Source organism: Spinacia oleracea, chromosome 6 (genome assembly GCF_020520425.1).
Source record: "Spinacia oleracea cultivar Varoflay chromosome 6, BTI_SOV_V1, whole genome shotgun sequence".
NCBI lineage: Eukaryota > Viridiplantae > Streptophyta > Magnoliopsida > Caryophyllales > Amaranthaceae > Spinacia > Spinacia oleracea.
The window spans coordinates 18503853-18575941 of NC_079492.1; the positions used below are offsets into that span (position 1 = coordinate 18503853).

Genomic DNA, 72089 nt, shown 5'->3' on the forward strand with positions numbered 1-72089 from the left:
GTATGATTAGTCGCCGTCTTGGGTGTCGTCCTGTCAGCCCAAAGGATCATAGGTAATTCGTCTGCCCATCTTCCCTTGGCGTCGTCAAGGCGCTTCTTGAGGTTGTTGATGATGATTTTGTTGCTTGACTCGGCTTGGCCATTTGCTTGAGGGTATCTCGGTGTTGAGGTGTGCAGGGTGATATCGTACCTGCTGCAGAATTCTTTGGTCTTGTTGCTGATAAACTGAGAACCATTGTCGCAGACGATCTCGGAAGGGATACCGAACCGACTAAGGACATTTCGCTTTATGAATGAGATGACCTCAGTATCTCAAACTCGTTTGAATGCTTCCGCTTCGATCCACTTGGAGAAGTAATCAGTCATTGCCAACATGAAGACGCGCTGCCCTGATGCTTGTGGTAAGGGTCCCACTATGTCCATCCCCCACTTCATGAAGGGCCAAGGGGATAAGATGCGGTGGAGTACTTCACAAGGTTGGTGAGAGATGGATGCGAACCGTTGGCAAGAGTCGCATTTCCTGGCGAAGGCAATTGCGTCTTTCTTCATGGTGGGCCAATAATATCCCATGGTGAGAGTCTTGCGGGCTAAGCTTCTTCCTCCGGCGTGGTTTCCACATTTGCCATCATGTATGTTGCATGGTGTCGACTCGACCTCGTCGTGATCTAAGCATCTTAGGTATGGTCCTGCAACTGATTTTCTGAACAGTATCCCATGGATCAAGATGAATCTGGAAGCTTTCATGCGGAAGGATTTTTCTTGGGTGACTCCAGGTGGGATGGTATGGTGTTTGAGCCAGTGTATGTAGGGGTTGCGCCATGAAGGCACTTGAGTTGGTGAAGTTTGTTCGGTGATGGGTAGGTTATCTTTGGTGATGGCTGGGTACATTAAGTGGACTACGGGGATGGAAGTGAGCTTGGGTTTGATATTTGAACCAAGGTTGGCTAAGGCGTCAGCCTGGGTGTACTGATCTCTTGGTATCTGTTGTAGGGTGCATGAGTCGAACTTGTTGACGAGCCTTCTTGCTATTTCCAAGTAAGCCTGCATCTCCGAGTCCTTTGCTGCATACGAGTCGTTAATCTGACTGATAATCAATAATAAATCACAACGTACCTCGAGTCGGCGGATACTCATGTCGAGTGCTAGGGATAATCCCAGGATCAAGGCTTCGTATTCTGCCTCGTTGTTGGTAGCCTTGAACTCGCAACAGACAGACTGTACTATGGTGTCCCCTTGTGGCGATTTTAGCAAAATGCCTAGACCTGTCCCCCGTATGTTGGAGGATCCGTCAGTATGCAGAGTCCATGTCGATGAGAGTCCACCATCGGTTAGTATGTTGATTTCTTGGTCGACTTCGTATTGGAGGCTTGGGCTGAAATCAGCCACAAAATCTGCTAGAGCTTGCGACTTGATGGTTGTGCGAGGTTCGTACCTGATATCGTGACAACCTAATTGTATTGCCCATTTGGACACCCTGCCAGATAACTCGGGTTTCCTCATGATTGACTTCATGGCATAGTTAGTTCTAACAGTTATAGGGTGACATTCGAAGTAAGGGCGTAATTTAATGGAAGCAACAACTAATACAAGGAAAAGTTTTTCAAGATGGGAGTACCTCATTTCGGCGCTAAGGAGAGACTTACTGATGTAGTAAACAGGTAACTGTCTGCCGTCTTCTTCTCGTACTAGTACTGCACTGATGGTCGACTCCGTGACTACAAGGTTGATACGTGTTGTTTACCGCATTAAATTAAAAACCTATCTTAGACCTTCAAAAATATTCACATGTAGTAAAAGGGTAAGAACGGGTCGATCCCACAGAGAGAATATTAGAGTTCCTAAACTCATTGTTTAACTAAAACCATTTTCAGTCACATAATTAAGTTGGACTACACATTTATTTACACGTACTATTTACATAGATTTGGGGGCTTGAAGATAATACTAACCAATAGAACTAAGTGACTGAGTAACTAATCTACTATTTACAAGTGATGACACAACTAACTGTTTCAATCCCATGACCCTTGCTCGATTTAGTTTATTAATCGTAACCATGATTGATCTTGACGATTGAACCAATTTTAACTATTAGACTAACTGTAGAACCTTATATAACAAAGGCTCCATGTACTCCCTTATTCATAATCGATATGAACTAAGCCAAATTGATTCTAAACCAGCCAAACTCACACAAATCTGATCGCAACGTGTATAAATTAGACTTGGTAGTATTAAGAACTAGGAGACATCATTAGTCCTAATTATTCTAACAAATTAAATGGTTAGACTAATTACTAAACTTACTCTCTAATTTAAATTAAACCATGATTGCAGATTTAATGTAAATTAGGGGTCACTTTACTATATAATCTAAACTAAGCTACAAAATATAGCTAACAATAATTAGCACCATACATACACTAGTAATACGTATAGTAGTAGTTTAGGCAATGATTCAAAAGCAACTTCAAATAATAATTAACTGGCAAAATCACTCAAGGAGATAATAGTATCCAAAATCAATTCATAATATTGAAAATAAAAATCTAATAATTAACAAAGTGAATGAGCAGGTCATGAAGATATTAAAAACGTATGAATTTGACAAACTGAGAGGAAGAACTCATTAATTTTGTGCGCAAGAACACCAAACGAACCCGGCTTCGACCCCGTACTCCTCCGTTATTCTTGTTCGGCCTTGGATTGAGGCAAAGCTCCACTCCAATGGTTGTCTTCTCTTCCCAATTGCCCAACTCAAACGTAATTAACAATCTTCAACTGGTGATTTTCTAACTATTGTGTGTGTCCTCCCTCCTTTTTGGGGTTGAGATGCAAATTTATATATGACAAACCCTAATTTTTTGACCGGAGAGATCGGAACTAGAAGATTGGTACCTTGAGTTTGTTGTTGTTGAGCCAAGAACTACGGAGGGATTCCTGCTAGGTATGAAGAATGAGTCTTCCATCATCACATGTATTAACTGATATTACTTTAGTGGGCTTTCTTCTCTTTGTTGCAATAGTGGGCTTCTTTGGGTGGAGATTTAGTGGATTAGAAGTCTTTCATTATTCTACTACTAGTATTTTATGCACGCGATGCGTGCTGAAGTTTACAAATATTAGGCACTAAAAATCATTCGCAAAGTCCATATTTTGCGATATTGAGGTCATACAATATTCGTAGCCTTGCATGACGAAAAATCGAATCTTATGACCAATTGAATCCCTTCGGAACATGGTGTTTGAGTTTGACTTTCAGGAGTAGCTATAACATCTGATTGGTATTCACATGCATAGCTGAGATTCTTTTGGCATTTTGACGATCTTTTTGATCTGGAGTGAGCGATTTTCTCTGTTGTCTCTTTTTATCCCTCCATATCGACCTTTGATCTTGCATACATTGATCTCCGTCTCGTCCATTATAAAACCATAAAACTACCTATTAATTTGGTTATCATAAGTTGTTTATATTGTATTTTTGTTGCAATAAATATAGAGATAAATTAAATATTTTATTTTGATGCATTTTTTTTTTGCTAAACGATTGTTTAAATTTAAATTTAAAATAAAATAAATATTATATTTTGTTTCCTTTTGCTTTTCTTTTCTATTTAAACGAAAGTTTAAATTTAAATTAAAATAAATATTTTATTTTGATGATTTTCATTTTTCTTTTCTACTAAAACGAAAGCCTATTTCACGTAAACATAACTTGTCAATTTTTATTTGTTTTCGTATTAATATTATAAAAACTTTAGATGATAAAATTTTCTTGCTTTTGTTAATAAACTCTCATTTTCGTTTTAGTAAAGTTAAGAAAAGAAGCCCATTTAATTCTCAAAGCCCACTCCTTTATATACTTAACAGTTAACCGACTTAACCCTTTCCAATTCGGTTCATTCCGCCGCTCCTTTCATTCATTATTCCTATTTCATTTTGTTTCTCCTCCTCTCTCTCTCCTCATATTTCTGTTTTCCTTCCTCTCTCTCCTAAAAAATGGCGATCCACCTCAAAAATCCCGAGAATATTGCGATCAAAATGGCGATCCTTTCAAGATCCGATCAACATATTGCGAAAATACTCAGAAAATGAAATATAAGGTTAAACTCTCGCCTTTCCCTCTCCCCTCTTCTCTAACTCAGAATAAGATTTGTTCCAAAAATCGCTAATTTAACTAATTTCAACTCAGAATAAGGGTTTTGTGTAATATAAGCCCAAATTTTCTCGTAGATAGGGTATTTAGGGTTTAGTTTAGCGATTAATTGTTGCTTGAATTCTGATTTTAGGTTGTGTTCGTTTGCTTAATTGTTTGCTTGACTAATTTTTTTTGCATTTTTGGTTTGCATGTCGTATCATTGTGGAGAGGAAGGTGGTAAGTCGCTAGTGAGGCGCGCAAGGCGCTGGGCGAATTGGTGGTGAGGCGCGAAAGGCGCTGAGCGAGGTGGTGGTGAGGTTCTGTTTAATGTAAATTTGTTTTAATTTGGTGAGATTAAGTGTTGAGGTCCCACCTCAGTTTTAATTTGTATTATGTGTTTTTCAATTATTAGTATGTTTCTTGAATTTAACGTGGTTTTAATTTGGTGAGATTTGTATGTTTGTCAATTATTTGTATGGCCTAATATTTGTATGTTTTGATTGGAACCAACATTGTCCGTTTGTCTAATTTTGGAAAACTTAAGTACATAATATTGTCTAACTTTGGAAAACTTAGGCCAATGTTTGTCAATTATTTGTATGGTCAGCCATGCATCTATTCATGGTTTATTATTTGTTATTTGAGTTGTTGTGATGAAATCTAAGCGTTTGGATAGGAACTGTAATCTTTATTGAAGTTGCGTGACAATTATGATCAATTTTGACTAAATATTTGTGATCAAATTTGACTAAATAATTATTGAAATTGTTTGACAATTATGATCAAATTGCTAGATTTGGACTGAATTTCATTTACGAATTAAAAAATTGCACTATTTGATGAATTGCGAGTTTTCTGAGTATTGATTGTGGAACAGTGGTGATTTTGTTCTAATTTAATGTTAGAGAGATGCATAAAGTCTCAAGAGATCTTTGACATGTTTTAATTTGGTGAGGTTAAGTGTTGGGGTCTTTGACATGCTTTAAACTTATCAATGCGAAATTATGATTTATTTGAATTTTATTTTGAAGGGAATTGATTTAAATCTCTATTAATGTGAGGAATTTGTGGGTTTTGTTCGTTCGTTTGTTAGGTTTCTTACAAAACACATTTTAAGTACTTAGGATGGTCCTTTATGTTAACTCTATGGTGATTATGTATTTTCTGTGTTAGTGATTTCATAAGTTAACCAAATGTTTGGATTTAATTGACTGCAATTACGGTTAGATTTGAATAAAGAAGATTTTGGGTTTTTTGGGATTTATGTGGGTCTTAATGTGAATTTTTTTTTTCAGTTGATTTGTTTCCTTTGACTCTGATTAGTGCCAGATAATTCTTTTTTCATTTTTTGATATCTCACAACGCCAAATCAGTTTTGAAAATGATATTTCCTTATTTTTTGATAGCTCACAATGCCGAGTCAATGGATTCTGTGACGCTGCAGCAAGGGATGCTCGCTACGCAGCGGAATGAACTCGATAAAACTCAGGCGCTGCAGAAGGGTTTGGTTATTCGGATGATGCAAGCTGTTTGTAATGTCATTCAGAATTGGACGTTAGTATTTCATCTTTATCTTTTTTGTTCTTGATTTACAATTGATGTCGATTACTGCCTGAATTCTGATGTTTTTTGTTTAATTTAGTTTTGGAAGATATTATGGTTGGTTAGGGTTTAAGACATGTTTTAATGGACTTAATATTATAGTTTGAGTGCACGGGGTTATATTCTAATTTTAATTTCAATTTTATTGATGTTCAACAGGTTTATATGTGATATTATGGGGTTTTGTTTATGAACTAAAGTGATGTCTGGATTGGGGTTTTGTTTATGTAGGGGATTAATGTTTATTGATTAAATATCTGATTTTGCTGTTTTCATGAGACTATTGGGTTTTATTGGATCAAATGTGATTGTATTGTTGTTATGGGTTGATTTATTGATTTAGTTCGAATGAAATTTAATGATTTTCTTTTTGTTCTATGTAATTAAAAGCATGATCTAAATTATGTAATTGTTAATTAAAATCAGTAAACGCATGTATACCTTAAATATTTTTTTAATTTTATAGAACACATGTTTAACCAAGTTACTTGATAATTAAAACTGAGAAGGGTATTTTAAAATCAAATAAAAACTTAATCAATTAAAAGCATGAAAAGTAATCTGTAATAATTAAATATATTAAAAAAAAGCATGCATATTACTATTTTGTTGAAGAGATTGATTGGCCACATACCTTATGCTGTTGTTTTTAGTATGCCTTGATGAACTTAAAACCGAAATTATAACCTGCAAAACCATAATTTATTTTAGATGTTTGATTTACATAATTTAACAAAAAAAATGCAAACCCATCTGGCAAGAGTACTATAAATTATTTAACCAAAAAAATGCAAAACAATCCAGATTTAACTTTGGAAAGCAAAGATCAGAAAGATGAGGGGTTTAGTTTTCCTTCCAGATTTTAAAGATTGCGAATTTACCGTATGTCGTTGGTCGTTGTACCTCGTTATGAACTTCAAACCCCAATTAAAATCTGTATTAAAACAAATGTAAGCCAATTATATTTAAAATCATAATTCTAATAACAGAAATTAATGTTATCACATACCTTTGTTGTTGAAATCTGCAATTAAAAATTTAAAAAATTATGTGATTATTTAACCAAATGCATAAATTGAAATAATAAAATAATTTAAAAGCAAGAATATTACCTACCTTATATGTTGAAATCTGCAAAATAAATAAACGCAACAATATTAGAAAAGAACATTTGTTTTATGCATGAATTCACAAATTTAATTTTGTTTTTAATTTTTATATAGTCTTGTATACATAAAAAATATATTATTATCCGTACAATATTCCTTGTATTTTTTATGCATACACATATTTGAATATGTCCATACAATTAAATTAGAAGTTCACGAATTTGTTAAAAAAGTGATTGTTTAATTTCTGTTTCTTTATGGTTATGTATTAAAATTTATGCATACCAAATGCATAATTGAAATATAAAATGATTTAAAAGCAAGAATATTACCTACCTTATATGTAGGAATCTGCAAAATAAATAAACGCAACAATATTAGAAAAGAACATTTGTTTTATGCATAAATTCACAAATTTAATTTTGTTTTTATTTTTTATTTAGTCTTGTATACATAAAAAATATATTGTTATGCGTACAATATTCCTTGTATTTTTATGCATACACAGATTTGAACATGTCCATACAATTAAATTTGAAATTCACGAATTTGTTAAAAAAGTGATTGTTTAATTTCTGTTTCTTTATGGTTATGTATTAAAATCTATGAATTATTATTATAAAAAATTGTTTAATTTCTGTTTATATTTTTTTTTGCAAGGTTTCATACGAATAGTGTGCTTACGTGTGGGAGCGACTTCAAGAAGGAAGAACGGTGATGTGGTTCTTTTGAGAACGGCAGTAGATTTGCAATGGAGAGGTTTTTTGAATGTTTTTGGTTTCTGCAGTTACATTGAAAATTTTTATTCGTTTAGCTGTATTGTTCATTTTTTGATTTGTAATAATTTTCGTTTTCGTTTCATTTGGCAACTGTAGTAATTGTAATATTTTCTTTTCCTTATTTTCATTTATTTCCTGATTTAATCCATCAATCAGCACCAAATTTGGTAATTGACATAATGAGGATTGTATTATGTGGTAATGGGCCCGTAATCTTGATTCTGGGCGTTACATTCTTTCAGTCAAAGTAGGTCTGTAGTGAAATTAAACTATAGAACTAATGGGGGTATTTTTGTCTTTTAACTTGGGGACACGAAAAGCATAGTTATCAAAAAGACCTCAGCTGTTCCTTTATAGAATAGAGATGTACGTGACTTTCATTTAATGATGGACTATTTCAATGCTTCCCAATTCTTGTACTGTTAATATCTCGTGTGCAACCAAACTCCGGCTTCTCAAGAATTTAGTACCTGTAACATAACCGGTTGCTATTTAGGTTAATTTAACAATAAAATATAAAATTGAGAGAAATATGTTTATAATTATTAAAAGTAACTAAAGACCAAAAATAATAGATTAAGGACGGCTATATAACTAAAATAAGGAAATAAATATATGTTAAATAATGCACTTATCAAATTCCCACACACTTAGCTTTTGGTCGTCCTCGATCAAAATAAATAAAACTAAGATGTACTATGTGAATAAATAAATAAATAAAATCAAGTTATTTTGGACAATCCAAACCAATGAGAGAAGTGAATATTTTCATAAAATTCAAAATAAATTTTATATCACTACCAACAAGCATGGATCATTGAACAATACGAAACAAGAATTTAGCACCCTAGTTGACCAACCAATCTTACCGCTTCCTTTCCCCTAAGTTTGAATCTTCCCTCATAGATGCACAACCATATTAGCTCATGCCTCACTTAATTTGACGACCCTCGTCAGGACTTAGACAAAATCTTACCCTCCACCGTTAAAGGAACAAAGTGTACTTAGGAGATCAAACAAGACTTATATACAGTTTTAACGGGGCTAGGGTTAAGGGTAGGGAAATACTTTGGAATGTGGTGTTAAATAGAGCCAAGCTAATGGAGCAAATAAAAAATAAAGCATGACCTTTAATGCTGTAAGGTCTCAACAATATGCTATAATAATCTGCCCACCATCATTTCTAACAACAGATAACATCATACTACAATTCTGAACTTTACCGTTACTTGACAACCTCTTTATTTTTTCATCTTTGATCATTTCATTTCTTTTGTCACCCTATTCCTCAGAGTACAAATGACTACTATTTTCTGTTGTTCTTATCTTTCTTTTTTCTTCCTTTTTTTTTTTTTTTTAATAATATCCAAATCACCTTCAAACGAGCACCTTTGAAATACAACCTGAATAACAATGCTCCATTTAACTAAGCTCGGGTATAGGCCATAGGTTTGTAATGTAAGGCTGTAACCAAAAATAGGATATTAAGGCTCAACATGGCTAAGCAAATGGAATTTTTGTGAATATTTTTGTGAATATATATAAATGACAAAAGGCCTAAATACTCTGGAAGCTCTAATTATGAAAGAAATAAAATGCCTTAATCATTTCTCTCCTGTACACTTTGGTCATCGATCTCGTGAAGCTAAAATGCAAGTCCCAATTTGGACGATCAATAAGGAGGGAAGTAAAAGTGAGTCTTACGAGGTTCGTGGCCCTCCATTTCGGGCCTCATCGCAAAAAGGGAAAGCGAAACTATGCAGCACAAACCATGTCAAAGAGGGATTTATGCTATCTTTAGATATCATTCACATTGATCCAATGCAAGCTAGTTTGTGACAAAACCACCTTTTTTTTTTTCACTTGTCAGTCATTTGGTTTGGATGTCAAAAGAACTAACTTTTATTTCCCTATCTCGCAAGCACAACTGAGTTTGGTTAATTATGAAAGAGACTTCTGGAAAAAATTTGGCAGCATTTCCTTTAAAAATGACCATTTCTAACTCCCCCAGACTTAAACCTTTGCCCCCAATGAAGAGGAAAAACGAAAATTGTAGAGAGGAACGAAGGGACTTAGCTGGTTAAGTCACTGATGTTGAGGATTAGTTGATCAATATGCCGTGGTTCAGAATCTGCTGCTGCTGATGATGTCAGTTCACTGATGTAGTGAGATATAAGCTTATTTTCTGACTTCATCAGCTTATGTATCTTCTCTCATTGGAATAGCATGGGTGGTGGGCACTCTAGTATCCATTAATGTGATTGTGAAGGTTGCTGATGACTCAATTAAGTGGTTCAGAAATGGTGCAGTTGAATGTATTTCTGCCTAGCTCGTTTCTGGCCGAGTCATGATAATGCATTTGGTAAGCTATTTGATAGCTAGCTCTGCCACAAAACTGAGTTTCCACTACTGCACATAAACTAAATAAATCAATGAAGAATGACTAACCCTGTGACAACAAAAAAATAAAATAAAGAATTGAACTACAATTCTAAGATTTGTAAGTTATCCATGCTTCCTTGAGAGATACTTTATCCTAGGTTAGTTATGTGAAGGGAAGGGGAACAGAAAATGCAGGGGATGGAAAATAACCCGTGGAGTGAACTAAAATAAAATGAATTTGCAGAAAATGAAAGCAGTAAAGAGAAATAAATTTCAAAAAGAAAACAAAATAAGAAAACAATCGTGGGTTGCCTCCTAGTAGCGCTTTTAGTTTAAGTCGTTGGCTCGACGTTCTCATTTCTTTGTCAGATTTCCTCAAACGTGACATCTTCGATCATCTGCACATAAGCTGGATCATAGAATGGTTCAATCTGTGACCATTAACTTTGAAAGTTTTATCAGTACCAAAGTCCTTTATTTCCACTGCACCATGAGGAAACACATTAGTAACAACAAAGGGACCAAGCCATCTAGTTTGCAACTTTCCAGGAAATAATTTAAGTCGAGCATTGAATAAAAGAACTTTCTGACCAACTTGAAAAGACTTCCTAGCTATCATTTTATCATGGAATGCTTTAGTTTTCTCTTTGTAGTTTTTAGCATTTTCATAAGATTCAAGCCTTAATTCCTCTAACTCAAGGAGTTGTAACTTCCTTGCTTTTCCAGCAGAATCATAGTCTAAGTTACATTGCTTCGCCCAGAAGGATTTATGCTCAATTTCCACAGGTAGGTGACAAGATTTCCCAAAAACAAGTCTGAAAGGTGACATTCCCAGAGGTGTTTTATAAGCAGTCCTATATGCCCATAGAGCATCACCTAAACAGATACTCCAGTCTTTCCTATTCGGATTGATCATTTTTTCTAGAATAGACTTTATTTCTCTATTAGACACTTCAACATGACCACTAATTTGAGGGTGGTATGCAGTAGCTACTCGATGAGTCACAGTACTTTTCAAGAAGGGAACCAAAGGTTTTATTGCAAAAATGTGTTCCTCTATCACTAATAATAGCCTTAGGCATGCCAAATCTATTAAAAATATGACTTTTAACGAATTTAACCACTGTTTTGGCATCATCAGTTATCACCGCTTTTGCCTCTACCCATTTAGAAACATAGTCAACAGCAAGGATAATGTAGACATTACCAAAAGAAGACGGGAAAGGACCCATAAAATCTATACCCCATACATCAAATATCTCACAAATCAGAATACCAGATTGAGGCATCTGATTTCTTTTAGACAGATTACCTGTCTTTTGGCAACGTTCACATGACTTGCAAAACAAATAAGCATCTTTACAAATTGTAGGCCAATATAAACCACATTCAAGAACCTTATGAGCATTCCTTTGAGGACCAAAATGCCCTCCACTTTCAAGATTATGACAAAAATGAAGAATAGAAGCATATTCAGGTTTATCTATACATCTCCTAATTATTAAGTCAGAACAAGATTTCCATAAATATGGTTCATCCCAGAAGTAGTATTTAGAATCATATTTGATCTTTTCCTTTTGAGCTCTAGACAATGTAGGAGGAAATGTTCTAGTAACTAAGTAATTCACCATATCAGCATACCAAGGAGTATCAATATGACATAAAGAAAGCAATTGTTCATCAGGAAAGAACTCGGTCATTAAGGGCCAATCATCTCTAGGAACAATCCTACTTAAGTGGTCAGCAACCAGATTCTCTACACCCTTTTTATCCCTAATTTCAAGGTCAAATTCTTGCAACAAAAGCATCCACCTAAGCAATCTAGGTTTTGACTCTTTCTTTTTCAACAAATATTTAAGAGTTGCGTGATCAGAATATATAATCACATGGGTGCCAAGCAAATAAGATCTACACTTTTCCAAAGCAAAAACAACATCATACATTTCTTTTTCAATCACAGTGTAATTGCATTGGGCAGAATCAAGAGATTTGGAAGCATAATGGATCACATAAGACTCTTTATCTTTCTTTTGACCTAAAACAGCACCTATTGTTTTATCACTAGCATCACACATGATTTCGAAAGGCAATGACCAATCAGGTGGTCTAATAATAGGAGAAGAGGTCAGTTTATCTTTCAGATCATCAAAAGCTTTCTTGCATTTATCATTAAAGTCAAAAACAACATCCTTACTGTTGTGGGCAAAATTACCGTGCCTTCGTGTACCAATGAGGACGTGACACATGGCACGTATTGCGCCCCCTAAAGCAGAAATCATACGAAGTCTACTCCGAGGCATGTGTATTAATCTAGGTATCTACAGTGTATGTATTTAAGTGTGTATAAATGTATGTATAAAACCTATACCTGGAAAGGGGCTTAATTAGTATGTATCCCAAGTGAATGACTAAGCACAATAGGCCCAAACAGCCCACTATTGCCAAAAGAGGCCAGAGAATTGTAAGGAGAAAGGACACGTGTCCTCCTCCCATTCCCCAGCCAATCATGTAAGGGGAATATTAGGTCATTCCCCCAAAAACCTAGTACTATAAATATTCCCACTTCCCTAGAAAAAAGGGTCACAATCAATACATTCTAGAGCAATTACTGCTCTGCCTTCTCTCTACTTTCTCTCTCTATAAAAATACAATCTTGTTTAATCTGTAAAAGTTACCAAGAAACCTCCCAGGTATCTCACCGGAAAAACCCCACAACATTTGGCGCCGTCTGTGGGGAGGTACGGTAACATGGAAGATCAACGACAGGACAACGATGCTGGGCGGCCTACACGCGTAGAGCGGCCACCCCTCGAAAGAGAAATGCCGACTGAACATCATACGCCGGCCACAAGAATCACTGAAGATGCCGCACGTACATTTGCGGCCGGGCACACCCCTCGTCACACTGCCGAGGTAGAGGTGCTCAGCGAGGAGGACGACCAGGCCAATCGCACCCCTCCTGGAGGACACCTGGATCCTCGGGTGGATACGGTAATAGAGGAGAACCCTGATATGCCTGTCTCTGTGGGTGCTCTTCGGGCTATTTTGGCCGAGTTCCAAGCTGATGTAGGGAAGACAGTTAATGCTGAGGTACAGAAGAGTATGCTGATTTACACCACTGCTGTGGCTGCAAATCATGAGAGGCCGGCAAGCAATAGGCCAACACTTTCTTTACGCCCCCCAAATGTCTGGACCAGGCTGACAGGCGAGGACCTAAGGAGACAGCCGCCAACAAGTCAGCCAAATCAGACCATGTCTTACCTACCACGCCGAATGCCACGGCGGCTGGTCGGAGAAACGTCCCGAGGACGTGAGCAGCCACGCGCAGAGCAGTTGCCCGACTCTGAGTCGGAACTTTCTGACACCGGGTCAACCCCCGTCATGCCGGATAGACCTCTCCCTCATCCAACTTATACGCATCTGAGCCAGGCACGTCCAGGGGCCACCCGTCCAACCCGTCAAACTCACGGACGCGAGTCCTCCCTGCGGCTACCTTACTCCAGGCGTCAAGACCCTGTATATCACATTCAGGAGGGGGTGTCCAACATGGCATTAGGGCACACCACCCCTTTTGCAGACTCTATCATGAGAGCCCCGAGGGAACCCAAAGTCAAGCCGCCCAACATTGATGCTTACGATGGTACCACAGATCCGGACATGCACCTCTTGGTTTACCGGCATCACATGTATGTCCAAGGAACAACTGACTCAACTTGGTGTAAGTATTTCCCGGGCACACTCAAAGGAGTAGCCTCTAAGTGGTTCGAGAGACTTCCAGCCGGAACTATTCGCTCTTTTTCGGAGCTCGAGCTATTGTTCTCTACTCGGTTCATGGCTCACAAGGAAGAGAAGAAGACGAGCATGCATCTGAGTAGGATTCAGCAAGGGAAGGACGAGTCCCTGAGGAGTTATGTGAAGAGATTCAATCTAGAGGCAGGGCAAATTCCGGATTTGCCAGATGGTGTTGCATTCGATAACTTCATTCGAGGGCTTAAAAAGGGCTCTTTCAAGTTTGATCTGGTAAAGAAAAGTGTCCGAACAATGGCAGAAGTGCTGGATGAGGCGGAGGCCTTCATTCATGCAACAGAGATTTGCAGCGTCCCGAAAGACCCCAGAGGAAGTGATAACGCCGAGCTAGCGGCAAAAAAGGAGAAATTTGAAAAGAAGAACCGGCCTAACGGGACGTGGGCTATTGCAAAAGAATCAGACAGGGCCCCCGGAGCGGCAGGTCAGAAACGGCCCAGAACTTATGATCGGGAGCGTTTCGAGTATAACACAGACATGTACACAATCCTGATGGACGTCGGGTCCAAATATGACATTGATCGTCCATTTCCCATGAAGTCACCACCAGAAAGTAGGGACCCCAAACTGTACTGTCACTTTCACAGTGACATTGGGCATGACACCAATGAATGTAAGAGCTTGAAAAGGGCATTGGATGGCCTAGCCACCAAGGGATTCTTAAAAAGTTATATCAGCAGGAACACGGGAGGTTCTGGCAAACCCTTCTACAAGAAAAACAAATCCCCCCCCTCGGAGGAAGATGGGAATCGTACCGACCCGGAGTGCGTGGCAGTCATCTCAGGAGGATTGGCCGCCGGCGGGCCGACCATGAGGGGCCAGAAGGATTATGCCAAGCGACTGGGACAAGTGATGCTGTCCGGCAAGGCCACAGTTGACCCGTTTCCAAAAGTTGAAATCGGCGAGGCCGACCGTGGGAAAATCTCCACCCCGCATGACGATCCTTTGGTAATTGAGTTAAAAGTAGCTAACCTAAGGGTTAGGCGTATTTTGGTTGATACAGGAAGTTCGTCGGACATAATTAGTCTAGAGTGCTTGAATCGGCTGCAACATGATCCCTCAAAAATTGAGAAAATCCACTATCCCATTATAGGCTTCGGAGGTAGTGTCATCCACCCAGTCGGCATAATTACCCTTCCTCTGAGGATGGGAAATAAAAAGGAATCTCGGCAAATGGATGTCCGTTTTCTCATAGTGAAAGATCTGACGGCATATAACATCATCTTGGGGCGTCCCACGTTGAACAGGGCAAAGGCTGTCATTGTGACTCATCTGATGCTTCTTAAGATCATTTGTGACGATGGGAGCGTCAGCACTATACATGGTGACCAGCAACAAGCTAGAGATTGCTACCTAACCACCTTGAGTCCAGAAGCATGGGGGACGGGTGAAGAGAAAGGGACGTCGAGCAACAAACGAAAATGTGGCGACACGCAACCCAAGGTCGTCAAAGAAACATTAACTATCTCAGCAGGGCACATGGAAGAGAGACGCCCAGAGCCTGTTGGGGCCCATTTCAATGTGGTTTTAAACACAGACAAACCTGACAGAGTAGTGCCCATTGGGATTTCTCCTGACGACCCGCTGGCGGCAGAATTGGTCCACCTTTTGAGAGAATTTGAAGATATCTTTGCTTTCACGGTGGACGAAATGCCGGGTATTGACCCTGCTGTGGCCGTCCATAAGCTGAATGTGGACCCAACCGTTAAACCGGTTCGTCAGAAGAAAAGGAACCATGGGGAAGATAGAAATCAGGCGGCAGCCGCGGAAATACAGAAGTTGATGGAGGCTGGGTTCGTCAGGCCTAGTCAGTACCCCGACTGGGTTGCTAATGTGGTCCTCGTCAAAAAACCTAATGGTACCTGGAGAATGTGTGTTGATTACACCAACCTCAATAGGGCATGTCCAAAGGACAGTTTCCCATTGCCCAAGATTGACCGGCTCGTCGACTCTACAGCGGGGCATGCCATGATGAGCTTTATGGATGCCTACTCAGGGTTTCACCAGATTCCGTTGTGGCCTGACGACCAGGAGAAAACGTCATTTGTTACTGAACAAGGCCTCTACTGCTACAAGGTGATGCCGTTTGGGTTAAAAAATGCACCGGCCACTTTTCAGCGTCTTATTAACACTGTGTTCATTAAGCAGCTCGGCAGGAATATTGAAGCTTACATTGACGATATGATCGTAAAAAGTAAGCTGAGGGCGGCGCATATAACTGATCTCAGAGAGACATTTGAGACTATTCGAGCTTACAACATGAGGTTGAATCCTAAGAAGTGTGTGTTCGGGGTGACGGCAGGCAAATTCTTAGGTTTCTTGATTGATGAAAGAGGAATTGAAGCTAACCCAGACAAAATCCAGGCAGTAATTGATATGAGCTCACCAAAGACAGTGAAGGAGGTCCAGCGGCTCACAGGTTGCTTGGCCGCCCTGGGCAGATTCCTTTCCAGGGCTGGAGACAAGTGCCACTACTTTTTTAGATCTGTCAGAAAGAAGGCCAAGTTTGAATGGTCGGACGAGGCCGAGGCGGCATTGGTCAGATTAAAGGAGCACTTACACACCTTGCCTCGTCTTGTTAGTCCCTTGCTAGGAGAGACTTTGTACATGTATCTCGCCGTGTCCGAGCACTCGTTGAGTGCCGTTCTACTGACAGAGAGGGAGGGAATACAGATGCCGGTATACTTTGTCAGTCATGTTCTTCAAAATGCTGAAGTTAGATATCCTACAGTGGAAAAGTTTGGCTTAGCTCTGTTCATGGCCAGCAAAAAGCTCCGTCCTTATTTCTTAGCTCACAAAATTGTGATCTACACCGATCAGCCGCTCAAACTGCCCTTCACAAAGCTGGAGGCGTCAGGACGAATGCTGAATTGGGCAATAGAGCTGAACGCCTTTGATATCACCTATGAGCCGAGGAAAGCTGTCAAGGGGCAGGCATGTGCCGACTTCATTGTTGAAATGACGAGGCCAGACTTTGCCAAGAATACAAGCACAGTGTGGACAGTGTATGTAGACGGCTCATCCACACAGAATGGATGTGGAGCAGGGATAATCTGTCACTCCCCAGAAGGAGATACTTTTGAATATGCTATGCGATTTAACTTCCAGGCGTCAAATAATGAAGCCGAATATGAAGCCCTGCTTTGTGGCATTAAAATGTGTAAGGCGGCAGGCGCCGAGGAGATTGTAGCACTATCTGACTCCCAACTGATTGTGAGCCAAGTTAATGGGACCTACGAAGCTAGGGATCCGACTATGGTCAAATACATGCAGGCCGTCCATCAGGAAGTAGAGCCACTGAAAAGTTTTGAAGTAAGGCAAGTCCCTCGCTCGGAAAATAACCAAGCTGATGCCCTGTCAAAGTTGGCAAGTTCCGCGTCTTGTGATACCCCTCGGCACGTGTTCTGGGAGGTAAAAGAGCACAAAAGTGTTGAGCAAATGGAAGTGGAAACTCTTGACAGAACGTCCACATGGATGGATGACATAGTAAACTTCAAAATGAATGGAGTCTTGCCCGAAGACTCAAGGGAAGCGGCAAAACTTCAAAAGAAATGTTCTTGGTTTGAAATGTGGAACGGCACCCTCTACAAAAAGGCCTACTCCCGTCCTTTGTTAAGATGTGTAACACCTGAGAAGGGGCAGGAAATTTTAGAAGACCTTCATCAGGGGTTGTGCAGCTCGCATATTGGTGGAAGGGCTTTGGCTGAAAAGGCACTTCGAACCGGCTATTACTGGCCGACCCTTAAGGAGGACGCAATCTCACTGGTCAAGAAGTGTGACAAATGTCAGCGCTTTTCTCACCTAATACATCAACCGGCACGAGTTCTGACGCCCATTATAAGCCCAATTCCATTTGCTAAATGGGGGATGGATCTCCTAGGCCCATTCACGACCGCACCAGGAGGAAGGCGTTATGTCATCGTTGCCGTAGATTACTTCACCAAATGGGTGGAGGCAGAAGCGCTCAAAAACATAAAAACTGCTGATGTGAGAGCATTCATTTGGAAGAACATCATGACTCGCTTTGGGATTCCACAGGCTATAGTCTTCGATAATGGGCCCCAGTTTGAGACGCCTAAGCTGAAAGAGTGGCTGGCAGATCACGGTATACACACCTGTTTTGCATCAGTCGGACGACCCCAAGCCAATGGTCAGGTTGAGGCGTTCAACAAAATTATCTCTGAAGGAATTAAAAAGAAGCTTGACGAAGCCAAAGGTCTATGGGCTGATGAGCTGCCAAATGTCTTATGGTCCATCCGCACCACGGCTAAGAATTCAACCGGTGAAACGCCCTTCCTGCTAGCCTATGGCGCCGAGGCTGTCCTACCCATAGAAATGTGTGAGCCAACGTTGAGAGTCATGCTGTATGACGAAAATGCTAACTGGGAGACAATGAAAGCAGCCTTGGACTTTCTGCCCGAGGTTAGAGGAAATGCAGCGCTCAGGCAACAGCTGTACAAGATAAGGATGGCAAGAGAATACAACAAGAGAGTCTCTAATAGAGTGCTCAAAGTGGGAGATTTTGTCCTCAGAAAAATGGAGTCCACAGGACGAGCAAATGAACAAGGTAAGCTGACGCCCACTTGGGAGGGACCTTACGAGATCTATGATGAAGTTAGAGATGGAACCTACCGCATTCAAGACATGCAAGGCCGCCCTATTTCACGCACTTGGAATGCCGACAACCTCAAGAAATATTTCTTCTAAGATATGTGCTAAGCCTTGTCTTACTTACCACGATCCATTGCCCAAGGGGCGGCCTCTAATGGTCATAGTAGGGTAGTAATTACTTTTGTAACCGGCTAAATTCGCCTTGCAAAGTTATAAATAATACTACTCTATTTGTTTCGTAATATTTATTGTTCGCACAATGAATATAAACATATACACTCCAATGCATAACCAAAGCCTAATTGTATGACGGCCTGAGAAGTGGCCCAGATTAGCAAAAACTCAGCAAGACTAATTGTTTGAAGCCTAAGTAGTGGCCCAGATTAGCACCAAGTTGTAGGCTGATCACCTATCCAACTACCCTCCTAATATAAGCAAGCCGCTGGCCGACCAGTACAGCATAATACGTGCCAGCGGCATGAACAACTTTGAAACATAGGTTGTTCGCTCAAAAGCCCAGCGGCATGAACAACTTTGAAACATAGGTTGTTCGCTCAAAAGCCCAGCGGCATGAACAACTTTGAAACATAGGTTGTTCGCTCAAAAGCCCAGCGGCATGAACAAACTTTGAAACATAGGGAGTTTGCTAAAAAGCGCGGCGGCACGAATGTTTGGCCGGCCAGTCCGTTTGACGAGCATGTCTAGCGGCAATCATACCTATTGATTGACTTGCGTCAATCAATATCGTTATAGACACGCTCGCCAAAGAAAGTGACGACCAAAGTAGGGCCTAGCGCATGCTCAGTTGCCAGCGGCACCAAACACTTGGAAACAAAGGTTGTCCGCTCAAAAGTTCAGCGGCACGATTAACTTCGAAACAAAGCCTAATTGTATAACTTCGAAACTTTGAAACATAGGGTGTTTGCTAAAAAGCGCGGCGGCACGAATGTTTGGCCGGCCAGTCCGTTTGACGAGCATGTCTAGCGGCAATCATACCTATTGATTGACTTGCGTCAATCAATATCGTCATAGACACGCTCGCCAAAGAAAGTGACGACCAAAGTAGGGCCTAGCGCATGCTCAGTTGCCAGCGGCACCAAACACTTGGAAACAAAGGTTGTCCGCTCAAAAGTTCAGCGGCACGATTAACTTCGAAACAAAGGTTGCTTGCTAAAAAGCGCGGCGGCACGAATGTTTGGCCGGCCAGTCCGTTTGACGAGCATGTCTAGCGGCAATCATACCTATTGATTGACTTGCGTCAATCAATATCGTCATAGACACGCTCGCCAAAGAAAGTGACGACCAAAGTAGGGCCTAGCGCATGCTCAGTTGCCAGCGGCACCAAACACTTGGAAACAAAGGTTGTCCGCTCAAAAGTTCAGCGGCACGATTAACTTCGAAACAAAGGTTGCTTGCTAAAAAGCGCGGCGGCACGAATGTTTGGCCGGCCAGTCCGTTTGACGAGCATGTCTAGCGGCAATCATACCTATTGATTGACTTGCGTCAATCAATATCGTCATAGACACGCTCGCCAAAGAAAGTGACGACCAAAGTAGGGCCTAGCGCATGCTCAGTTGCCAGCGGCACCAAACACTTGGAAACAAAGGTTGTCCGCTCAAAAGTTCAGCGGCACGATTAACTTCGAAACAAAGGTTGCTTGCTAAAAAGCGCGGCGGCACGAATGTTTGGCCGGCCAGTCCATTTGACGAGCATGTCTAGCGGCAATCATACCTATTGATTGACTTGCGCCAATCAATATCGTTATAGACACGCTCGCCAAAGAAAGTGACGACCAAAGTAGGGCCTAGCGCCTACTCAGTTGCCTGCGGCATTAACGTGCTTAGTGTACTCTCGGATGCACCTTGGCAACCATACCTATTGATTAAGCCTATTAAGCCTATTGATCAAGGAATAATCAAATTATGAAGAGCAAGTAAATGCGAGATAGGAGAAACATCAAAAAACCTATTTACTTATAAAACAACGCCCGTAGAAAGGCGTGTGAAAGTAGCTCAGAATTCCTGACCAGGAAAAAGAAAGAGAATTGTTGTGTGCTCAGCAGGCACAATGATACAGACGCCATCAGCGCCAAAACTTTACAACATAATTGTTTTTGCCCTTAGGCACTGGAACGCTTGAATAAAATTTTTTAAAAAAATAGGAAAGGAAGCAAATCAGGGGGCGGCCGCATCGTCCTCGTCATCAGATGATACAAACTCAGGGGGCGGCTGACCAAGACGTTCAGCAGCCAACACAGCGGCACTGTGCTCCATTCGCCGCTGGAACCACCCAAGATCATACTCTGACATGTGGCTCTCCCAGGCGTGCTTAACAGCGTCCTTGGTCGCTTGTTCCCCCTGATCATAGGATTCCAGAAGACGCTCACGCAAGGTGCGAACTTGCGATCTGGCCGTCTCTAGCTCCCCACGAAGATGCTCGGCTTCCTCAGCCGCCTCTTTGACCTGAGGGTACTCCCGCAACTGGTCCTGAAGCGCCCGTATTTCCGCCGCCGCTGTCTTGGCTTCCTCGACCATTGCCACCATGTCCTTGTCCTGCGCCAAGATCTTCTTAAGCAGCTCGGCCTTGTCAGATCTCAACGCAGCCACCTCCTTCGCTTGAAGGTCTATGGTCGTCTGCATCTGCAGGCGGACCTCTTCAATGGACTTGAACGCATAGTCACCATGGTGGGTGGACTCAGCCACCTGAGCTTTGAGCTCCTCAGCAGTGCGGGCCTTCCAGCTCTTGCAGAATTCCATGCGGCAGAACAACTGCAGAAGAAGCTACATATTAGTAAATGACTCTAAAAGGGAAGACAAGTACAAGCAAGTTGGAAATAGACTTACGTCGAGAAGAGTGGCCTGGATCGCACCAAACTGGGCGTCAGTCTTGCGGCCAGGAAGAGAAGCAACATACTCAGCGGGGACGGCCTTAAAAACCTTGCGGCATATAGCCACCCTATCCTTTGACGAATAGTGTGGAGTAGCAGGTACGTTCTCATCCTCGGCAGCAGCTGCATCCTTCCCTTTGTCTTTGGCTATAGGAAAAACAATGGCCTTAGGATGACGCGGAGAGTAAGAAGAACTGCCAGAGGAGGCTCGATACGTCTGAACGACGTTCGAATAATACTTACCGCCCGAAGACCTAGCTCGGCGGGCCACCTCCGCCGGTATCTGAGAGCGGACGTCGGCCGGGATTCCCGAAAGAGGGTCCTCCACCAAGTCCACCACCAGAGACGGCTTGTCCACGCCCATCTCTTCGTCATCAGGGCATCCCCCCTCAGCAACCTTCGACTCGTCTTTCTTCACGAGACGGCGAGGTAGAGGTTTTGGCTTCTTGAAGGTACTCGGAGTCTCCGAGCCAGCCGGCACAGCTCTCTTCTTCAGCTGGGACAGAGTCGTCCCCTTCTTCTTCCCTGACGCCCTAGCCGCGTCCTTAGCTTGCTAAAAAAGAAAGGACAGTCAAATATTAGGCCTCGTCATCTATCGCAAGTCACTCACCATGTAGTGGCTCGTCATTTAAAAGGACGCCCGTCTTCAAAATGACGAGGCGTACCTCATCGATCACAAGCCACTCACAAGATAGTGGCTCGTCATTAAAAAGGACGCCCGTCTTAAAAATGACGAGGCGTACCTTATCAATCGCAAGACACTCACAAGATGGTGGCTCGTCATTAAAAAGGACGCCCGTTTTAAAAAATGACGAGGCGTACCTTATCAATCACAAGTCACTCACAAGATAGTGGCTCGTCATTAAAAAGGACGCCCGTCTTAAAAATGACGAGGCGTACCTTATCAATCACAAGTCACTCACAAGATAGTGGCTCGTCATTAAAAAGGACGCCCGTCTTAAAAATGACGAGGCGTACCTTATCAATCACAAGTCACTCACAAATAGTGGCTCGTCATTAAAAAGGACGCCCGTCTTAAAAATGACGAGGCGTACCTTATCAATCACAAGTCACTCACAAATAGTGGCTCGTCATTAAAAAGGACGCCCGTCTTAAAAATGACGAGGCGTACCCTATCAATCACAAGTCACTCACAAGATAGTGGCTCGTCATTAAAAAGGACGCCCGTCTTAAAAATGACGAGGCGTACCTTATCAATCACAAGTCACTCAATAAATAGTGGCTCGCCATTAAAAAGGACGCCCGTCTTAAAAATGACGAGGCGTACCTTATCAAGGGCAAGTCAATCGCAGAAAAGTGGCTCGTCATTAAAAAGGACGCCCGTCCCAAAAATGACGAGGCGTACCCTATCAATCACGAGTCACTTGAAAAAACGCTAACTAAGGGGCCCGTCAATAAAAAGTGACGAGGCCTACCTTAGCAAACACGGGTCAGATATCAGGATATCGGCTCGTCACTAAAAAGACGTCCACTATAGACGCTGGACGGGAGAAGTTTAACTTGCAAAAAAGAAAAAAAACGACAACCTAAGAGAATACTCACCTTCTCCTCCAACTCGGCCTTGGCTTTCTGCATCTTGGCCTCATAGATGTCCGCCATCCAATCGGTCATATCGCCCTTCCCAATATCCGCCGCCGATAGCTTGCTCATTCCTTCCTCTGTGAACAAAAGAAATCCAAAGTTAGAAAAAATGAATAGACCAACGCAGAACGGCACATAAATTGGCATTCAACCTCGAGTCATGGAATATCCTAAGCCTACGGCCGCTAGAAAGGCCTCGTTCCGAAACTGGCTAATGTGCGGCAACCACTCAGCCGGCACATGGAAACTCTTATCCACTGTTAAGTGGTAAGTGTTGGCCCTGAACAGGACCATTATCTGATCCCACTCTTCGGCAGTAAGGGGGGGAAGGGGCTCGTCACGATCCATGAAGTTGGCGTCACAGTTCCAACGGCTCATTCTCTCATACATCTCCTGGTCGTCAGTATAAAACACGACCCACCTCTTCCTCCACATATGCCACTTGCTGAGCTTGCCGACCACTGTCTGGTAGGTACCACGGCTGCTCAGATTAAACCACCCTTTGGCGGCACTGGGGGAACGAGAGAGGGAGACCAGATGCAGAAAGGCGTTGAAGGACGGCTCCACGTCGTTCAATGCACATTTGGCAATGTAGCCAAAGATATCCGCCCATGAGTTGGGGGTCAGCTGGGCCACCCCAATATTGAAACCATCTAACACCTCCACAACGAAGGGGTGTGGAGGGAATCTCATGCCGAGTTTGATTGACGCGGCATACACAGGGAATTCTCCCTCGGCAAGCAGGCTGACGGTCGAGTCCAGACCGGCCGGCACGCGCATTTGGTACCCTTCCCCCACGCAGAGGTCATCCCTCATCTTGGCTCCGTGCCTGTCTAGCCACCGCATCCAGCCCACGTCTGGGTGAATCTCTGACGGAAGCAATTGGGCCTCCTCCCGTCCTCTGGGCCTAATAAGCTGGGGAGCAGCTTCTTGTTCCTCGGCGGCCGATGACAATGGAGCGACGCTTGGCTCCCCCACTGCCTGGCTCGCTGTACCCTCCGACGAGCTTGCCGCCTGCTCCCCCGCCTCGACGTACTCGTCGATCTCTTGAAAGAGTTCGGCAAATTCTTCGTCGACTGCCGAGGCGGTGGAAGAATATCTCTCCCTAGGAGGTGTCGATGCTTCTTCCCGCAAGCGCAGGCGCGTCGGATCTGCCGTTTGCTTGGTTCTAGCCATGCCTTCTGCATAGTGAACGAAGCACGGCTTAGGGGTGACCAACAATGAAGAAAAAGACGCGATTGGACGTCCGCCCCGACAAAAGATGAACGGCGGAAAAATCTTAAATAAAACCTTTAAACCCTTACCTAGTACTAAGAGGTCGGCCGCTAACAAAGGGAAAAATGACGAGAGGATAACAAAAACAAGAAAGGCGAAAACTAACCTTGAAAGATCTGCAAAGTACTTGGTGAAGAACAGGATGAGTTTCGCGAAGAACGAGATGAGTTTCGCGAAGAACGGGATGAGTGTGACGAGGAAAAGGATGAGTCTCCTGGTGGCCGGAAATCGCCTGATGGTGGTAGGAACACGCCGGAAATCGCCTATGAAAGCTCTGTGAAAATGAAATGTAAAAAATGAAATTTACCCCCCTCACCTCTATATATAGGGAGGGGCAAAATGGAGAAAGGTGACACGTGTCACCATCTCAACACCTGACCCAAAGATGAAGATGCAAAACAAGAGTCAAGAAGCGATACCCGGAATGTGTTTCCAGAAATGCCCTTCTTGAGGGGCAAATGTTGTGGGCAAAATTACCGTGCCTTCGTGTACCAATGAGGACGTGACACATGGCACGTATTGCGCCCCCTAAAGCAGAAATCATACGAAGTCTACTCCGAGGCATGGGTATTAATCTAGGTATCTACAGTGTATGTATTTAAGTGTGTATAAATGTATGTATAAAACCTATACCTGGAAAGGGGCTTAATTAGTATGTATCCCAAGTGAATGACTAAGCACAATAGGCCCAAACAGCCCACTATTGCCAAAAGAGGCCAGAGAATTGTAAGGAGAAAGGACACGTGTCCTCCTCCCATTCCCCAGCCAATCATGTAAGGGGAATATTAGGTCATTCCCCCAAAAACCTAGTACTATAAATATTCCCACTTCCCTAGAAAAAAGGGTCACAATCAATACATTCTAGAGCAATTACTGCTCTGCCTTCTCTCTACTTTCTCTCTCTATAAAAATACAATCTTGTTTAATCTGTAAAAGTTACCAAGAAACCTCCCAGGTATCTCACCGGAAAAACCCCACAACACTTACCAAGTAAAACACATAAAGGAGATGCAATTTTAGAGAAATTTTTAATAAAACATCTGAAAAAGCCAGCATGCCCTAAAAATGACCTAATTTCACGAACACAGGTAGGATAAGGTAATGAACTAATGACATTAATTTTAGCTTTTTCGACCTCTAAACCTTTAGCACTTACAATATGTCCAAGTACTACACCTTGTTCAACCATGAAATGACACTTTTCGAAATTCAACACAAGGTTAGTTTCAACACATCTTTTCAGAACTCGAGACAGACTATGAAGGCATCTATCAAATGAATCACCAAAAACAGTAAAATCATCCATAAACACTTCCATATCTTTTTCAATTAAATCAGAAAAAATACTCATCATGCATCTTTGAAAAGTTTCAGGGGCATTGCAAAATCCAAAAGGCATTCTCCTAAATGCAAATGTACCAAAAGGACAAGTAAAAGTGGTCTTATCCTGATCTCCAGGGGCTATTGGAACTTGAGTATAACCAGAATAACCATCAAGAAAACAGAAAAATGACTGACCAGCAAGTTTTTCTAACATTTGATCAATAAAAGGCAAAGGAAAATGATCTTTCCTAGTAGCTTGATTAAGCTTCCTATAGTCTATGCATACTCTCCATCCATTAGGAACTCTAGTGGGGACAAGCTCGCCTTTATTATTCTCAACTACTGTTATTCCACTTTTCTTAGGGACCACATGAATAGGACTTACCCATTGAGAATTATAAATAGGATAGATCACATCCGCATTTATCCATTTAATAATTTCCTTTTGAACAACTTCCCTCATTGAAGGGTTTAACCTTCGTTGAGTTTCTCTAGTGGGTTTAGCATTCTGTTCAAGAAATATTCTATGCATGCATAAGGTGGGACTAATGCCTTTTATGTCTGCTAAAGTCCATCCTATTGCCTCTTTATAATTTTTAAGCACATTCAACAACTTTGCTTCTTGAAATTCATTTAATGAGCTTGAAATAATCACAGGCAATGTCTCATTAGCACCCAAATAAACATATTTCAGATTAGAGGGCAAGGGTTTTAACTCTAAAATAGGTGCTTGAACAATAGAAGGAATCAATTTAGGCACAGATAAAGGCAAAGAAAAATCAGACTTTTCATTCACATCAACCACATCAGACGCGGCTACAACAGAAGAATAAGAAATTTCACGCATATAATCAGGAACATCATTTTCAAACAGTTTGTCACACCACTTATCAAATACATCATGAGCCATCCAATCAAAAGCATCAAAAGTATCTATGGAACTAACATTATTGATATCACTTGGGTATCTCATAGCATCAAAAATATTAAACTTAATAATTTCTCCATCACATTCCATAGTTAGATTACCCTCATGAACATCAATTTTAGTCTTAGAAGTTTTCAGGAATGGTCTACCTAACAAAAGTGGAACACTATCACTTCTATCACCCATATCTAGAACATAAAAGTCAGCAGGAAAAACCAATTCATTCACTTGCACAAGTACATCTTCTAAGACTCCTATTGGAAATGCGTTAGATCTATCAGCTAACTGAATAACAATATCAGTTTTAGACTAAGAACCCACATTTAAAGTATCATAAACAGATTTCGGCATAACATTAATGGAGGCTCCTAAATCTAACATACACCTTTCAAACTTAGAATCACCAATCTTGCAAGGAATACAAAACATGCCAGGATCCTTACACTTAGGGGGAAGCTTCTTTTGGATAATAGCTGAAATATTTTCCCCCATACTTACCTTTTCAGAAGGACGAAAATGCCTTTTGTTAGTACAAAGTTCCTTAAGAAACTTTGCATAACGAGGTACCTGTTTAATAGCATCAAGAAGGGGAATATTGACTTCAATTTTCCTAAAAGTTTCTAGAATTTCATTGTCAACTCTCTTTCTTAGCTTTAGAAAATCGAGAAGGGAAAGGAGGCAAATCTTTAAAACGAGAAACAACAGAATCAGATTCAGTTTTACTCTCCCCTTCATTTTCTTTTTCACTCTCCTTCACAGTACCCTCACTTTCCACTCTTTCCCTTGATCCAACTTTAGGATTGACTTCTATCTCTTTTTCAACTTCACGACTTTTCATTTTAGGTTCAGTTAACACTTTACCACTCCTAGCGTGACAGCTTTAACATGACCATTGGGATTAGGGATTGTTTGTGATGGAAGTTTACCTGAAAGTTGAGTTTCAAGATTACTTAGAGAAGTGCAAATCTGACCTATTTGAGTGTCTATATGATGAAGGCGCGTGTCAGTTTTCTTTTGATACTCAACACCCTGGTTATGGACTTGCCCTATTTGATTTGTTAGTTGCTTAACTAAATCTTCTAGTGAAGGACCAGATTGGGATGGTGGATTTGGTTGACCGTATTGCCTTGGTTGATCAGATTGTGGAAGTTGTGGTCTATTTCCATACCTTAGATTAGGGTGGTCTTTCCAACCTTCATTATAAGTCTGTGAGTAAGGATCATATTTCCTTTGGCCAGAATAACCACCTATAGCATTCACATCTTCAGATTGCAAGTCAGGACATTTATCAGTAGGATGAGACTCATTATAGCAAATTCCACAAACTCTAGCTTTAGACTCATTACTAGCAACAATTTTAGACACAAGAGTAGTTAAAGTAGCAATTTGTTGAGCATTTTCTTGTAATTGATTCTGAATACCACTTAAATCAACTCCATTTACTCTTTTAACATCATTTCTAGTACCATGTTGTTGGGTGTTTTGAGCCATATTAGAAATTAAAGCCCTAGCTTGGGTTGGTGTTTTATCCACTAATGCCCCCCCCACTCGAAGCATCTATCATACCCCTATCAGTAGGCAATAGGCCTTCATAAAAGTATTGAATTAATAGTTGGTCACTAATCTGATGTTGGGGACAGGATGAACATAATCTCTTAAAACGTTCCCAATACTCATACAAGGACTCATTATCATGCTGCCTAATGCCACATATCTCCATCCTGATGGATCCAATTAGACTTGCTGGAAAGTATTTTCCTAGAAAAGTTGATGCCATAACATTCCAAGTCTTAATTGATCCAGCAGGAAGATCATACAACCAATCTTTAGCTACATCTTGCAAAGAAAAAGGAAAAGCATGCAATCTAATATGATCCTGTTCAACTCCTTCAAGATTCATAGAAGAACAAACAACCTTAAACTCTTTTAAATGTCGATGAGGATTCTCACCTGACTTCCCATAATATTTGGGAAGAAGATTAAGGAAACCTGAATTCAGCTTTAGGGGTTTGTCCAACTCTGTAAACATAATGCAGAGAGGATCATCTCCCGTATTTGGGGCTGCCATCTCCTTAAAAGTTCGTTCACCCATTTTCGCTCCTTTTAGACTGTCTTTTGTTGGTTTAACTTCCTCTGGTTTCACCTCTTCTGGTTGATCTATTTGAAACGCGTAGATGAATCGCTCTTGACTTATGATGTTCACAGAATCGATATACTTCCTGATTCGCTTGAGTTTAGGAATAGGTGAGCCACCGCTCATTCACCTGAAAAGTAAAAAATTAAAAAGTTAGTTACTATTCTCAAGATTTAAGTGAATGCATAAAAAAAAAAGAAAATGGACATTCTAAAAGTCTTATTTGCTGTTATAATTTAATCTTTCAGAATATGGGGTACAAAAGTTGAGAAGGTTTGGACTCAAAACATCTTGACAGATTAAACATCTTCAGTTTGATTGATTAGGTAGCGTGTTCTAAGATTTGCAACATATTAACAAACTGCCATGGACAATCTTAAAATTTCGGATCACTTAAATGAGAATAGAATATATAATGATAGTTAGGTGCTCATCTAAATACATGACTTCAACATTAAATGAATCTGGAAGAATGAAAATATAAGCAGCATGTTTAATTCCTAACCCAAGATTTAAACTCTGTTCAGAAATGAATTTTTGAATGACATGATTTCTCAAAATGAACATCCGATTTGATTTCCCAAACAATGATTTGTTTAAAGAATAACTACAAGGATCATGAATTCATTTCAAGCAAAACTAACACCTGAAAACACTATACATTTCTAATGAACAATATGCTTTTATTATAACAGCTACTGCAAATGCATTCAGTAGCCACTGTAAAATAGAATTCAGTAGAACGCATTCAGAAAACAGAAACTCATCACATGCATGCCCCTAGTTACATTTAAAATTCAATCACCTAGACATAGTTGTGCATAGTCTTAGTAATTGCTCTTTGAACCAGAATTTATATATTACAAATATCCTCATTAACACCTCACTGAGAGTGACAATAAAGGGTGATTATGAGGTTTAATCAAATAGCATCCCAGAGACTAATCAGAATACTTTCAGCAACTTTTAAACCAGATTTTCAGACATCCTTAAAGTTCACACAGAATCAAGCAATAATTCAATGAACTCTAGTTAGACTACTCCATGTAATTTGGGCTCTGACTTTATGATAGAACAATATATAGACGAATTCCAGATAATAGACTTAAGTGATTACTCAAAATGACAATTTCAGCAAGGTAAGATTAAGTTCAGGTTACATTAATTTCACCAGATTAACCCTTTTCACTTAATAAAAAAAAATTATCAAGTTATTAAATTCTCATTCCACTCCAAGAAAACGATTTGATAGCTTGATTACACACCCTAATATAAACTAGCATAGGGTATAACAGGTAATAGCAAGCAGCGGCATTGTAATTCAGAAATCTACAACTATTAAAACACCATGAAAACAATGATCCAGTAGGGGTAATACACATGTAATCTATCAAATTTTTTATTATTATTTTCCTTTGAACTCAAGCTTTCCATTGCTTTGCACTCTAGTATATGCGTCTAACAGTTGAACTTCAATAGTCAAATGCATAAGATAGTATATAAATGCAGAAATTTCAGATTTGGCAGAACATAACATATTATTTACAGAGCTACTTTACTAATAGGGAATTCACTAAACAATTTTAGGAACGGAACCAATGAAATCTACTACTTAGAATTGTAAAAAAATGTCCCTACCACCTTGAGTAAGCCAAATAACAATCAACAAGAAAGAAAGAAATAGCTAAGCACATAGTGTTGTGGGAGTTTTTCCTTGGATGATGACGAGGAGGTATCAGGTTCCACGTAGCGCTGAGTCCAGTCCACGTCGGCGGCGCACCTACAAAACAAGAATATTCCCGTAGGAATATTCCCTCCGATGCTTAAGTAAGACACGAGTTTTAAGGAGGATGTAATTAATAAACAGAAAGCATTAAAGTAAGTAGTAGAATGTTTCTTGGTCTAGGATTGTGTGTCCATTTCTTGGGAAATGGGAATACTTATAGTCCCCCTTTTTGGGGGAAACCCTAAGGTGAGCTCATATGATTGGTTGGTTTGCCAGATGGTGACATGTGTCACCATCATCAAATTCTGTATGGGCCTTGGGCCTTAAAGGGGTTAGTGTAATTAAGCCAGTCACTCAGGAGCACATGGTGACTTCTAAGTGGCAGCCAAATAGGCGGCCAGCCAGTTAGGGAGTGCCACATGTCTAGCGGCAATTGGGCCACGTAATCAAGGGTATTTTTACCCACATCATTTGCCCCTCAAGAAGGGTATTAAGGTAAGAGGGTTAGCTTGATGCCCTTCCTTGACCCCTGATCTCCTGATTGGGCGTTTTGAACCGAGCAGGATGCGCCACTTGGCGACCTTTCCCAATCTGCCCTCCCTATATATATGTGAAGGAGGGTAAAATTTTCATTTTTCACTTTTCAAAATTCACCTATGTGCTTCCCTAGAGAGAGATTTTACCGAGATTCTTGGCGCTTTCTTCGATTCGGCCCATTCTCTTAAGACGAAGGAGAGACCGGACGAGCCTTTCGTCTTCTTTTCATGACGCTCACCTGTGACGCCATCATCTCCGTTATTTTTGAGGTAAGGTCCTGATTTCAATAAGTTATTTTTTTGTATTTTTTGTATTCGTCAATGTTGGTGTCGTCTATTTTTCTTTTCGGAACAATGGCTTATGGTTCTCGAGCCGTTAAGGTTGGAGCTCCTGGATATGGTGGTCTGATCTGCGCCGCACCAATATCCCTCATTGTTTCCTTTTAAGCCTGTCGTTAAGTTCGGCCTCCCATTGTGTCTTTATGCAGGACACGATGGCGAGGACGAAAAAGACGGCAAATATTGTTGACTTGCGGCTTAGAGGTCAGCAAATGGACCCTTCTTTCTCAGGGGGGAGATCCATCAAAGTGCCGGCGGGGGAAACAAGCCGGACTCCCCCAGGTGAGACTAGTAGTGCTCGTCAAGGGGGTACTTACTTTGACGAGTTCTGGATGGAAGAGATGGAAGGTGGTCCATCAGAACAGCCTGCCGCCTCGTTCGATGAGTCGGAGCCAGACGAGAGCGGCGGCGAGGCTGGGGGTGAAGAAGCTGAAGAGGTAGCTGGACCGCCTCAGGTTGTTGTTGGGGGCGTCCAGGGTGAGAATGCTCAAATTGATGCAGGTTATATTGGGGCTGACCCGAAGTGGCTTAAATGGCTGGATAGGCATAAAGAAAATTATGCCGCTGGTATGAATACCGGTCCGGGCTACGAAATGAGATTTCCTGAAAGTGAGGCGTCTACTATTTTTGACGTAGGCCCAGGCGAGTTCCCTGTGTATGTTGGAGCTTTTAAGAGTGGATTACGCTTCCCCGTCCATCCTTTTGTGGAGGAGGTATTGGATGGGTTCGGCATTGGTATCTGCCAACTGACCCCCAACTCTTAGACGAACGTACTTGGGTACGTTGCCAAGTGTGAGCTGTTAGGCCTGAAGCCATCTTTCAATGCCTTTCTTAGGCTGGTGCGCTTTCAGAAAGTGAAGGGAGCTGAAGGTTGGTTCCAGTTGGCTAACAAAGGGGAGTATGCCACCACCTTTGACAAGCCGTCAAAACACCATCTCTGGAGAATGAGGTGGGTGGTGATGTGGACCGCCGATGAGGAGGCGGAGCTAAAGTTTAGCCGTTGGCAGCTAAGTCCTCGCTTTGCAGGAGGGAACGAGGAGTTCCGGCCCTTACGGCGCAGGAATGGGATAAAATCACAGTCCATTTCCAGGTTGAGGCCGTGACGGCCCAAGCCAAGAACTTAAACATTCCCCTATCCTGGCTTCCGTCGTGTTCTAAGCTCAGGGACTCTGTGTTCCTGGCAGCGGCTGGTCTAGACCATGGGTTGGACCAAGGTATCTTGGCCTTACTGTCTTTTTGTATTGGATGTTACTTGCTTTCTAACTTCTATAAAATCGCCTTTTGCAGCCGTTGCCATGTCCAAGCTTCCGCCGCAAGAGAAGGGGGTCATTAACACCAAGGAGTGGTTAACCCAGATGGTTGACCAGAAGCTGAGAGGACTCGGCGGGGGTGCCCCGGCGAAAGTAAATTATCTTACCTTCACTGATGTTGGTCTTATTGGTTCGTCATTTTCTTTATGGTGCTTGTGTCTGTTTTTGCAGAAGGGTGAGAAGGGTCCGGCTAGCTCAAAGCGCAAGGCCGACGAGGGGGATGCTTCCGCAGCGGGGAAGCGTCCTAAAGTCAAGACGGGGATCCGGCGTCCCAAGAAGGAGGACGTGCCGGAGAAGTCTACGGATTCTCCGGTCGAGGTCGTCCCCATGGTTGTGACTCCTCTTCGACAGCACCCCCCTCCAGAAGGCTCAGCCAAACGGGGGGATGCTAGGGGAGGAGCTGGTCCCAGCAGGAGGGCTGTGTCTCCTACGCCGGTTGAGATCCTCGATGGCGAGGATGATCACCCAACGGCTCAGGCAGCCCAAGCCCCAGAAGCGCCTCGTCCTCCTCCGCGAGGTGGTGACGATCCAGGTATGCTCAGTATCCTTCTAGGCTTAGTTGTTTTCTGGGTTAAGGACTGGTGTAATACTCTTGCCTTTCTTTCGTACAGCTTTTGGCCGGCAGGCAGCTTTGGACGAGGAGGTCCGCAATATTCCTCCGTCTCGGCATTTCTCATCCCGAGATAAGGCTAAGATCATATCTTCAGTGATTAAGGTCGTGCCGAAGGAATATGTGGACCAATTCCCTCCGGCGGCGGATGCCCAGTTTGGGGCTATGCAGGCGGTTCTTTTGGATGTAAGCGTCTTACTTTCTTCTTCATCCTTTTACTTAGCAATTTTATTCTTTCTTACTTGTATTTTTCTCGCAGCTGCTTATTAAGGCCGAGGGCTTTAAGCGCTGGCGAGCTGACGTCACCAGTTAGCTTCAGCGGCAGGTGCATAAGGCTACCAATGCTGGTGACTGTGCCATGGCGACGGTAGAGATGGTTCGGCTGGAGATGCAGGAGACCATTGAAGCTCAGAGTAAGGAGCTGGCCGTCCTTAGGAGTGACAAGAAGCAGTGCTTGGTCAAGATTAATGAACAAGTTCTAGCTATTGAGACCCTGAATGCCGAAGCCCTTTCTACCCAGTCGTTCCTCCAGGAGGTCGAGGCCAAGGTAAAGGAAGCTGCGAGCTTGCGTCAGCAAGTGGCCAGTCTTGAAGAGATGGTCTCGGCTTCTCAGGCCGAGGTTTCTCAGGTCAAGGCCGAGGCCAAGTTGGCCGCGGAGGAGGTGAGAGAGAGAACTCGCCGAGCCTGGGACGCCTGCATGGAGGACTTCTCATTCCCCTGGTTTGAGCGGCAAATTCAAAAGCAGGGTGCCATTATTGAGGCCGAGAGACAAGGTCTTCCTCCTCCCGTTTTTGAGGATTCCGACGCCGAAAGTGAGGAGGTGAACTCACCGGCTCAGGAGGAGGAGGCTTCAGCTCAGCCAACCTCAAAGCCTGCTGTCGACGGTCCAGATGGTGTGGGCACGTCGACTTCCGCTCATTCTGCCGCAGCTCGTCCTGCTGGCTCCTAACTCCACTCCCCCTTATCAAAATCAATCAGTTTTTATGGCGCCTAGAGCGTCTGTAATGAATAATTTTTATTTCTGTTTTAACGCCTAGGGCATTTGTCTGGATAATTTTTAATTTTCTGTTTGAATTTGGCGCCGTTTTGAGCGCGAACCAGTGGTGATTCGTCACCTTTATCTTTTTCAGTTTTGAGACTTTTAAACGCCTTCTCTGTTATTGATGTCTTGTATGATTAGCCGTCCATTTTATGCCCCAAAGCAGGTGTTTGCAAGTCTCTAGATCAGACTCCCATGCCCAAGTTTATTTTAGTTGATTGATTGACGCAACTCAATCAATCAGTATGATTGCCGCTGAACTTGGGTATGGGGATTATTGTGCGGTTCCGCCGTTTTGTTTCGGCCTGTAGGAGTAATCCCACTTGCCTTAGAAAATACATTTAAGAAAACGACAAATTGTGAGGGATTTGCCCCTGTCACAAATTGGGCGCGGCATGTTTGATGCCGTTGCATTTGACTTATGTGGGGGTTTGCCCCCGCCGTCAATGTGGAGCGGCGTGTTTGTTGCTGCGGCATATAGGGAATGAACCTATTTTCCTTAGAAAGTTTTCACGTTTTTTGAAAAAACGACAAATTGGGAGAGGTTTGCCCCCGTCGCAAATTGGGCGCGGCATGTTTGATGCCGCAGCATTTGACTTATGTGGGGGTTTGCCCACGTCGGCAATGTGAAACGGCATGTTTGTTGCCGCGGCATATAGGGAATGAACCTATTTGCCTTAGAAAATTTTCACGTTTTTTGAAAAAACGACAAATTGGGAGAGGTTTGCCCCCGCCGCAAATTGGGCGCGGCATGTTTGATGCCACAACATTTGACTTCTGTGGGGGTTTGCCCCCGTCGCAAATTGGGCGCGGCATGTTTGATGCCGCAGCATTTGACTTATGTGGGGGTTTGCCCCCGTCGTCAATGTGAAACGGCACGTTTGTTGCCGCGGCATATAGGGAATGAACCTATTTGCCTTAGAAAGTTTTCACGTTTTTCGAAAAAATGACAAATTGGGAGAGGTTTGCCCCCATCGCAAATTGGGCGCGGCATGTTTGATGCCGTTGCATTTGACTTATGTGGGGGTTTGCCCCCGTCGTCAATGTGGAGCCCCCGTCGTCAATCTGAAACGGCACGTTTGTTGTCACGGCATATAGGGAATGAACCTATTTGCCTTAGAAAGTATTCATGTTTTTTGATAAAACGACAAATTGTGAGGGGTTTGCCCCCGTCGCAAATTGGGCGCGGCATGTTTGATGCCGCAGCATTTGACTTATGTGGGGGTTGCCCCCGTCGTCAATGTGGAGTGGCGTGTTGGTTGCCGCGGCATATAGGGAATGAACCTATTTGCCTTACAAAATTTAGACGCTCGTGTTTTTGGGAACGGTTTTTACAATTTAATAGGTGATCAGCCTATGTTGATGCTAATCTGGGCCACTTCTTAGGCTTCAAACAATTAGGCTTGTAAATGTTGTGCTAATCTGGGGCCACTTCTTAGGCCCCTTATTCGATTAGGCTTTTTGCATGCATATGTTAGATAAGTTAGTAGAGAGTAATAAATAGGACGAAACGAGAGTAGTATTATTTATACTTTGTAAGGCAAATTTAGCCGGTTACAAGAGAGACTACTACTCCATTAGGACCATTAGCGGCCGTTGTCTAGACCACAGATTCTTTCATAAAAGATAGTCAGAATAAACCCTGGAAAAAGTATTTTTTGAGATTGTCTGCATTCCAGGTGCGTAAAATAGGCCGTCCCTGCATGTCCTGAATGCGATAGGTTCCATCTCTGACTTCGTCATAGATCTCATAGGGTCCCTCCCAAGTGGGCGTCAGTTTACCCTGTTCATTGGCTCGTCCCACAGACTCCATCTTTCGGAGAACAAAGTCGCCTACCTTGAGCACTCTTTTAGAGACTTTCTTGTTGTATTCCCTCGCCATCCTTATCTTGTACAGCTGTTGCCTCAATGCTGCATTTCCTCTCACTTCAGGTAAAAAGTCAAGGGCCAGCTTCATCATTTCCCAGTTGGCATTCTCGTCATATAGCATGACTCTTAGTGTAGGTTCACACATTTCTATTGGCAACACGGCCTCCGCACCATAGGCTAACAGGAATGGGGTTTCGCCGGTTGAGTTTTTGGCCGTGGTGCGGATGGACCACAAGACGTTTGGCAGCTCATCAGCCCATAGACCCTTGGCCTCATCTAGTTTCTTCTTTATCCCCTCGGAGATGATCTTGTTAAATGCTTCGACTTGGCCATTGGCTTGAGGTCGTCCTACTGAGGCAAAACAGCTGTGTATGCCATGATCTGCTAACCACTCCTTCACTTTAGGCGTCTCAAACTGAGGCCCATTATCGAAGACGATAGCTTGTGGTATTCCAAAGCGAGTCATGATATTTTTCCAAATAAACGCCCTCACATCACTTGTCTTTATGTTCTTGAGAGCTTCTGCTTCAACCCACTTTGTTGTGGGGTTTTTCCGGTGAGATACCTTGGAGGTTTTCCGGTAACTTTTAAGGATTTAACAAGATTGTATTTTTATAGAGAGAGAAAGTAGAGAGAAGGCAGAGCAGCAATTGCTCTTGAATGTATTGATTGTGACCCCATTTTCTAGGGAAGTGGGACTATTTATAGTACTAGGTTTTTGTGGGAATGACCTAATATTCCCTTTACATGATTGGCTGGGGAATGGGAGGAGGACATGTGTCCTTTCTCCTTACAATTCTTTGGCCCCTTTTGGCAATAGTGGGCTATTTGGGCCTATTGTGCTTAGTCATTCACTTGGGATACATACTAATTAAGCCCCTTTCCGGGTATAGGTATTATACATATATTTATACACATTTAAATACATACATTGCAGATACCTAGATTAATACTCATGCTCCGGAGTAGACTTCGTATGATTTCTGCTTAGCGGGCGTAATACGTGCCATGTGTCACATCCTCATTGGTACACGAAGGCATGGTAATTTTGCCCACAACATTTGCCCCTCAAGAAGGGCATTTCTGGAAACACTTTCCGGGTATCGCTTCTTGACCTTTGATTTGCATCTTCATCTTTGGGTCAGGTGTTGAGGTGGTGACACGTGTCACCTTTCTCCATTTTGCCCCTCCCTATATATAGAGGGGGGTAAATTTCATTTTTACGTTTCGTTTTCACAGAGCTGTCTCATAGGCGATTTCCGGCGTATTCCCACCACCATCAGGCGATTTCCGGCCACCACGAGACTCAACCTTTTCTTCGTCAAACTCTTCCTGTTCTTCGCGAAACTCATCCTGTTCTTCACCGAGTACTTCGCAGATCTTTCAAGGTTAGTTTTCGCCTTTCTTTCTTGTTTTTGTTATCCTCTCGTCATTTTTCTCTTTGTTAGCGGCCGACCTCTTAGTACTAGGTAAGGGTTTGAAGGTTTTATTTAAGATTTTTCCGCCGTTCATCTTTTGTCGGGGCGGACGTCCAATCGCGTCTTTTTCTTCATTGTTGGTCACTCCTAAGCCGTGCTTCGTTCACTATGCAGAAGGCATGGCTAGAACCAAGCAAACGGCAGATCCTACGCGCCTGCGCTTGCGGGAAGAAGCATCGACACCCCCTAGGGAGAGATATTCTTCCACCGCCCCGGGAGCCGACGAAGAATATGCCGAACTCTTTCAAGAGATCGACGAGTATGTCGAGGCGGGGGAGCAAGCGGCAAGCTCGTCAGAGGGTACAGCGAGCCAGGCAGTGGGTGAGTCAAGCGTCGCTCCATTGTCATCGGCCGCCGAGGAGCAAGAGGCTGCTCCCCAGCCTATTAGACCCAGAGGACGGGAGGAGGCCCAATTGCTTCCGTCGGAGATTCACCCAGACGTGGGCTGGATGCGGTGGCTAGACAGGCACGGGGCCAAGATGAGGGATGACCTCTGCGTGGGGGAAGGGTACCAAATGCGCGTGCCGGCCGGTCTGGACTCGACCGTCAGCCTGCTTGCCGAGGGAGAATTCCCCGTGTATGCCGCATCCATCAAACTCGGCATGAGATTCCCCCCACACCCCTTCGCTGTGGAAGTGTTAGATGGTTTTAACATTGGGGTGGCCCAGCTGACCCCCAACTCGTGGGCGGATATCTTTGGCTATATTGCCAAATGTGCGCTGAACGACGTGGAGCCGTCTTTCAACGCTTTTCTGCATCTGGTCTCCCTCTCTCGTTCCCCCAGTGCCGCCAAAGGGTGGTTTAATCTGAGCAGCCGTGGTACCTACCAGACAGTGGTCGGCAAGCTCAGCAAATGGCATATGTGGAGGAAAAGGTGGGTCGTGTTTTACACGGACGACCAGGAGATGTATGAGAGGATGAGCCGCTGGAACTGCAACGCCAACTATATGGACCGTGACGAGCCCCTTCCACCCCTTACTGCCGAAGAGTGGGATCAGAAAATGGTCCTGTTCAAGGCCAACACTTACCACTTAACAGCGGACAAGAGTTTCCATGTGCCGGCCGAGTGGTTGCCGCACATTAGCCAGTTTCGGAACGAGGCCTTTCTAGCGGCCGTAGGCTTAGGATATTCTATGACTCGAGGTTGTATGCCAATTTATGTGCCGTTCCGCGTTGGTCTATTCATTTTTTCTAACTTTGGATTTCTTTTGTTCACATAGGAAGGAATGAGCAAGTTATCGGCGGCGGATACTGGGAAGGGCGATATGACCGATTGGATGGCGGACATCTATGAGGCCAAGATGCAGAAAGCCAAGGCCGAGTTGGAGGAGAAGGTGAGTATTCTCTTAGGTTGTTTTTGCAAGTTAAGCTTTTCCCGTCCAGTGTCTACAGTGGACGTCTTTTTAGTGACGAGCCGATATCCTGACATGTGACCCGTGTTTGCTAAGGTAGGCCTCGTCACTTTTTAATGACGGCCCCCCTAGTAAGTTTTTTTTTCTGCGGTTGCCAAGGTGCGCCTCGTCACCTTTTAAGACGGGCGTCCTCTTTTTTTTTTTTTTTTTTTTTTTTTTTTTTTTTTTTTTTTTTTTTTTTTTTACAAGTGACTCGTGATTGATAGGGTACGCCTCGTCATTTTTGAGACGGGCGTCCTTTTTAATGACGAGCCACTATTCAGTGAGTGACTTGTGATTGATAGGGTACGCCTCGTCATTTTTAAGACGGGCGTCCTTTTTAATGACGAGCCACTATCTTACGAGTGACTTGTGATTGATAAGGTACGCCTCGTCATTTTTGAGACGGGCGTCCTTTTTAATGACGAGCTACTATCTTGTGAGTGACTTGTGATTGATAAGGTACGCCTCGTCATTTTTGAGACGGGCGTCCTTTTTAATGACGAGCCACTATCTTGTGAGTGACTTGTGATTGATAGAGTACGCCTCGTCATTTTTGAGACGGGCGTCCTTTTTAATGACGAGCCACTATCTTGTGAGTGACTTGTGATTGATAAAGTACGCCTCGTCATCTTTGAGACGGGCGTCCTTTTTAATGACGAGCCACTATCTTGCGAGTGACTTGTGATTGATAGGGTACGCCTCGTCATTTTTGAGACGGGCGTCCTTTTTAATGACGAGCCACTATCTTGTGAGTGACTTGTGATTGATAAGGTACGCCTCGTCATTTTTGAGATGGGCGTCCTTTTTAATGACGAGCCACTATCTTGTGAGTGACTTGTGATTGATAGAGTACGCCTCGTAATTTTTGAGACGGGCGTCCTTTTTAATGACGAGCCACTATCTTGCGAGTGACTTGTGATTGATAAGGTACGCCTCGTCATTTTTGAGACGGGCGTCCTTTTTAATGACGAGCCACTATCTTGTGAGTGACTTGTGATTGATAGGGTACCCCTCGTCATTTTTGAGACGGGCGTCCTTTTTAATGACGAGCCACTATCTTGTGAGTGACTTGTGATTGATAAGGTACGCCTCGTCATTTTTGAGACGGGCGTCCTTTTTAATGACGAGCCACTATCTTGTGAGTGACTTGTGATTGATAAGGTACGCCTCGTCATTTTTGAGACGGGCGTCCTTTTTAATGACGAGCCACTATCTTGTGAGTGACTTGTGATTGATAGAGTACGCCTCGTCATTTTTGAGACGGGCGTCCTTTTTAATGACGAGCCACTATCTTGTGAGTGACTTGTGATTGATGACGAGGCCCAATATTTGACTGTCCTTTACGTTTTTTTTTTTTAGCAAGCTAAGGACGCGGCTAGGGCGTCAGGGAAGAAGAAGGGGACGACTCTGTCCCAGCTGAAGAAGAGAGCTGTGCCAGCTGGCTCGGAGACTCCGAGTACCTTCAAAAAGCCCAAACCCATACCCCGCCGTCTTGTGAAGAAGGACGAGTCGAAGGTTGCTGAGGGGGGTTGCCCTGATGACGATGAGATTGGCGTGGACAAGCCGTCTCTGGTTGTGGACTTGGTGTCCAAATCGAAGTCCGGTGGGCATCCGGACGAGCTGGAGGACCCTCTTTCTGGAATTCCGGCCGACGTCCGTTCCCAGATACCTGCGGAGGTGGCCCGCCGAGCTAGGTCATCGGGCGGTAAGTATTATTCAAACGTCGTTCAGACGTATCGAGCCTCCTCTGGCAGTTCTTCTTACTCTCCGCGTCATCCTAAGGCGGTTGTTTTTCCTATAGCCAAAGACAAAGGGAAGGATGCAGCTGCTGCAGAGGACGAGAACGTACCCGCTACTCCCCACTATTCGTCAAAGGATAGGGTGGCTATATGCCGTAAGGTTTTTAAGGCCGTCCCCGCGGAGTATGTTGCTTCTCTTCCTGGCCGCAAGACTGACGCCCAGTTTGGTGCGATCCAGGCCACTCTTCTCGACGTAAGTCTATTTCCAACTTGCTTGTACTTGTTTTCTCTTTTCGAGTCATTTACTAACATGTAGCTCCTTTTGCAGTTGTTCTGCCGCATGGAATTCTGCAAGAGTTGGAAGACCCGCACTGCTGAGGAGCTCAAAGCTCAGGTGGCTGAGTCCACCCACCATGGCGACTATGCGTTCAAATCTATTGAAGAGGTCCGCCTGCAGATGCAGACGACCATAGACCTTCAAGCAAAGGAGGTAGCTTCGTTGAGGTCTGACAAGGCCGACCTGCTTAAGAAGATCTTGGCGCAGGACAAAGACATGGTGGCAATGGTCGAGGAGGCCAAGACAGCGGCGGCGGAAATACGGACGCTTCAGGACCGGTTGCGGGAGTACCCTCGGGTCAAAGAGGCGGCTGAGGAAGCCGAGCATCTTCGTGGGGAGCTGGAGACGGCCAGATCGCAAGTTCGCACCTTGCGTGAGCGTCTTCTGGAATCCTATGATCAGGGGGAGCAAGCGACCAAGGACGCTGTTAAGCACGCCTGGGAGAGCCACATGTCAGAGTATGATCTTGCGTGGTTCCAGCGGCGAATGGAACACAGTGCCGCTATGTTGGCTGCTGAGCGTCTCGGTCAGCCGCCCCCTGAGTTTGTATCATCTGATGATGAGGACGATGCGGCCGCTCCCTGATTTGCTTCCTTCCCCGCTCTTTAAAATTTTATTCAAGTGTTCCCGTGCCTAAGGGCAAAAAACAATTATTTTGTTAAGTTTTGGCGCTGTTGGCGTCTGTACCATTGTGCCTGCTGAGCACACAACAATTTCTTTCTTTTTGTTTTTGAATTCTGAGCTACTTTTACACGCCTTTCTACGGGCGTTGTTTTATAAGTAAATAGGTTGTTTTTGTTGCTTCTTTTATCTCGCATTTATTTGCTCTTCATAATTTGATTATTCCTTAATCAATAGGTATGGTAGCCAAGGTGCAACTGAGTGTACACTAAGCACGTTGGTGCCGCAGGCAACTGAGCATGCGCTAGGCACTACTGTGGTCGTCTCTTTCTTTGGCGAGCGTGTCTATAACGATATTGATTGACGCAAGTCAATCAATAGGTATGATTGCCGCTAGACATGCTCGTCAAATGGACTGGACGGCCAAACGTTCGTGCCGCCTAACTTCTGAGCAAACAACCTTTGTTTCAAAGTTAATCGTGCCGCTGGCAACTGAGCATGTGCTAGGCCCCACTGTGGTCGTCGCTTTCTTTGGCGAGCGTGTCTATAACGATATTGATTGACGCAAGTCAATCAATAGGTATGATTGCCGCTAGACATGCTCGTCAAATGGACTGGACGGCCAAACGTGCGTGCCGCCGCACTTTTGAGCAAACAACCTTTGTCTCAAAGATATTGGTGCCGCAGGCAACTGAGCATGCGCTGGGCACTACTGTGGTCGTCTCTTTCTTTGGCGAGCGTGTCTATACCGACATTGATTGACGCAAGTCAATCAATAGGTATGATTGCCGCTAGACATGCTCGTCAAATGGACTGGACGGCCAAACGTTCGTGCCGCCGCACTTTTGAGCAAACAACCTTTGTCTTAGAGTTATTGGTGCCGCTGAGCTTTTGAGCAAACAACCTATGTTTCAAAGTTATTGGTGCCGCTGAGCTTTTGAGCAAACAACCTATGTTTCAAAGTTGTTCATGCCGCTGGGCTTTTGAACAAATAACTTATGATTTAAGTTTATTTGTGCCGCTGGCACTTACTATGCCGTACTGGTTGGTCAGCGGCTTGCTATACTGGGAAGGGAGTTGGATAGGTGATCAGCCTACAACTTGGTGCTAATCTGGGCCACTTCTTAGGCTTCAAACAATTAGTCTTGCTGAGAGTTTTTGCTAATCTGGGCCACTTCTCAGGCCGTCATATAATTAGGCTTTGGTTATGCATTGGAGTGTACATTTTTATATTCATTGTGCGAGCAATAAATATTACGAGACACATAGAGTAGTATTATTTATAACTTTGCAAGGCGAATTTAGCCGGTTACAAAAGTAATTACTACCCTACTATGACCATTAGAGGCCGCCCCTTGGGCAATGGATCGTGGTAAGTAAGACAAAGCTTAGCACATATCTAGAAGAAATACTTCTTGAGATTGTCGGCATTCCAAGTGCGCAAAATAGGCCGGCCTTGCATGTCTTGAATGCGGTAGGTTCCATCTCTAACCTCATCATAGATCTCGTAAGGTCCCTCCCAAGTGGGCGTCAGCTTACCCTGTTCATTTGCTCGTCCTGTGGACTCCATTTTCCCGAGGACAAAATCACCCACTTTGAGGACTCTATTAGAGACTCTCTTGTTGTATTCTCTTGCCATCCTTATCTTGTACAGCTGTTGTCTGAGCGCTGCATTTCCTCTAACCTCGGGTAGAAAGTCCAAGGCTGCTTTCATTGTCTCCCAGTTAGCATTTTCGTCATACAGCATGACTCTCAACGTTGGTTCACACATTTCTATGGGTAGGACAGCCTCGGCGCCATAGGCTAGCAAGAAGGGTGTTTCACCGGTTGAATTCTTAGCCGTGGTGCGGATGGACCATAAGACATTTGGCAGCTCATCAGCCCATAGACCTTTGGCTTCGTCAAGCTTCTTTTTCATTCCTTCGGAGATAATTTTGTTGAACGCCTCAACCTGACCATTGGCTTGGGGTCATCCGACTGATGCAAAACAAGTGTGTATGCCGTGATCTGCCAGCCACTCTTTCAGCTTAGGCGTCTCAAACTGGGGCCCATTATCGAAGACGATAGCCTGTGGAATCCCAAAGCGAGTCATGATGTTCTTCCAAATGAATGCTCTCACATCAGTAGTTTTTATGTTTTTGAGCGCTTCTGCCTCCACCCATTTGGTGAAGTAATCTACAGCAACGATGACATAACGCCTTACTCCTGGTGCGGCCGTAAATGGGCCTAGAAGATCCATCCCCCATTTAGCAAATGGAATTGGGCTTGTAATGGGCGTCAGAACTCGCGCCGGTTGGTGTATTAGGTGAGAAAAACGCTGGCATTTGTCACACTTCTTGACCAGTGAAATTGCGTCCTCCTTAAGAGTCGGCCAGTAATAGTCGGTTCGAAGTGCCTTTTCAGCCAAAGCCCTTCCACCAATATGCGAGCTGCACAACCCCTGATGAAGGTCTTCTAGAATTTCCTGCCCCTTCTCAGGTGTTACACATCTTAACAAAGGACGGGAGTAGGCCTTTTTATAGAGGGTGCCGTTCCACATTTCAAACCAAGAGCATTTCTTTTGAAGTTTTGCCGCTTCCCTTGAGTCTTCGGGCAAGACCCCATTCATTTTGAAGTTTACTATGTCATCCATCCATGTGGACGTTCTGTCAAGAGTTTCCACCTCCATTTGCTCAACACTTTTGTGCTCTTTTACCTCCCAAAACACGTGCCGAGGGGTATCACAAGACGCGGAACTTGCCAACTTTGACAGGGCATCAGCTTGGTTATTTTCCGAGCGAGGGACTTGCCTTACTTCAAAACTTTTCAGTGGCTCTTCTTCCTGATGGACGGCCTGCATGTATTTGACCATAGTCGGATCCCTAGCTTCGTAGGTCCCATTAACTTGGCTCACAATCAGTTGGGAGTCAGATAGTGCTACAATCTCCTCGGCGCCTGCCGCCTTACACATTTTAATGCCACAAAGCAGGGCTTCGTATTCGGCTTCATTATTTGACGCCTGGAAGTTAAATCGCATAGCATACTCAAAAGTGTCTCCTTCTGGGGAGTGATAGATTATCCCAGCTCCACATCCATTCTGTGTGGATGAGCCGTCTACATACACTGTCCACACCGTGTTTGTATTCTTGGCAAAGTCAGGCCTCGTCATTTCAACAATAAAGTCGGCACATGCCTGCCCCTTGACAGCTTTCCTCGGCTCATAGGTGATATCAAAGGCGTTCAGCTCTATTGCCCAATTCAGCATTCGTCCTGACGCCTCCAGCTTTGTGAAGGGGAGTTTAAGCGGTTGATCTGTGTAGACCACTATTTTGTGAGCTAAGAAATAAGGACGGAGTTTTTTGCTGGCCATGAACAGAGCTAAGCCAAACTTTTCCACTGTAGGGTATCTAACTTCAGCATTTTGGAGAACATGACTGACAAAATATACCGGCATCTGTATTCCTTCCCTTTCTGTCAGTAGAACAGCACTCAACGAGTGCTCGGACACGGCAAGATACATGTACAAATTCTCTCCTAGCAAGGGACTAACAAGACGAGGCAAGGTATGCAAGTGCTCCTTTAGTCTGACCAATTCCGCCTCGGCCTCGTCCGACCATTCAAACTTGGCCTTCTTTCTGACAGATCTAAAAAAGTAGTGGCACTTGTCTCCAGCCCTGGAAAGGAATCTGCCCAGGGCGGCCAAGCAACCTGTGAGCCGCTGGACCTCCTTCACTGTCTTTGGTGAGCTCATATCAATTATTGCCTGGATTTTGTCTGGGTTGGCTTCGATTCCTCTTTCATCAATCAAGAAACCTAAGAATTTGCCTGCCGTCACCCCGAACACACACTTCTTAGGATTCAACCTCATGTTGTAAGCTCGAATAGTCTCAAATGTCTCCCTGAGATCAGTTATGTGCGCCGCCCTCAGCTTACTTTTTACGATCATATCATCAATGTAAGCTTCAATATTTCTGCCGAGCTGCTTAATGAACACAGTGTTAATAAGACGCTGAAAGGTGGCCGGTGCATTCTTTAACCCAAACGGCATCACCTTGTAGCAGTAAAGGCCTTGTTCAGTAACAAATGACGTTTTTTCCTGGTCGTCAGGCCACAACGGAATCTGATGAGACTCTGAGTATGCATCCATAAAGGTCATCATAGCATGCCCTGCTGTAGAGTCGACGAGCCGGTCAATCTTGGGCAATGGGAAACTGTCCTTTGGACATGCCTTATTGAGGTTGGTGTAGTCAACACACATTCTCCAGGTACCATTAGGTTTTTTGACGAGGACCACGTTAGCAACCCAGTCGGGGTACTGACTAGGCCTGACGAACCCAGCCTCCATCAACTTTTGTATTTCCGCGGCTGCCGCCTGATTTCTATCTTCCCCATGGTTCCTTTTCTTCTTACGAATCGGTTTGAAGTTTGGGTCCACATTCAGCTTATGGACGGCCACAGCAGGGTCAATACCCGGCATTTCGTCCACTGTGAAAGCAAAGATATCTTCAAATTCTCTCAAAAGGTGGACCAACTCTGCCGCCAGCGGGTCGTCAGGAGAAATCCCGATGGGCACTACTCTGTCAGGTTTATCTGTGTTTAATACCACATTGAAATGGGCCCCAACAGGCTCTGGGCGTCTCTCTTCCATGTGCCCTGCTGAGATAGTTAATGTTTCTTTGACGATCTTGGGTTGCGTGTCGCCACATTTTCGTTTGTTGCTCGATGTCCCTTTCTCTTCACCCGTCCCCCATGCTTCTGGACTCAAGGTGGTTAGGTAGCAATCTCTAGCTTGTTGCTGGTCACCATGTATAGTGCTGACACTCCCATCGTCACAAATGAACTTAAGAAGCATCAGATGAGTCACAATGACAGCCTTTGCCCTATTCAACGTGGGACGCCCCAAGATGATGTTATATGCCGTCAGGTCTTTCACTATGAGAAAACGGACATCCATTTGCCGAGATTCCTTTTTATTTCCCATCCTCAGAGGAAGGGTAATTATGCCGACTGGGTGGATGATACTACCTCCGAAGCCTATAATGGCATAGTGGATTTTCTCAATCTTTGAGGAATCATGTTGCAGCCGATTCAAGCACTCTAGACTAATTATGTCCGACGAACTTCCTGTATCAACCAAAATACGCCTAACCCTCAGGTTAGCAACTTTTAACTCAATTACCAAAGGATCGTCATGCGGGGTGGAGATTTTCCCACGGTCGGCCTCGCCGATTTCAACTTTTGGAAACGGGTCAACTGTGGCCTTGCCGGACAGATCACTTGCCCCAATCGCTTGGCATAATCCTTCTGGCCCCTCATGGTCGGCCCGCCGGCGGCCAATCCTCCTGAGATGACTGCTACGCACTCTGGGTCGGTACGATTCCCATCTTCCTCCGAGGGAGGGGATTTATTTTTCTTGTAGAAGGGTTTGCCAGAACCTCCCGTGTTCCTGCTGATATAACTTTTTAAGAATCCCTTGGTGGCTAGGCCGTCCAATGCCCTTTTCAAGCTCTTACATTCATTGGTGTCATGCCCAATGTCACTGTGAAAGTGACAGTACAATTTGGGGTCCCTACTTTCTGGTGGCGACTTCATGGGAAATGGACGATCAATGTCATATTTGGACCCGACGTCCATCAGAATTGTGTACATGTCTGTGTTATACTCAAATCGCTCCCGATCATAAGTTCTGGGCCGTTTCTGACCTGCCGCTCCGGGGGCCCTGTCTGACTCTTTTGCAATAGCCCACGTCCCGTTAGGCCGGTTCTTCTTTTCGAATTTCTCCTTTTTTGCCGCTAGCTCGGCGGTATCACTTCCTCTGGGATCTTTCGGGACGCTGCAAATCTCTGTTGCATGAATGAAGGCCTCGGCCTCATCCAGCACTTCTGCCATTGTTCGGACGCTTTTCTTTACCATATCAAACTTGAAAGAGCCCTTTTTAAGCCCTCGAATGAAGTTATCGAATGCAACACCATCTGGCAAATCCGGAATTTGCCCTGCCTCTAGATTGAATCTCTTCACATAACTCCTCAGAGACTCGTCCTTCCCTTGCTGAATCCTACTCAGATGCATGCTCCTCTTCTTCTCTTCCTTGTGAGCCATGAACCGAGTAGAGAACAATAGCTCGAGCTCCGAAAAAGAGCGAATAGTTCCGGCTGGAAGTCTCTCGAACCACTTAGATGCTACTCCTTTGAGTGTGCCCGGAAAATACTTACACCAGGTTGAGTCAGTTGTTCCTTGGACATACATGTGATGCCGGTAAACCAAGAGGTGCATGTCTGGATCTGTGGTACCATCGTAAGCATCAATGTTGGGCGGCTTGACTTTGGGTTCCCTCGGGGCTCTCATGATGGAGTCTGCAAAAGGGGTGGTGTGCCCTAGGGCCATGTTGGACACCCCCTCCTGAATGTGATACACAGGATCTTGACGCCTTGAGTAGGGTAGCCGCTGGGAAGACTCGCGTCCGCGAGTTTGACGGGTTGGACGGGTGACCCCTGGACGCGCCTGGCTCAGATGCGTATAAGTTGGATGAGGGAGAGGTCTATCCGGCATGACGGGGGTTGACCCATTGTCAGAAAGTTCAGACTCAGAGTCAGGCAATTGCTCTGCGCGTGGCTGCTCACGTCCTCGGGACGTTTCTCCGATCAGCCGCCGTGGCATTCGGCGTGGTAGGTAAGACATTGCCTGATTGGGCTGACTTGCTGGCGGCTGTCTCCTCAGGTCCTCGCCTGTCAGCCTGGTCCAGTCGTTTGGGGGGCGCAAAGAAAGTGTTGGCCTATTGCTTGCCGGCCCCTCATGATTTGCAGCCACAGCAGTGGTGTAGATCAGCATACTCTTATGTACCTCAGCATTAACTGTCTTTCCCACATCAGCTTGGAACTCAGCCAAAATAGCCCGAAGAGCACCCACAGAGACAGGCATATCAGGGTTCTCCTCTATTACCGTATCCACCCGAGGATCCAGGTGTCCTCCAGGAGGGGTGCGATTGGCCTGGTCGTCCTCCTCGCTGAGCACCTCTACCTCGGCAGCGTGACGAGGGGTGTGCCCGGCCGCAAATATACGCGCGGCATCTTCGGTGATTCTCGTGGCCGGCGTATGATGTTCAGTCGGCATTTCTCTTTCGAGGGGTGGCCGCTCTACTCGCGTAGGCCGCCCAGTATCGTTGTCCTGTCGTTGATCTTCCATGTTACCGTATCTCCCCACAGACGGCGCCAAATGTTGTGGGGTTTTTCCGGTGAGATACCTTGGAGGTTTTCCGGTAACTTTTAAGGATTTAACAAGATTGTATTTTTATAGAGAGAGAAAGTAGAGAGAAGGCAGAGCAGCAATTGCTCTTGAATGTATTGATTGTGACCCCTTTTTCTAGGGAAGTGGGACTATTTATAGTACTAGGTTTTTGTGGGAATGACCTAATATTCCCTTTACATGATTGGCTGGGGAATGGGAGGAGGACATGTGTCCTTTCTCCTTACAATTCTTTGGCCCCTTTTGGCAATAGTGGGCTATTTGGGCCTATTGTGCTTAGTCATTCACTTGGGATACATACTAATTAAGCCCCTTTCCGGGTATAGGTATTATACATATATTTATACACACTTAAATACATAGATTGCAGATACCTAGATTAATACTCATGCTCCGGAGTAGACTTCGTATGATTTCTGCTTAGGGGGCGTAATACGTGTCATGTGTCACATCCTCATTGGTACACGAAGGCATGGTAATTTTTCCCACAACACACTTGGTGAAGTAATCAACAGCAACTATCACATAGCGCCGGCCTCCAGGGGCCGCTGTATATGGTCCTAACAGGTCCATCCCCCACTTGGCAAACGGAATGGGACTCATAATAGGAGTGAGTGGCTGGGCCGGCCTGTGGATGAGATGAGCAAACCGTTGGCACTTGTCACATTTTTGCACCATGGCTAGGGCGTCTTCTCTCAAAGTGGGCCAATAATAACCAGTTCGCAAAGCTTTCTCTGCTAGGGCTCGTCCTCCAATGTGGGAGCTACATAATCCTTGGTGCAAATCGTCTAGAATTTCCTTTCCTTTCTCAGGAGTGACGCACCGCAGGAGAGGTCTGGAAAATGACTTTTTGTACAAAACTCCATTCCACCATTCAAACCAAGAACTCTTCTTTTGTATTTTGGTGGCCAGACTTGAATCGTCTGGAAGCGTACCGTCAATTTTGTAACCAATGATAGGGTCCATCCATGTTGACGACCGATCCAGGACAGCTACTATAGGAGCGCACAATTCCTGCTCAATACTTCGCTTATCCTTCACTTTCCAAAACACGTGGCGCGGAGTATCACAGGAAGCCGAGCTAGCTAGTTTCGACAGGGCATCGGCCTGATTGTTCTCCGTTCTGGGAATCTGCTTAGCTTCGAAGCTCTTTAGATGTTCTACTTCTTGATGCACTGCCTGCATATATTTGATCATGTTAGGGTCCCTTGCCTCATAGTCCCCATTTACTTGGCTCACAATGAGCTGAGAGTCAGATAAGGCGAGTATCTCTTGAGCTCCAGCGGCTTTGCACATTTTTATACCGGCTAATAAAGCTTCATACTCTGCTTCATTGTTGGAAGTTTGGAAGTTGAATCTCGTGGCATATTCATACTTGTCTCCTTCAGGAGACTGGCATATTATGCCGGCTCCACACCCGTTCTGGGTTGACGAGCCATCTACATAGACTGTCCAGCGAGTCGTCACATTCTTTTCAAAATTCGGCCTCGTCATTTCTGTAATGAAATCAGCAAATGCTTGTCCCTTGATAGCTTTTCGAGGCTCGTATGAGATATCAAATGCATTTAGCTCAATTGCCCATTTCAGCATTCGTCCGGCAGCGTCTAGCTTAGTAAGGGGTTGTTTCAAAGGCTGGTCTGTGTATACCACTAGTTTGTGTGCCAGAAAATAAGGGTGCAACTTCTTGCTGGCCATAAACAACGCAAGTGCGAACTTCTCAATTGGAGAATATCTTAATTCAGCGTTTTGCAGGACATGGCTCACAAAATAGACGGGAGTTACACTCCTTCCCTTTCAGTCAGCAAGACAGCACTCAAGGACCACTCGGAAATGGCCAAATATACATACAAAGTTTCCCCCCGGAGAGGGCTGACAAGCCGAGGTAAGGTGTGGAGGTGTTCCTTTAATCGGACGAAGGCAGTTTCTGCCGCCTCAGTCCATTCAAATTTGCTCTTTTTCTTGATTGTGCCGAAGAAGTAATGACACTTGTCACCTGCCCTCGATAAGAACCGCCCCAGGGCTGCTAGACATCCCGCCATGCGTTGGACTTCCTTGACTCATTTTGGCGACGTCATATCTATTACTGCTTGTACTTTATCAGGATTGGCCTCGATTCCCCTTTCATCAATGAGGAATCCCAAGAACTTTCCAGCCGTCACCCCAAAAACACACTTCTTTGGATTCAACCTCATCTGGTATTTTCGGAGCGTTTCAAAAGTTTCTCTTAGGTCAGCCAAGTGTTCTTCACGTTGCTTGCTTTTTACTATCATATCATCAATGTAGGCTTCAATATTGCGCCCTAACTGACCAGAGAAGACAGTGTTGACCAGACGTTGAAATGTGGCCGGCGCATTCTTTAAGCCGAACGACATCACTTTGTAGCAATACAGGCCTTGCTCAGTAACAAATGACGTTTTCTCTTGATCATCTGGCCACAAGGGAATTTGGTGAAAACCCGAGTATGCATCCATGAAGGACATCAAAGCATGACCTGCCGTTGAATCTACCAGCCGGTCTATCTTGGGCAAAGGGAAGCTGTCTTTTGGGCAAGCCTTGTTTAAATCTGTATAATCCACACACATTCTCCAGGATTTGTTGGGTTTTGGAACCAACACTACATTTGCCACCCAATCTGGATATTGACTTGGCCGAATGAACCCAGCCTCTAACAACTTCTGAACTTCTTCCGCTGCGACTTTGTTTCTTGCTTCCTCATGATTTCTCTTCTTCTGACCAAAAGGTTTTAAAGACTCATCTACATTGAGTTTGTGGACGGCTATGCTTGGATCGATGCCCGACATTTCTTCCACCGCAAAGGCAAAAATGTCTTGGAATTCTCTCAGGAGAGTGACCAAATGTGCCCCAAGCTGGTCGTCAGGAGAGACCCCTACTGGCACCGTCCTATCTGGACGTGCTTCATCGAGGATGATTTCATAATGTCCACCAACCGGCTCAGGTCGTCTGGCTTCCATGTGCGCCGTGGCAATGGTGAAGGTTTCTTTCTTGACTTTCTCCTCTATCTCATCTAGCTTTCTTTTAGAGCTTGTTCGTGCTTCGTCAGTTTTTCCCCAAGCCTCGGGGCTTAGCGTAGTGAGATAACAGTCTCTTGCTAGCTGTTGATCACCATGAATAGTGCCGACCAGGCCTTTATCGCAAACATATTTCATAAGCATAAGATGAGTGACGACTACCGCTTTGGCCTGGTTTAAAGTTGGACGCCCTAATATGATATTATAGGCTGTGAGGTCTTTCACAATTAGAAATAGGACGTTCAGGTTCCTGCTCTGATGCCGACCTCCCACTCGTAAGGGCAAAGTGATTATCCCCTGGGGATGAATTATGCCGCCTCCGAATCCAATGATTGGGTAATGTATCTTTTCAATGGTCTTGGGGTCATGCTCAAGACGATTTAGACAAGCTGTGCTGATAATGTCAGACGAACTCCCCGTATCTACTAATATACGCCTTACTTTGAGGTTTGCTACCTTCAATTCAATAACCAGGGGATCGTCGTGTGGAGTGGCGATCTTGCCCCTGTCTGATTCACAAATCTCCACCTTAGGGAAGTGGTCCATTGGGGCTTTTCCAGACAACATGACCTGCCCCAATCAGCTTGCATAGTCCTTCTGACCTCTCATTGTTGGGCCACCAGCGACCAGTCCCCCAGAAATGACGGCAACAATTTCTGGATCAGTGTCATTGCCGTCACGGCGGTATGACGGTGACTTGCTTTTCTTGTAGAATTTCTTACCACTTCCGCCTGCACTTGAACTGAGATATTACTTCAAGAACCCTTTGGCAGCTAACCCATCAAGAGCCCTTCGCAAACTCTTGCAGTCTTTTGTTTCGTGTCCTACATCACAGTGGAACTTACAGTAGAGAGAGCTGTCCCTAGTTTCCACCGGCGACTTCATGGGGAACGGACGATCAATCTCATATCTATCACTGACATCCAGCAGTATTGTGTACAAGTCAGTGTTGTACTCGAATCTTTCTTTATCATAGGGACGTCCTCTCTTCAGTCCTTGGGACTGAGTTGTCTGATAACCTTTCTTTTCAATGGCCCATGTCCCATTCGGACGGCTGGTCTTCTTATCCGATTTGTCTTTTCCCTGCGGATGGTCAGTGGTCTCTGTTCCCTTAGACTCTTTAGGGACGGAGCAGATTTCAGTGGCATGAATGAAGGACTCGGCCTCATCTAGAGCGTCGGCCATAGTTCTAACACTTTTCTTAACCAGGTCAAACTTAAAAGACCCCTTCTTAAGTCCCCTGAAGAAATTATCAAAGGCTACACCGTCAAGTAAGTCTGGAATCTGTCCAGACTCCAAATTGAAACGTCGAACATAGCTTCGCAAGGACTCATCTTTCCCTTGCTGTATTCGGCCCAAATGCATGCTCGTCTTCTTCTCCTATTTATAAGCCATAAATCTTGCAGAAAACAACATCTCTAATTCCGCATAAGTATTGATCGTTCCCGCGGGCAACTTCTCGAACCATTTTGAGGCAACTCCTTTCAGAGTGGACGGGAAGTATTTGCACCAGGTTGCATCGGTAGTTCCCTGGACATACATATGGTGCCGATAGGCCAAGAGATGCACATCAGGGTCAGACGTGCCGTCATAGGCGTCAATAGCTGGCGGCTTCACTTTAGGCTCCTGGGAGCGTTCATGATATCAGCACAGAATGGAGTGGTGTAATCAAGGATAATGCCGGCCAATCCCTGCTGAATATGGCATATTGGATCCTGCCTCCTATTCTGGGATGTTCTACGCCGCTCGCTGTCCGCACGGCTGACATGAGTCCTGGTGAGACGGCGCGAAGGGGCAGCGAGGGGTGAATCTTGCATGACGGGAGTGGAACCAGTATCTGACAGCTCAGTTTCTAGAGGCCTATCCAGCTGAATGATCGGTACTCTTCTGGACGGTTCAGGTTCAGGCCGAAAAGTTGGTAGAACCCGACGCGGAGCTATGGGCTGGAAGGAAGTTCTGGTTCTGTCAAAGCGTCTGTCATAATCGTCATTTCGTGCTTGGTCTTGCCGCCAGACATTAGACCGAGTGAGTCCATTAAAGAATGGTATTCCCGTCCCCTGAGACTGAGAACGAATAATTTTGATCTCATCTTGTAGGGTGTCCATCTGCGCCTTGAAGCCGGCTAAGATATCTTTAAGTTGTCCAGCAGACACCGGCAAGTCTGGGTTTTCTTCTATAACTGTGTCGGCATCAGCTCTCAAGTGGCCGCCTGGAGGAAGCGAAGGTTGACCCGTCTCATCGTCTACTTGAACCTGCTCAAGTTGCGGCTCAGAAGTAGGTTCAGGACGACCGCCCTGTCCTACAGACGGATTGCTTCTGTCGTCTCTCCCTCGAGGAGGACGATCACCATTGATTGCAGTCTCCTCGTTTTCGTTTCGACTGATGGGCCCGTCTCCGAAGTGCTGGACGTCTACCATGTTACCTTACCTCCCCACAGACGGCGCCAAATGTTGTGGGAGTTTTTCCTTGGATGATGACGAGGAGGTATCAGGTTCCACGTAGCGCTGAGTTCTGTCCACGTCGGCGGCGCACCTACAAAACAAGAATATTCCCGTAGGAATATTCCCTCCGATGCTTAAGTAAGACACGGGTTTTAAGGAGGATGTAATTAATAAACAGAAAGCATTAAAGTAAGTAGTAGACTGTTTCTTGGTCTAGGATTGTGTGTCCATTTCTTGGGAAATGGGAATACTTATAGTCCCCCTTTTTGGGGGAAACCCTAAGGTGAGCTCATATGATTGGTTGGTTTTCCAGATGGTGACATGTGTCACCATTATCAAATTCTCTATGGGCCTTAGGCCTTAAAGGGGTTAGTGTAATTAAGCCAGTCACTCAGGAGCACATGGTGACGTCTAAGTGGCAGCCAAATAGGCGGCCAGCCAGTTAGGGAGTGCCACGTGTCTAGCGGCAATTGGGCCACGTAAGCAAGGGTATTTTTACCCACATCAATCGTAACTTAGACAATTGATCAAGAGATTTGCTTTTGGGATGAACACACTATGGAGGCACAGAGAGAATTAGGGTTCTCTGTTTTCTCCTAGGGTTGTGTGTAATCTGAATTGTGATTGTGCTTGGTTGGAAGTTAGGTTGTAAGGTTATTTACATAACCTTACTAACCGACCAGCCAAGAGGCAAGGCCGGCTAGCAAGCCCGCAAGCCAAAACACACGGACACGCACAGGTAGTGGGACGTGGGCCGCGCTGCTGCTGTGTCGTGGTCTCGGCCCGCATGCACGCGCACAGCTCCGCGCCACAAGGGCCTCGCTGCTGCTGCGTTGCTTTGCTTGCTCGCCTATGCGCGCGCCCATGGGCCTCGAGTGCTTCGTGCACTCGGCTCCTGGGCCGCTCCTTGTATTCGCGATTAAATATATTTCCGATATATTTATTTATCGTTTCGTATACGACGAATCATCGTCGTACAATACGATTTATTCGTTTCGCCTAGCTTACGAATATTTCGCGATACGATATACGATTACGATGCAAGGTCGTATCGTATAATACGTTTCCAACTTAAATCCCGAAAAGCTATTAAATGAATTTCCGATTCATTTAATCCGGTGATCTGTTACGTGTCATTGGTGTGACCTTGTAGGTTCAGTCAAGAGTAAGTTGTGAGTTCAATATCCATTAGAACTCACTGATCGGAAGCATTACTCCAGCTAGCTGTTCCGATCACTTGATCTCACTGAATTTATTGTTCGCAATTAATCTGAACTTTGGTATTAGACTTAATGCACCTTGGGTGAAGGACATATTTCCTTCACGCCCAACAGAGTAAGCATGCGCCCCCGCCTGCTATCCAACCGCCGTGAACCAACTTATCATATCCAGCAAGGGTTTAACAATCTGACGTTAAGGCACATGAGTACCCCCTTCTCTGATGAGATCATGAACGCCCCGAAGGAACCCAAGGTAAAAAATCCTACAATTGAAGCCTATGACGGGACCACCGATCCTGATATGCACCTTGTCGCATACCGCCATCACATGTATGTTCAAGGAACCAATGAAGCCACTTGGTGCAAATACTTCCCAGCCACGCTCAAAGGAGTAGCGTCTAAATGGTTTGAACGGCTACCCCCAGGGTCAATTGCCTCTTTCAACGAACTACAAACTTTGTTCTCTACAAGGTTCATGGCACACAAAGAAGAAAGGAAAACAAGCATGCATTTGGGACGGATCCAACAGGGGAAAGACGAGTCCCTAAGAAGCTACGTGAAGCGTTTCAACCTAGAGGCCGGAAAGATCCCAGGCTTGCCCGATGGCGTCTCCTTTGATAATTTTATCAGGGGATTGAAGAAGGGATCCTTTAAGTTTGATCTGGTTAAGAAGAGTGTAAGGACTATGGCCGAAGTCCTAGACGAGGCTGAAGCATTTATCCATGCAACAGAAATATGCAGCGCGTCAAAGGAAGGAAGGATTGGAGAAACAACAGACTCCTCCGGAAAGAAAGATAAAGTGGACCGAAAAGCCCCACGAGTGAATGGCACATGGGCCCTCTCAAAAGAGCATGATACCAACTCTCCTGGGCACAAGAGAGAACGTCCGTAGGAAAGGGAATATTTTGAGTATAACACAGATCTCCTCACCATACTAAAAGACGTTGGGACAAGGTTTGACCTTGATCGACCTTTCCCCATGAAATCTCCTGCTGAGAGTCGAGATCCCAAATTATATTGCCAGTTCCATGAAGACATAGGACATGAAACTAAGAATTGTAGAAGCTTGAAAAGGGCTTTAGACGGCCTAGCCTCCAAAGGACACCTCAAGAACTACTTACAGAAGAATGTTCATGGCTTTGGAAAAAACCAATACAAAAAGCACAAGTCACCTGCCTCACCTACCAAGGGACAGCACAACGACAGAGGGTTTGTAGCCGTCATATCTAGAGGACCGGCCGCTGGAGGACCCACCATGAGAGGACAGAAAGATTATGCTCGCCGCCTAGGACAAGTACTGTTGTCAGCAAAATCACCCATGGATCCATTCCCACGGATAGAGATATGTGAGTCAGATGGTGAACGGATAGCCACTCCGCATGATGATCCCCTTGTGGTCGAATTCAAGATATCTAACATGAGAGTCAAACGCATTCTAATAGACACGGGAAGCTCGTCCGACATAATGAGTCTAGAATGCCTCAATCGCCTAGCGCATGACCCCAAAACCATCAAAAGAATTCACTATCCCATCATTGGCTTCGGAGGGAGCATCATTCACCATGTGGGCGTCATCACTCTGCCGATTCGAATTGGGGATAGGAAAAATGGATGAAAGATGGAGGTGGACTTCCTAATTGTTAAAGACTTGACTGCATACAATGTCATCTTGGGACGACCCACCTTGAACAAGATTAAAGCTGTAGTCGTCACCCACTTGATGCTTTTGAAGTTTGTGTGCAATGATGGAGTGATAGGCACCATACATGGAGATCAACAACAGGCTAGGGACTGTTATCTGACAACCCTCAACCCGTCAGCATGGAAGCAAGATTCTGCCAAAGTAAAAGGCAAACGAAAGCATGAAGATGAACCTCAAGTCGCCAAAGAAACTAAACCCGTCCAAATAGAAACGGTCAAGATTGAAGAAAGTGGCTAAAAATAGAATATCATTAGGTTAACTATTGTACTCAGAGCCTACAAAACGGCCTAGCTATTGTACTCAGAGCCTACAAAACAGCCTAGCTATTGTACTAGAGCCCACAAAACGGCCTGTAAATGCCCGCCTAAGACGCGGTGAATTTAGCGTGCAATTTAGTAAATAAATATTTTCTTATCTGACGAATACAAGTCTCAGTTAAACCCTTCAAAAAACACTAAGGGGTGAAGAAACTCACAAAAAAACATTCCCTGAATAGTGGTGTCAATATCTACTAAATAAACAATACCCAGTGCTAATAAACACAAAGGGTTCAGACATCCAACATGACGCCTTCTCCTTCGAAGGCGCCCAAAAAAGAGAGAAAGAAGACTCAACAAGAGCAAACATTTAGACATAAGACCTCCTCCTTGGATGGTGTCTAAAAAGACTAATCGATTGACGGCCTGAGAAGTGGCCTAGATTAGCGCCTCAAATTAGGCTGATCACCTAAAACACTGAGGTTCCAGTCCATCAAATGGACCCAAAAAGAATTCCCAAGAAATCAGTAACGAACTGAAATGGAATTAAAATAAAATAAGTGCACGAAGGCACAAAATGTTTATACATAGCGCTCAAGGCGCAAACAAACCAAATCAAATAAATGCCAAAAGGCACCAAAGTTATTACAAACGCCCACGGCGTCATTCAAACCAACCACATGAAATGCTGCTTAAGGATGAGGGGCGATAGAACTCCCGTCCTGGACCTCTTGGCCTTCAGGGGAGTTCACTTCGTCCTCCTCCATGTCCTCCTCCCCGTCACTAACGAACTCACGGGGATCTAAGCCTAGGCGTCTAGCCGTCGAAACGGCCATCTGGTAGGAGATACGGCGTTTGAACCAGGAAAAGTCTTTCCCATCCATAGACTGATCCCACGCCCTTTGGGCACTCTCCAAAATGGACTCCTCGCCCAACTTGAAAGAGCTCGCAGCCTCCTTGCGCACGGCTTCAATCTTCCCCTGCATGGCCTTGAGCTGACCCTCCAGGACGTTCACCTTGGATGAGAAATTGGTCACCCGCTCCGAGACGGAGGAGTACTCCTTTCTCAGCACGGCCAGCCTCTCCTCATGCTCCAGCAATTTCTGTTTATAATTCTGGGCGTCCTCCTCAGCCTTCCTCAGAGCTTCTGTTTCGGACTTAATCTTCTTGTCCGCGTCCAAGTTGATCAATCTGGCTGTCTTCTCAGCATACAGCTCATGATTCTCAATCTGGTCCTTGTGCTTGAGCATCTCATTATGCATACCGAAGCGGTAGTTCCTACTCTCGGCATAGCGGATGAAGAGCTGCCGAAGACAAAATAGAGTTAAAAAAAAATATATAATAAATAAAAGAGAACCAGGAATAAGTGTCTCACATCAAGGACGAGGGACTGAATGGACCCAAAGAACCCCAAGTCAATCCCGGGGAGTGACCTCACATACTCCTCAGGAATGCCCGCATACACGTCCGAAAGGATCTTATCCTTCGCCTCTGAGCTTAAACCGTCAGAAGGGGGGATGCTCGCCACCTCGGCACGCCGCATCCGCTTGAACATCTCAACTGAACCAAACGTCAAGTTATCAAACATCATGCAAATACCGACTTGACACAACAGATTAAAAGTATAGAAACACTAACCAATTGGCGAAGCTGCAGGAGGCATGAAGGCATTATCAGTAGAAGGAGCTTCAGCTCCCTTGCCTTTACCCTTGTCCTCCTTGGACAAGGTGGTGGCGTCAGCAGCCTCAGCCTGTTCAGCTGCTACTTCGTCAGCAGCCGCTCCGGCAGCGAAATCCCCTTCGGTGTCCACCTGGGGCGAGACTTCCTTATGCTCAGGTGGAGGAATGGACGCCTGGTTAAGAAGAACCTCTCCCCCAGCTAGGGGAGCAGACGGTTTTGATACCGACGGCTTTGCTGCAGCATCGGCCGTACCCATCTTCTTAAAGAAGGGTCGTTTTGGCTTAGGAGCCTCCGTTGAAGATGCAGGACGCTCTTTCGTAGCTGACGAAGTGGGCTCCTAAAAAATGTAAGAAGTCAACAACCAAAACGAAATCAGAAAAGAATACAGAGGCATAGTAAAAGCACAAAAAAAAAAATAAAAAAAATACCTTGGCGACGTCACCAGAGGCACCCTCGTTGGACTTCTTGGAGGAGTCCTTTTTCTTGGCCTCCACGGCCTTGAGAATGTCCTCAGTGTATACCTCGGACAGCCAAGCGGGTACGTCCACTACGCCCTTGTCTTCGGAGGATAGACGATCCATGGCAGAATCTACAAAGCCAAGGGTTAGTAGAAGAAAAAGAAAAGCGATGTTGAGTGAAAGTCTATGGAAAACTACCTCTACTCAAATAGGAACAAAGACCAACGGCCGAAAGAAAGACTATATTGGTGAACTGGCCTACATGAGGAAGCCAAGCATTAGGCACCCAGGCATGGCTCTTTGACGACAGCCGATACATCTCGGCCTGGAACAAGGGCTTTAGTAGTCCCCATTCCCTTGACGAAAGGCGAGGGAAGGCGTCATCTCTAGATAAATAGCGGGGCCGATGGTTCCACCTAGAAAGACGCCTTGAAAGAGAGAGGTCTTCCATTCGAACAATTGACCACTTCTTCCTCCACCAAACCCAACTAGAAGTCTTACCCACCACCGTCTTATATCCCCGACGGCTGTAAAGGGTGAACCATCCCTGGGGAGAACGAGAGGAAGGGGCAATAACTACAAGACGAAGGAAAGCAGGAAAGGAAGGGGTGATGCCGCTCAAAGCGCATTTGGCAATAAATCCAAAAACGTTTGCCCAAGAGTTAGGCGTCAATTGAGCAAGGCCAATATCATACCCCTCCAAGACGTCCATCACAAAGGGATGCAAAGGAAATCTAAGACCCAATATAAAGGCAGCAGTATAGACAGCTACCTCTCCCTGGGAGAGTTGGTCCACGGAATCATGGGGTCGAGGGCTCCTAAGACTAAAACCTGGGGGCAGAAGCAGAAAACGCTCAAAGTCACGTCCCTGCTCCCTCAGGTACCTCAGCCATTTCATGCTGGGAAAGATATCGGAAGGAAACAGATTGACGTCCTCCTTCCCTGGGACCATAGGAGGAAGGTTTTTTGCAAACTCCTCGTCTGAAGAGTTAGAGGAGTCATCTTCAAAATCCTCGCGTGGAACGCGGGGACGGCAAGCCACATTCTTCCTTCTTCTAGGAGAATGTGTCGTTCTTATGGCCCCGTCTCCTGTATTACGGGAGGAACGGACTCCACTCCTACTTCCTTGGGACGGGTTCGAAAAAGGAACCCTATCGTCCCCCTCTCGCGGTGCAGCCCATGCACGCACGTTGGCTGTTTGTCTAATTCGAGCCATGCCGTCTTGCATAAGGAACAGGATGTCTGACTTTAGCAAAAGAAAGAAAGAGATGGGCGTCATAACCCCCAGGACGCCTCCACAGGACACTATAAACTATAAAAAAGAGGGGGTCCATAAGCATGCAGAAAACAAGAGTTTTGATAGAGAACTTACCAGAAAATGATCAAACTGATGAGAAGTCTTGACAAATCTTCTAAATGCTCAAGAACACTGAACAAAGAATCCAAGAACACTTAAACGCAAACGAAATTCGCTTTCTCTCTCTAGGAAAATTGCTCTGAGGTAACAAAAGAAAAATGAAAGAAGTTCTGAAGGTTTTAAAGGAAAAACTGAGCTCTGAAAAGCTCTCACACGTGGCACGTTCTCAGGACAAGCAGCCTACCCCACATGGGCGAGGGGCATCCTCCTTGAGGGGCAAATGATGTGGCCTAAAACAAACGCCACCTAAGCTAAACCATAATGGCCCATTAAAGGACCTTCTAGAAGGCCTTTAGGCCCCCTTACTCTGAAGGGACCCAACTTCACTGATTACAAAAAGCCCAACGCACTTAATAAGCCCGCGAGACTCAACTCCAACCCCCAGTAATTACGCAAGACACCTGTCATGATCTCAAGAAACTGTCCGATTAAAGCAGGATCAGCTCCCAAAAAACCCTAACCCTATAAATAGGGCTCAGATCCCAAGGAAAAGGGGCAATCAATTCATTCCCACCAACAAAAACGATCATTGCTCTGCCTTTTTTCTACAAATTATTTCTCTCTCTAGCTTATACTTACTTAAGCATTAGAGGGAATATTCCTACAGAAATATTCTTGTTTTGCAGGTTGCCAGAAGTTCGTGCCAGGTCATACTTGATACCTCCGAGGAACGCGTGCCACGTCAGCACCGTAAAAGATCCCACAACAATTTCTAAAAATGTTATGAGTAGATTATAGAAATATATTAATTTTTATTAGTAACAGCGGGTTTCAAAAATTGTTTGTTGGTAAAAGTCTCTACCAATGGGCAAAAATGTGTTGGTAAAATTTTTCTTAATGGTACCCCATATATGTTGGTGAAAGCAACACCGATATTTGATTATCCGTTGGTATAAGTGATGTGGGCTTAATAGTTGCCACCTTAAGGCCCAAGGAGGTCATGATGACTAGGCAAACGAATCCATGGCTCGAGCCCAAGAAGCAGGCCTGGACCTGGGTATTCAGGGAAACCAAAGGAACAACCTTTAGTTAAAGAAGCCCACAACCTCCGGCCCAACTTTGGCCTTTTAGCAAGGGGACACGTGGCCCTTATCCAATGGAGCACGCCTCCCATAGATGGGGATGAGGGATCATCTCCCCTTAAAACCTAGCACTATAAGTAGGGCTCAGATCCCAAGGAAAGGGGACAATTAATTCATTGCCACCAACCAAGAACTATCTTTGCTCTGCCCTCTCTCTACAAATTATTTCTCTCTCTAGCATATACTTAAGCATCGGAGGGAATATTCCTACGGGAATATTCTTGTTTTGCAGGTTGCCAGAAGTTCGTGCCAGGTCATACTTGATACCTCCGAGGAACGCGTGACACGTCATCATCGTAAAAGATCCCATAACATTTGGCGCCGTCTGTGGGGAGGTACAATGTCATGGCTGAACTTCAATCTGAGCGCGGAAAACCCCAGGACGAAATGGGACTCCCTGTCAGGGGAGGGTCGTTTAAAAATAAGTCCAACTATCATTGTGACGCGGCAGCTAGCCGGCCTGCCTCCGCAAGGTCCGTGCAGCACTTGTTGAATGATCCCCATCAAGATATCGCAGGTGAATGGCAAGAAGGGTTTCAACACGTCCTTCAAAAAGAAATCACTAGGTCCCTCCACGAAGCCAACCCTGAGCATGATAATGGCAGGATGCTGGAACCTTTATCAGAAGATCTCGACTCACCCATGAAAGGACGCACCTGGAGAAGGAGGGTCGGCATGTAAAAGAGGAACGTCCAGGAAGACGGACGAGACAAGCTTCGCAGAAGAATGATGAAACTCAGGGTCATCACTCTCTCAAGATTCCTAGAAGGCAGCATGAGAGCGTCACCTTGAGAAAGAATGGCCGTAGCACTGAGGTGAAAAGAAGGCGAAGGAGGTCGTCAACTAGAGGCTCCTTTATGTTCAACACGGCTCTTGAAAACATTCTCTTGGCTGAGGGACCGAGTCTGGGAATAGAACCGTCCACCCGACGACTGGCCACCTCCAGTCAACAGGCCCCGTTCTGTGCTTTTCACAAACATGAAGGACACGACACCCAAAACTGTCGGATGTTGAGGAAGATATTAAGTGATCATGCGGCTGGAGGACGCCTCCGCCAGTACATTCATTTAAAACACGCAGACAAAGAAACAAGTCTCCCCACCAAGAAGTATTTAGACAAAGGAGTTATGGTAATATCAGGGGGGATAGCTGTAGGAGAACCATGTAAGGAAGGACGGCAAGCAGGTCCATATTATCTTTGCCCCGCACAGATGAATCTACCCTCTGTAGAAATTTCCAAAGACGATTACAAAAGGGCGACAGCACCATATGACGATGACCCTTTAGTTCTAGAGATTAAGGTGGCCAATCTCAGAGTGAAGAGAGTACTGGTGGACACAGGGAGCTCGTCCGACATAATAAGTCTGCACTGCCTGCAGAAATTGAAGCACGATCCTGAAGCCATAGAAAAAGTATATGGGCCCTTTGTAGGATTCGGGGGAAGCATCGTTCGTCCAATTGGCTCCATCTTACTCCCGGACTCCATTGGAGTTCCCCCGGTGACCAAAGAAGGCGTCATTCGGTTTATAATTGTAGCAAACCTCACCGCATTCAATATCATACTTGGCCGTCCAACACTCAACGACCTAAAAGCTGTGATCGTTCCTCATTTACTACTGGTCAAGTTCGTAGGAAGTAATGGACGCGTTGGGTCCCTCTATGGAAACCAACAGCTGGCCAGGGATTGTTACTTATCGACATTAGAGCCACCGGCCCGGGGAGCCTCTTCGAAGGGAAACGAGCAAGCTAAACCTCTGACAAACCATCGTAAAACCCGAGAGACACCAACAGAGCACAATGCAGAAAGACGACCTGAGCCAGTGGGAGCACACTATGCTATAATTCTGGACTTAGCGGATCCGTCTCGAACGGTACCCATTGGGATTCCCCCTGACGACCCCATGTCGACAGCATTAGTGCAACTGCTCCGAGAATACAAAGAAATATTTGCCTTCACGGTAGAGGAGATGCCAGGCATTGATCCGGCGGTAGCCGTGCACAAGCTAAATGTGGATAGCGCTATAAAGCCAGTACGCTAGAAGAAAAGGAATCATGGAGAAGAAAGAAATTTGGCCGCTGCTGCTGAGGTTAAAAAGCTAATGGACGCAGGCTTCATACGTCCATGTCAATACCCAGACTGGGTAGCTAATGTAGTACTGGTACCTAAGCCCAATGGGACATGGAGGATGTGTGTCGATTACACCGATCTCAACAGAGCCTGCCCCAAGGACAGTTTCCCACTGCCGAAGATAGATCGACTCGTCGACTCAACGGCGGGGCATGCCATGATGAGCTTCATGGACGCCTACTCCGGATTTCACCAGATCCCTTTGTGGCCCGAAGATCAAGAGAAGACGTCATTTGTCACGGAACAAGGATTGTACTGCTACAAAGTAATGCCGTTCGGTTTAAAAAATGACCCAGCCACCTTCCATCGGTTGGTGAACACGGTTTTTGCAAAGCAATTGGGGAGGAATATAGAAGCCTATATCGATGATATGATTGTAAAAAGCAAGCAAAAGATGGATCACCTCGACGATTTGCGGGAAACCTTTGAGACCCTCAGGACATACCAAATGAGACTCAATCCAAAGAAGTGCATATTCGGGGTATCCTCTGGAGAGTTCCTTGGCTTCTTGATTGATGAAAGGGGCATTGAGGCAAATCCGGACAAGGTACAGGCCGTCATTAATATGACGTCGCCAAGGACGGTCAAAGATGTGCAACGCCTAACTGGATGTCTTGCCGCCTTGGGACGATTTTTTATCTAGAGCCGGAGACAAGTGCCATTACTTTTTCAGTACCATCAGAAAGGGGACCCAGTTTGAATGGACGCCCACAGGCAGAGATCGCCTTCCTCCGTTTAAAAGAACATCTGCACACTCTGCCGCGGCTGGTCAGCCCCCTCTTAGGAGAAGTTCTATATCTGTACCTTGCCATCTCAGAGTACGCACTAAGTGCCGTCTTGCTCCCCTAAAGGGATGGGGCGCAACTACCTGTCTACTTTGTCAGCCACATGTTGCAGAATGCCGAACTCAAATATCCAACTGTTGAAAAATTCGGCTTCGCTCTGTTCTTGGCTAGTAAGAAGCTTCGTCCATACTTCCTGGCTCATCGGCTGATAGTGTACACAGATCAACCTCTAAAGCGGCCATTTACCAATCTGGAAGCGTCCGGAAGAATATTCAACTGGGCAATTGATCTTAATGCATTTGATATTCCGTATGAGCCGCGGAAGGCAATAAAGGGACAGGCATTTGCTGACTTCATTGCGGAACTGACCAAGCCACCCTATTTGAAGAATGAAAAAACCCAGTGGATAGTTCACGTGGACGGCTCTGCCACCCAAAATGGGTCGGGAGCCGGCATTATCTGCGAATCACCAGAAGGGGATGTCTATGAATATGCAATGCGTTTAAACTTTCAGGAGTCAAACAACGAAGCTGAATACGAAGCCTTGATATGCGGAATTCAGATGAGCAAAGCAGCAGGGGCAGCAGACGTCCTGGTTTTATCTGACTCACAGTTAATCGTCAGTCAAGTAAAAGGAGAATATGAGGCCAAGGATGACGCCATGATAAAATATCTGGAAAAGGTCCGCCAGGAAGTTCAGCAGCTGTCTAACTTTGAGATACAACACATACCCCGATCTGAAAACAACAAAGCAGATGCTCTATCCAAACTAGCAAGCTCAGCGTCTTGCGATACGCCACGTCATGTGTTTTGGGAAGTAAAACAGCTCAAAAGCATTGACGCCTTGAGGACAGACATCCTAGACCGAACAGCCACCTGGATGGATGATATTGTTAATTTCAAAATGAATGGAGTACTCCCTGATGATCCCAAGCAGGCAAAAAGATTACAAAGGAAAAGTACCTGGTTCGAGGTATGGAATGGGACTATACAAAAAAGCTTTCTCGCGGCCTCTTCTTCGCTGCGTAACCCCCGAGAAGGGGCATGAAGTACTGGAAGATCTTCATCAGGGATTACGCAGCTCTCACATAGGAGGGAGGGCCCTGGCAGAAAAAGCCCTAAGAACTGGATACTATTGGCCCACTCTCAAAGAAGACGCTCTTGACTTGGTTAAGCGGTGTGATAAATGTCAACGATTTGCTCATCTAATTCGACGGCCAGCACACAGACTGACACCAATCACCAGCCCTATACCATTTGCCAAATGGGGGATGGACTTATTAGGTCCCTATACGACGGCACCAGGTGGATTGCGTTATGTGATAGTTGCCGTCGACTATTTCACCAAATGGGTAGAAGCTGAAGCTTTGAAAAACACTAAGGCTCAAGATGTGAGAGCATTCATCTGGAAAAACATCATCACAAGATTTGGCGTGCCTCAGTCTATTGTCTTTGACAACGGGCCGCAATTCAAGACGCCCAAATTGGAAGATTGGCTGGCTGACCATGGTATCACAACATGTTTTGCATCAGTGGGACGCCCCCAAGCTAACGGACAAGTAGAAGCATTCAACAAAATCATCTCTGAAGGGATGAAAAAGAAGCTTGATGAGGCGAAAGGCTTATGGGCCGACGAGTTACCCAATGTTTTATGGTCTATACGGACCACGACAAAAAACTCCACAGGAGAAACACCATTCTTGTGAGCTTATGGAGCTGAAGCCGTCCTACCCATTGAAATGTGTGAACCAACTCTGCGCGTCATGTTATTTAATGAAGACGCCAATTGGGAAATGATGAAGGCGGCCCTGGATTTGTTTCCAGAAACAAGAGGAAACGCGGCTCTGCCACATCAGCTATACAAACTCCGAATGACAAGGGAGTACAACAAAAGGGTTTCTAGAAGAATATTAAAAGTCGGAGATTTTGTGCTTAGAAAGATGGAAGCCGTCGGACGCGCCAATGAACAAGGGAAACTCACTCCTACTTGGGAAGGTCCATATGAGATTTACGAGGAGGTTCGAGACGGAACATACCGGATCCAAGACATGCAGAGGCGTCCGATTTTGCGTACATGGAATGCGGATAACCTCAAGAAGTACTTTGTCTAGATTAACATTTATGTTATCCTGATTAAATGTTTTGTAAAGACGTCCAAAACATAGACGCACCATGTAGCATGCTTTAACAAACTCGGGAGGAGTGCGTCCTTCCTTCTGAGCCTTCTCCACCGCAATTTGATAGGTGAGGAACTTCTCAAACCAGCTGAAGGGGCGTTCACTGGCAAATTCGGCATTCCATGCAAGCTCCATGCCCCTTCGAGTTGATTTCTCACCTAGCATGACCGACTGGTCGAGAACACTCTTTGACGAGGCAACCTCCTTGCGAGCCGCCTCCAACTGTGCCTCCAACTCCTTAAACTGAGTCTCAAGACGAGAAAACTCAACTTCCTTCTCCTTAATCTTCTCAGAAAGGTTCTCCATTTGAGAGAAGTTCTGATCGATTTGTAAAAGGCGGCACGCGTTCTCAGCACGTTGGGAGGTCAGGGACTTGGTCACAGCGTCAATCTCCTCCTGCCTGTCAAAACGAAGTTTCTCCAGCTCAACAAAATGCTGATCGCCGCACTGACTGGCCAGAAGACGGTGTCGAGCCTCTTCATGCACCAAAGCAGTGCGCCACTTCTTTAGCGAGTCCAGCAGGATAAACATCTGCACAAAACAGCAAGAGTAAAAAACAAAAGAAAAACGAGAATATAAAAATAATGAAGGCATAATGAAACTCACATCCAGTGCCGAGGATTGCATGGCGGCAAGCTGATTCTCGGCCGCCTCAGGAAGGGTCTCAGCATACTTGGGGGGAATGGCATTGCGCATCCAAGTCATTATCCTCCTCTGGTCATGAGAGTTGAACCCGCCTGAAGAAGGGATCTGATCCAATTCAGCATCAATGTCTTTCTGAGGGTCGGGTATTTCTATGGGAAAAACAACGGCCTTAGAATCTCTGGGAGAGACTATAGAACTGCTAGACGAGGAACGGCAGGTGGTTACGATGTTGGAGTAAAACTTACCCCCAGAACTCCTAGCCCTTTCCGCCGCCTTCAAAGGAATATTCCGGCGGACGGCTTCAGCAATTCCCTCAAAAGGATCAGCCGCCGCTCCAGCTTTCCGAGAGCTAGGAGAAGCGGATGCAGTCTGAGGGACAGCAAACACCTTGGATGCCTTCAAAGCCGTTGACTTGAAGACGGGTTTCCCTGTGCCGCCAGCCCTGCGCTTGGAAGAAGGTGTCGCGTCCGTGACCTCCTTCCTCGAACTCTAAAGAAACAAAAACACATAAGTTGCAAACGTCAATGGAAATCACATACTTAGGAAGGCTTGAACAATACCTTCTCCTCAGCAGGAGGAGGATGAACCATCTGCTCTGGGACAGCTTGCTCAGCCGCCTTCTGACGCTGCCAAGCCTCAAAGGTGCTGGCGTCAAGTACCTTTGCCAGCCAGGATGGCATATCCACCCGGCCTTTGGATGCATCATCCAGCTTCTCCATGGCCTCGTCAGAAAATCAAATAAAGACATTAGTAGAGTAATGTTTTGATAAATCAGTGAGAGATCTGAAGTATAGATACATTACCTCTCGGCATATACGGACACAAGCCCACAGCCGAGAGGAAAACGGGATCGGCCAGTTGATCCAAATGAGGCAACCACCCCTCGGGTATGTAAGTCGTCTTGTCCTTAACTATGAGCGGCTTGGCCTTGAACAAAGACGAGACCCGTTTCCAGAGAGCGACGGAGACCAGAGGAAAAGAGCCGCTCTTTCCAACAAAATTGGGCTTAACAGTCCAACGTCTCATCCGCTCGCACATCTCCAAGTTGGTGGTTTTGATAACCACCCACTTCTTTCTCAAGTGATGCCACTTGGACGCCTTGCCCATCACCGTCCGATAAGCTCCCTTGTAAGTAAGAATCAGCCAACCCGCGACAGCTTTGGAAACTTGAGACATGGAGGCGATCCTCAGGAATACTGGGAAGGAGGGAGTAATACCCTCAAGCTCACAACGGGGAATATAACCAAACACGCCAACCCAAGAGTTGGGAGACATTTGGTTCAGACCAATGTTGAAGCCGTCCAACAACTCCACCACAAAAGGGTGAGGAGGGAATCTCATGCCGAGCTTCAGAAAGGAGCTGTACACGGCAAACTCCCCTTCCACTAGTCTAAAGCTGGTGCAGTCCATGCCAGCCGGCATGCGGAACTTATACTCGGAACCCAGATTCAGAGACCTCCCATAATCCCTACCCTTGACGGCGAGGAAAGTCAGCCACGACTGAAGTGGGAAAATCTCGCTGGGGTGGAGGTAACCCTCCTCTCCACCTGACGTGCCCGCCGGCGCGACATCGACGCGCTCGTTTGAGGGGACGTCCTCCTCCATGGGAGAAGAAGATTCCCCTTCGAATTCTGGATCATCTTCTATTTGCACCATGATACCCTGCACAGGCTGAAGACTTGGCTCAAGACGAGGGGCATTACTTGAAAAGGGAAGACGTCAAAAGGGCAGGTTGCCGCCCTTAGTTTTGACGTAGCCCTCACATCGATTAGAAAAGAGAATTGGGAAGGATCAAAATCAACAAACAAATTTTTCCAAAGCAAGCATTACCTGATAGATCGAAGAGAGTTTTTGAAGAAACTTGATGAAGAACTGCAAGAACAGGACTTTGTAGATTGTGGCGGCGCTACAGTGGCTCCTGGTGGATGTTAGACGCCGGAAATCGCCTTCTCCTATGGCTCTCAAATGATCACTAGAAATGATGGGGAAAATCACTCGAAATGGTCACTTATTTATAGAGGGGTAAGAAATGATTACCACTGCCACGCGTCGTCACCTCATTGAACACTCCAAGAGCAGTGAGAACTAACGTCCGTTTTCACCCCTCATGAGGGGCAAATGATGTGGGATTAATAGTTGCCACCTTAAGGCCCAAGGAGGTCATGATGACTAGGCAAACGAATCCATGGCTCGAGCCCAAGAAGCAGGCCTGGACCTGGGTATTCAGGGAAACCAAAGGAACATCCTTTAGTTAAAGAAGCCCACAACCTCTGGCCCAACTTGCTAAAAGGCCTTTTAGCAAGGGGATACGTGGCCCTTATCCAACGGAGCACGCCTCCCATAGATGGGGATGAGGAATCATCTCCCCTTAAACCCTAGCACTATAAGTAGGGCTCAGATCCCAAGGAAAGGGGACAATTAATTCATTCCCACCAACCAAGAACTATCTTTGCTCTTCCCTCTCTCTAGAAATTATTTCTCTCTCTAGCATATACTTACTTAAGCATCAGAGGGAATATTCCTACGGGAATATTCTTGTTTTGCAGGTTGCCAGAAGTTCGTGCTAGGTCATACTTGATACCTCCGAGGAACGCGTGACACGTCATCACCGTAAAAGATCCCACAACAATAAGTATTACCAATAGAAATACCAACAATTAGATATTGTTGGTGAAAAAAATCAATACCAACAAATCTTGATTATCTGTTGGTAATACTTTTAGCAATGGAAATTTTACCAATAGTCTACCAACAATTGTATATCTGTTGGTAAAGATTATTGCCAACAAATAACCACGTTTTACCAACAAATATAGCCCTGTTGCAAAAAGTTAGTTTTCTTGTAGTGTGTGTTGCCTGTTAAGGAGAAAGATAAGAGTATGGAATTGTGCATCGATTATAGGGAGCTAAACAATGTCACCATCAAGAACAAGTATCCTTTACCTAGGATAGATGACTGATTTGACCAATTGAATGGTGAGAGTGTGTTCTCAAAGATTGATTTGTGTTCGAAGTATCACCAATTGAGGATAGCTGATAAGGATATACCTAAGACCTCATTAAGACTCGTTATGGTCATTATGGGTTTACAGTAATGCCTTTTGGGTTAACCAATGCACCTGCCTTATTTATGGATTTGATGTTTCTATGAATTCCTAAATAAGTTCGTTGTTCTATTTATTGATGATATCCTGATTTATTCAAATAATGAAAAGACATTGAAAACTTGAGGCTTATATTGGAGACACTTATAAAGAATCAATGGTATGCCAAGTTCTCTAAGAGTGAGTTCGTTTGGAGAAAATAGCATTTTGGGGTCACTACGCGAGATCCAAGCTGTGGGTGAGTGACCTATTCCAAGAACGTGTCCGATATTCGAAGTTTCCTAGGCCCAACTAACTTTTCTAGGAAGTTTGTGAGGACTGTTCGAAGATAGCAAGACCAATGGCCAACCTGATGAAAAAGGAATAACATTTCGAGTGGAGCGAGAAATTTAAGGAAGCTTTTCAAATTTTAAAAGAGTGTTTAACCTCCGCACTTGTTGTCGCGTCAGTTGAAACCTTATGAGGCTAATTACCCTACCCATGAACTAAAGCTAGCTGCTAGTGCGTTCGCTCTAAAGATTTGGAGACAGACATTACCTTTATATGAAAACATGGGGACGACATAAAAGTCTGAAATTTTGGCAAAAGGTCCAGTGAATCTTGGGGACGACATTGAAAATGAGTACTGCTTTCCACCTTGAAACCGTTGGTCAAATTGAGAGGAATAACTAAACCATGGAAATATTTTGAGAGCCTGTACTATTGACTTTAAAGGACAATTGGGAACACCACCTAGATTTGATTCAATTTTCGTGCAACAATAATTATCATGCGAGCATTAAGATATCACATTTTGAGGCATTGTATGGAAAGAAGTGCAGAAGCCCCACTTGCTGAAATGATTTTAGCGAAAAAATAGTATTGGGGGAAGAATTAGTTGAAGGAAAAATATCCAAAGTTATTCCCTAAGATGAGTTACGAGGGCGTAACTCGTTTTCTTTAAGGGGGGGTAGAATGCGATAGAAATTCGCGCTTTTTACCTATTTTTATGACAATTTGATGCATTTTTTGCTCATTTTTAGCAACTTATACATGTTGATGCATAGTAAATAGACTCTCCGAATAAGAAAAATGTGTTCATGAGTAACACAAGCAACTTTAAGTTGGCCAAAGAGTGCACACGAGTGGCACAAGTACTTCTACGGTAAGAATAAGTTGAAAACTTTTGAAAA

General features: G+C 44.8%; 1 protein-coding gene and 1 non-coding gene across 2 annotated transcripts; one reads left to right on the forward strand and one right to left on the reverse strand.

Moving 5' to 3' along the window:
- Positions 1-28060: 28060 nt before the first annotated feature.
- Positions 28061-28169, forward strand: LOC130464666 (small nucleolar RNA R71). The gene has a single exon (XR_008925030.1). It is a non-coding gene; the product is annotated as a small nucleolar RNA R71 (small nucleolar RNA).
- A 7510-nt stretch (positions 28170-35679) lies between these two features.
- LOC130462980 (uncharacterized) lies at positions 35680-50487 on the reverse strand. Its single transcript, XM_056831985.1, has 2 exons — positions 49282-50487; positions 35680-35733 (listed from the first exon to the last, which is right to left on the reverse strand). The coding sequence occupies exons 1-2, from the start codon at positions 50485-50487 to the stop codon at positions 35680-35682; spliced, it is 1260 nt and encodes a 419-aa protein (XP_056687963.1).
- Between the last annotated feature and the right edge of the window lie 21602 nt (positions 50488-72089).

Coding starts and splice junctions, on each gene's coding strand:
- LOC130462980 (XM_056831985.1), bottom strand. CDS start 50,487: ATGGCCAGCAAGAAGTTGCACCCTTATTTTCTGGCACACAAACTAGTG. Junction 35,734..49,281: donor ATTACTTCACCAAGTGTGTT/GTGGGAAAAATT, acceptor TCTGTGGTCTAG/ACAACGGCCGCTAATGGTCC.